At 42.6% G+C, this 72,089-nt stretch overlaps 1 protein-coding gene across 1 annotated transcript; it reads right to left on the bottom strand.

Annotated features, from left to right (window-relative positions):
* Positions 1-14,422: 14,422 nt before the first annotated feature.
* Positions 14,423-49,572, bottom strand: LPL (lipoprotein lipase). The gene is made up of 10 exons (XM_083175205.1): positions 49,307-49,572; positions 34,405-34,586; positions 28,624-28,803; positions 26,597-26,708; positions 25,367-25,609; positions 24,521-24,763; positions 23,668-23,788; positions 19,540-19,725; positions 18,113-18,220; positions 14,423-16,133 (listed from the first exon to the last, which is right to left on the bottom strand). Coding segments are annotated over exons 1-10 (1,470 nt in total). The 5' UTR covers positions 49,401-49,572; the 3' UTR covers positions 14,423-16,132.
* Positions 49,573-72,089: the final 22,517 nt, after the last annotated feature.

Below are 72,089 nucleotides of genomic sequence, written 5' to 3' on the forward strand. Positions count from 1 at the left end.
ATTCAGGCTGTTGAGATATTTTTAAAAATCCAGCTATTTACTGTAATGTATTTAGTTTAGTTCCAATTTCTGTTTATATACCAAACCTTGAAATGTTTTTATCATATATATATATATATATATATATATATATATATATATATATATATATATATATACACAGTATATATATTCTGTGTGTTCCCACTGGTACCAAGCACTCACTCATGGCTATATTAGGTGTGTCCCATAATGTGTCATGGGCATAGTAGATTGTGTAATATTCTGTAATAAGCAGTACAGTGTGTTCCATAATGTGTAATGGGCATAATGGATTGTGTCATAGTGTGTAATGGGCATCACGGTGTGTTCCATAATGTGTAATGGGCATTACGGTGTGTCAGATAATGTGTAATGGGCATTACGGTGTGTTCCATAATGTGTAATGGGCGTAACGGTGTGTTCCATAATGTGTAATGGGCATTACGGTGTGTTCCATAATGTGTAATGGGCATTACGGTGTGTTCCATAATGTGTAATGGGCATTACGGTGTGTTCCATAATGTGTAATGGGCATTACAGTGTGTTCTATAGTGTGTAATGGGCATAATGGATTGTGTAATATTCTGTAATGGGCAGTACGGTGTGTTCCATAATGTGTAATGGGTAACGCCTCCTTTTCTGAGGCCACGCCCATTTTCAGCACGCAGCTTTGCCGCGCAAGGGTCCCGCCTCCTGCAAGTGGGCCTGTGTGCTCAAAAATGCCAGGGCCGATTTCTGGTCCCAGTCCGGCCCTGTGTCTAAATATATCACATGATTGCAAAATCACAGATTGGCTAGTGTATTGTGTTGCAGAAGCAGCTGTAGAGAGCGAATGAGGTGCTAAAACGTTGCGATTCCACAAAGCATGTAGCTCTTGTGGAAGAAGCCCTTCATAGGCTTTGTAAGGATACTAGGGTGTTCAGTCTATTAAAGTCAGAGAAATACTTTCTGGCCACCGTGCTCGATCCTTGGTTTAAAGCATATGTTGTGTCTCTGTTTCTGACACACAATGATGCAAAGACCTGCTGGTCAGGAGACTGTCATCTGAAGCGGACCGTGACACAGCCATAGCTTCCTCCTTAATTTTCTCCAACACCAGTGGCTGCGAGGAAACAGCTCAAATTTCCTACCTGATCCACTGGTGGTGATGCAGGGCACGCAGGAGAGAGTTTGGACATTTGGTCCAGACTGAAGGACCTGCTAACAATTGCTGACTTGTCTACTGTTGCTGCATGCGATGCTGTCACCATTGAAAAAATGGTGGAGGATTACATTGGTGACAGAGTCCCAGCAGGCATGTCAGACAGTCTGTACCTGTACTGGCAGGAAAAAGAGGCAATTTGGAAGCCCCCTGTACAAACTGGCTATATTTTACCTGAGTTGTCCCCCCTCCAGTGTGTACTCCGAGAGAGTTTTTAGTGCAGCCAGGAACCTGGTTAGCAAGTGGCGTAGAATGTTCATAGATGATGTTCATCAAAATGAATTATCAATTCTTCAACGAAGACTACAGAGGGAACTGTGATTGTGGAGTCCAAAGGGGATGAATTGATAATTTGTGAGGATGAGGAAGTACACACTGAAGGGGTTGTGCAATATGAGGATGAGGACGACATCTTGCCTCTGTAGAGCCGGTTTGTACAGGAAGAGAGATGAATTGCTTCTTTTTTTGTGGGGGCCCAAACAAACCAACCATTTCGGCCACAATTGTGTTGCAGACTCTGTCATGAAAGATTGATTAGGTTGGTTTGTTAAAGACAGTGTGCATGTCCAATTTACGCAACATAAGGGTGGGTAGGAGTGCCCAAGGACAATTCCATCTTGCACCTATTTTTTGGGGCATTATGTGCTCTTTGGGGCCTAGTTTTTCAAACTGCCATCCTGTCTGCCTCTGCAGTGCCACTCCTAGGTGGGCCACATGTTTTTGCCACCCACTAGTGTTGCTTAGCATAGTCATCCAGATACCTCAGTGCAACCTTTTGGCCTAAAAACAACATTGTGAGGTGTTCAGGATAGACTGAAAATGAGTGGAAATTAATGTTATTGAGGTTAATACAGGTTGAGTATACCTTATCCGAAATGCTCGGGACCACGAGCATTCCGGATAAGGGAAAATTCCGGTTTTTGGAATATTTTTTTTTTTGCCATACTTACCTGCCCCTGGTGGGTCCCCGATGGCCTCGGCGTCCATGGAGTCCTCCGGCGTCCACGGCAGGCCTTCAGCATCCTCTCCGGCGTCTCCAGCGGTCCCAGGAGTGCTTTGTGCAAGTTCCCAGGCGCGCAGGTGACGTCACCGGCGCACGCGCGCACTCGCGCAAAGCACTCCTGGGACCGCTGGAGACGCCGTAGAGGATGCTGAAGGCCTGCCATGGACGCCGGAGGACTTGGTAAGTATTAAAAGAGGGTTGGGGGGGAACAAATTTTTTGGGGGAATTATTACAAAAAAACACGGTTTTTGGAATAATTCGGATACGGGATGCCCGGATACGGGATACCCGACCTGTAATAGCGTAAGAGAAAAAAAAAAAAAAAATTCTGTGATTTTAGCGGTTTTTATGTTTTTTTTTTAAATACAGATCCAAAACATGAAACACAAAACACAGAAGGACAGTGTCCAGACCCAAAACATGGCCAGTAATACAGTCCCAAAACACGAAAAGTGCTCATTGCACACCCCTAGTTACACCAGGAGATAAAAGAAGCATATAGGCAATGGTTATTCCAGAAAAGAACAATAGCATGTACAGATGGAGCCCAACTCATTCAGCTGGGGACTGGCAATGAAATTACCAGCCGTCAGCTCCCGCCATCTGCCAGATGCTCTTGCCCCGTTCCGACGGAGCTCTTCACCGCCTCCCCGTATATGCACCTTGGTTACACAAGAAGAGAACCAGCCTAAATAGAGGGGGGCCCAGGGGTACTTACCCCCATGAGCTCCTTCATCCAGCCCTGAATAGCATGCATGACTGGGTTACACCAGGAGAGAACAGTAGCATGTTGGCACGGGTTACTCCAGAAGAGAACAATAGCATGTATGCCTGGGTTACTCCAGAAGAAAACAATAGCATGTATGACTGCATTACTCCAGGAGAGAACAGTAGCATGTAGGCATAGGTTACTACAGAAAAGAACAGAAGCATGCAGGCATGGGTTACACCAGTAGAGAGCAATAGCATGTATGCCTGGGTTACATCCGGAGAGAACTGTAACATGTAGGCATAAGTTACTCCAGTAAAGAACAATAGGATGTATGACTGGGTTACTCCAGGAGAGAACAGTAGCATGTAGGCATGGGTTACTCCAGCAGAGAACAATAGCATGTATGACTGGGAGGAGATTGAGTCGAGAAGTAGAGGTAGGTTGTCCTCAAATACTGAGGAGGAGTGGGGAGATATATCAAATTGCAGAGGTTTGACAGTTGTAAGAGTATAAAGAACGTAGAGTGTCAATAGAGTGGTCTAGAGTAATAGTAAGGGCATCAGTCTTAGTTGTGTTTAGTTTGTAATAAGAAGCTTCAAAATATTTATTTAAGATGATATGTAAATGGAGAAGAGTTTCCTCAGGATTTGAGACTAATAAAAGGACGTCATCAGCGAATATGCAGAGTTTGGGCCAGATTCTCTAGGCTTCAAAAAAGATAAAATGGAGAGTGATAAACAACAAACCAATCAGCTCCTACCTGCCATGTCACAGACTGCTTTTCAAAAATGTCAGGCAGGAGCTGATTGGTTGGTTGTTTATCACTCTCCATTTTATTACTTTTGAAGCTTAGTGCATCTGGCCCATAGTGAGAATGTGAGCCAATATGATGTCCTGGGAAAAGCGGATCTGCGCAATCTTAGCCGCCAATGGCTCGATTGCTAAAACAAAAATAATGTGAGACAGGAGGCAGCCTTGGCGAGTCCCATTGTAGATTGAGAAGAGACTGGATAGGAAACCATTGCTGTAAACTAGAGTGAATGGGGAGATATAGAGGGCTAAAATTGATGAGAGAATTTGGTCTCGTAGGCCAAATTTCAGTAAGACTTCCCACATGTAAACCCAACTTAGGCGATCAAAGGCCTTCTCTGCATCCAATGATAACAAGAGAAGGCCCCAATCTTGTGGAAGGGAGTCGATGAGGTTGAAAACCCTGCGTGTATTATCGGACGCCTGTCTCCCTGGAACAAATTCGACTTGGTCTAGATGAACTAATATAGGAAGGAGAGCATTCAAGCGAGTTGCAATTAGCTTAGCATATATTTACGTCACCGTTTAATAGGGAGATAGGGCGGTAGTTTTGACATAGAGCAGAGTCCTTTTCAGGCTTGGGTATTGTGACAATTTGGGCTTCTAACATCTCTCTTAGGATAGTACCACAGGAGGTGATCTCGTTGTAAACTCTAACTAATGAGGGAACTAGTAGATCGTGAAAAAAAATATAGAAGTCATATAATAAAACGGTCTGGTCCTGGTGGTTTACCTTTAGGAAGGGAAGTGATTATGTCAGATATTTCATCAGGGGACCATGGGGCATTTATGGATTCTAATTGTTCTTCATTAATTGAGGGGAGGTCTAAATTGGCCAGGAAAGAGTTAATATTAGAGAGAGTGGGTTGGGGTGTGGAGGTATCATTAGAGAGATTGTAGAGTTGAGAGTAAAAGGAGGCAAATTGGTTTGAAATGTCAGAGGGGTTGGAAATCTTTGAGCCAGAGAATGTCTTAATGTATTTGATCCTATTTCTGGCTTGTTGCGCACGTAGCTTGCGAACAAGCATTTTACCGGGTCTATTGACAACTAGGTAAAAATTTTGACTCAGTCTGTTGAGAGCAGCTTGTGTGCGAGCAGTAAGAGCAGATAGAGCTAGCTGAGGTCCGGCGGTGCTCGTCGCCGGAAGTCCTACACCCAGGGAGGATCCAAAATCGAGGTCCCAGCTTTGGAAGCTTGCCTAGGACGCAATCCGCAGAAGCTGTGAAAACGGGTTCCCGACTCTGCGGCCACTCGTTACAGGTATTTAAAGCAGCCGGGGACCTCAGGGATCAGCAGTCTTGTGAAAGAGGGGTGCTCAATTATATTAGAAGTGTTTTTTTCGGTAATTACTGCCGGAGCTCTAAGATCTTGCTGCCTGCTGAGATGGCTTCCAGGTCACACACCCCAGTGCACATGGTTTTGCCCATTTTGGGAACAAGTTTGTACTGCAATCAGATCTGAATAAGGGCCACAATATGGAATACAATATTAATATTTAACAGTACAGATATGTTTCAAAATAAGATATGTGGTCACGAAAACTTTAAACATATATAAATAAATACACACACAGAAATAGAAAGTACAGGCAGAAAGTGGTCATGCATAGGTGGGGGAACTCATTTCCCCTTCCCTCCCCCATTAGGCAGAGACAGGGCCAGTGGTAGGGTTTTTGGCATCCCCCTGCAAACTAGAATTCTTTTCTGAGAGAATTACTGTGCAGGGCCAATGTGGAGGTTAAAATGTTCCACCACAACATAAGAGGTGGTGGAACTCAGTTCCACCTAGGGTGGCCAATCCCGGGATCGGCGGGATCCCGGGATTTGGCCCCTAAAACGCCGGGATTTCAATCCCGGGATTGGAGTTTCCAATCCCGGGATTTCGGGACTAGACTGCGCATGCGCAGTCTAATGCCAGGCAGCATCTGAGCAAGTGCTCAGACGCTGTCCGGCTACTCCCGTCCCGGCATTGTGGCTCTGCGCAGCGTGACGAGGCCAGAGGTCACGCTGCGCAGGCCAAGCAGCTGCGCAGCCCCGTCCTGTCATCGCCCGCCTGCCTGCTCGGCCACCCGCACACCTCCCTGCCCGGCTCCTGAAGTGAAGTGGCCGCCTCCCGCCCGTCTCCCGGCATCAGCAATGGACCGCCCACCCTCCCAGCTTCACCGACCACCGGCCCGGCTGCACCGCACCGCACATGTAAGTAAATATGCGGGGCGGCCGGGGCGGGTTTTTTAATTAGGGAAGCCAATCCCGGGGATCCCGGGAATCCCGGGATTGGGCATTTTTCAATCCCGAATTCCGGGATTGAAAAAATGCTCTGGGATTGGCTTCCCTAGTTCCACCCCATTCCCCCTCACTTTAACCCCTGCGCAGTACTGCACTTTCTCCCATGTCATGTTAAGGCTTCTGTCCTTTCTCCTGGCAGTTACTCTCTGGTCTGTTGTGATGTTTGAGGGTTCTGATCCACGCACACACACACACAGCAAACTTGGTAGAAGAAGCTGCTCCAACAGGGCATGTGCAGCAGCTCTGCTTTGTCCCTTACACTGATGTGGTGACAGCTTTATTGATCATATTATATACCAGTGCTATTGTCATAATTTAAGGCACTTAGAAAGAGGAGGGGGTTTCTGTGCAACCAGGGGGGGGCGCTCCAGTTGATGGGGATGCGCGGGTGTCTCGTGCATACGCATCCCCTTCCAGTGGCTTGCGTGGGGTGGTGGCTAGCAAATCTACCGCCAGCCCCTGCCTGAATGAGAGGGGCTCCATCTGTACCTTGGTCACTGCATCCCCTGCTCGAATCCAAGTTTGTTTCTTTGATGCCCTCATAATAAAATGAGCTGTCTCTGACCTTTCAAAGCTCCAAAATGGAATTAAAAATCCACCTGTTCATCAAATCATACCTTTCTGCATAACCTAGTCTCAGGAATGCTCTCCCTGCCTCATGACTTGGCCATTCCAGCTTCGCTTACTTCCTGCCCTCGGGTTACCTTTCTTGCACCTGATGTTATCTGTGTGTTTCCGCTTTCCTCTACTTTGTAAGGGGATATATATATATATATATATATATATATATATATGGATGACTGGGGGTCAGGATATCAGCAGTCAGAATACCATGGTTGGCATTGTGAAGGGGGAATCCCAACAGGGGTGAGAAAAGTATATTTATCCCCCTCCTGCCTCCTTACCCTCTCTTCTAGCAATCTAACCCTAACCCTTCCACCCCCAAAGCCTGGCCCTCACCTTCCCTGCTAGTGCCTTACCCAAAACCCCACTACCTGCTGCCTAAACCTAACCTCTGCCCCAAAGCCTGACCCCTTTGAGATGCCTAACCATAACTCTCCTCCCCAACCCCCATAAGTGCCTAAACCTAACCCACCATCCCCTGGCCTGACCATAACCCGTCCTGGAAAACTTACTTTTGGCACCACGGCAATCAAGATTCTGTCACCAGCATCATAATTAATGTTAGAATTCTGGTTCCAGAAAGCATCCCATTGTGGGCTTCTTGGAGCAGGGCCCTCTTCCATTCTGTTCTCACAACTCTCTTCTATGGCACTCTCCTTCTCAGTGACCATCTACTGTATACCCTAAATTACTTGTTCATCTCTTCCAGCGACAATAAACCTCTAGCAGTATGCAGATAACTTGCTTCCTGAGAATAGTGGTGCTAATAATAATAATAATAATAATAATAATGATGATAATGGTATAAAAATACACTATGGGTCTATCTCAGTCACTGGCCAAGCTGCTGCTCCTGCTCACAGCTATCATGTCCCATCATCATTATCATCATCTCTGCCTCACCAACAGTTACACTACCTTGTCACATACTTGCCCTAACCAATCATCTCCTAATCTATCACTTCTTCTCTTAACCCTTTCTCATATACATTACTTCCCACCTCTCACATCCATCACTTCTTCTCTCAACCCTTTCTCATATACATGCCTTCCCTTCCCCTCTCTCACATACATCACTTCTCCTCTTAACCCCCATTCACATCCATTATTTATGCAGACCTAATAGGGGACTGTGGTATGGGAGATCCAGAAAAGGGACAACACTATTGGTGGGCCAGAAAGGGGACTGCAGCATCAGCAGACCCGAAAGGGGACTTCAGCTCTTGGGAACTGCAACTCACTTCTTATTAAGAATATCCGATGCATGGCTTTCCCATGTAACCCAGCCAAGCAGTTATAGTGTGTGCATGGCTCCAGTCTCTGCTTCCCTCACAGTATGACCTGGCAGTCAGAATTAATTTGCATAACCCAGCCCACCTAATGACGGGCACAACGACCAATGTATTGTGTGATTTTGGTCATATAGACAGCATGGTCCACCAAAGTATCTGCAGATATATTAGGCATTGAGTGTGCAGTAGGACCAAATTAATACATCTGTGAGCAACATCATTCACAAACATATTATTTGTATACACCTCCTAATCAGTAAACAATATATCGTCCTTCTAATTAAATGGGTGATGCAGTATATCATCCAGTATGTACAGAGATTAACTCAAGTTACTATTTATCACTTGTATACAGAAGTGTCTGTCTTCATGCAACTATCCTTGTATCCTTTCTGTGCTGGGCAATTTTTCCTCTGTTGTGCAAATTTTTGCAGAATTTTGCATCTTCGGACCTGATCAGCATCAGTTGTAATTTTGCATCACAGTGCAAAGCCACACTGCAAGTCCCACCCCATGATGCAATAGAATTTTTTTTTATTTGCCATGGCCATTATGCTAGCACTTCGTTATACAGAAGTGTTCGCACTTGAAGAATAGCCCCTGGCTGCACAGCCTGGCTGTGAAGTCAGTCATTGGGAGGCAATTTTTTGGGTTGCATCGACTGCATGTGACATCACGCAGCTGCTGTTCCTCTAACGCCCATATGGTCAGGTCTCACCTGGGTTGTCCAGATCGCACACAAAGAAAGCTCCAACAAGCTCTTGTAATGCAGAGGAGACGCCCCCCAGTCGTGCCTTAGACTGCAAACACATTTTTCACAATGTGATGCCAGATTAAGAGATTGCGCAGCAAACAAGGCTGAATTAGGCCCATAGATCGCTCAATGCTAAAAATTCACCCTTCACAACCAATGAAAATGAGTACACATTATAGTAGAATGTATGAAAATGAAAACTAGACGATGCTTCCATGGACCATTTGTCTATTAGTTAATAAAAGCACTCCTTTAAAAATGCTCTGATCTATCTTTTTGCCTTAGGACAGGGTTCCTCAAACTATTTTGCTTTGGGACCCCATCAGACAATAATAATTATTAAAGGACCCCAGCAAGTTACCAGAAGGTTACCATACACCTATGGTCAGCAGATGGCACATGCATGGCAGCATTGTGGTAGCACAAAATGATGCAAGGAGTCTGAAATAACAGCCAATTCAAAGTGATATTTCAGACTGATTGGATCACTGACTGAGAAATTCATCTGTGTGACGGTCCCATGCTGAGATGGTCGCGACCCACTTTAGGGTCAGGACCCACAGTTTGAGAACCGCTGCCTTTTGGGATATATATAGGCAGATTTGTATTAACAGATATCTTATACTCGCTCTGAACATGGGATAAAATATTATTTACAGAAGAGATCTGCAAAGAAAAGGTCAGTATAAACACTTGAAAGGTGGATCGAACTTAAAAGTAAGTAAGATAAGGCACGGCCAGATTTAGTTTCAGCTGCAGTTAGCCATGGACACTGTGATTACATTGAGCATAACCATTTCTCCAAAGAGTGACATGCAGTAGCTTATTATTACCTTATGATCATGCAGTAAATTGGAGCCGGTTCCAAGGTCAGTGCTTAAGTATATTTAGCCTTGGCTGTGGAGGTGGCAAGGGGACACCCTCTGTGTCTGGACATGGTTAACAACATTGAAAATGGTTGTTTATTGCAAGGATAGTTAGAATGTGGTTGGTGGTGATGGTAGATACAATCATTTATTTAAAAATCAAGTGGATGGCTTAGGGAAGATACTGTATATAAAGCCTTCTAGTAGACAATTCTGCATGTGAAGAAGTCCGTACTGTAGCAACCAATCAGATTTAACCCTTTTGAATGCCAACATGTCTGTGAGAGATGCTCAAAATATCTGCTAAAAATGGCAACATCTCTGTAAGAGATATGCAAGACATGCGCTAAATAAACCATCATCGCTCACATTTGTTATATAAATTCAAATAAAAAATGTTGTGTAAAAAAAAAAAAATATTTCCTATATATAAGGTAAACATTACAGGTCATTATGATGAATAAAAATGTTTGCTTGGCAATTTTCACACCAATTTTGACAAATTCACTTGGCATTCAAAGGGTTAATGTAGCATTTATTTAAAAAAAAAAAGTATAAGATTGGAAATTCTTCACTTGTCCACTGTCTGGAAGATTTGGAACATCTACCCCATTGTAACAGATCATGCTCAACTTTCAAGGATAATAATATGTTTTCTAAAATCTTTACTCAGGCTTGCTGGATAATATTTCCATCATCCCTTCCAGTGAAGAAACAATAAAAATGCTAGCAGTTAAAAAATGGAGAGAAATATGATTATTACTAATACTGGGGCAGGGGTGCTTTAAGAGAGGAGCAGGCCTGTGTGCAGCCTCCTCCATTTGGCCCCCCTCCAGTCTCCCAGCAACAGTGCACCACCGGGCACCATAATAGAGTCTGAGCATTAGAGAGCTCAGACTTGATTGCGCATTTGCAGAACTCTGAAAAAATGGTGCTGAGGACATTTTTCAGCAATTCCAGCAGTGCTGCTGCCTTCATCGTGGGACTCCAAAGGGGTAGGTATTAAAAAAATGGGTGCAGTGTACACATTACACCCATTATAATGCCACTTACTGGGGATCATTCAGAGGGGATACGGTCACTAGGTCTACACCACTAGGTCAACATGCCTCAAGGTTGACATGACTGAAGGTCAACATGTTGACCTTTTGATTGTTGACCTTCCCCAATAACTCTGTTGACCTAATGGCTCTGTCGACCTAACCCCAATCGACCTTCAGTCATGTCGACCTTGTGGTGTCGACCTAATGCTTGTCGATCAGATCATGAAATAACAGAAACACTTTGGGGGTGGCAATGGCCGCATGTCTTTGTTGTTCTGAGGATGGGAGAGGCCAGATCTCCAACAGAGAATGAAGCTTTCCTGGCCTCTATGTAATCTTCATCCTCTGTTGGAGATCCTCTGTTGTGGCGGCCAGCTTGTGCAACCCCATGGGTCAAACAGTCGGTCAGAGGTGCACGGGAAGATCCAATACTGCATCTTTGAACACAGTTCATATGAGTAATGCAGCAGGAGGCCGCATTACTGACATAAGAAACAGCAACCGCACCTCTGTCCGTATCTGAATAAGGGCCACAGTTGTGATCTACAATACATTTATAAGTTTTCAAATTACAGTAGGAAATAAAATGTAAGTGACATACCTGTAGTAAAGGTACATTAAGTGATTAATGAAGAACTTGCTTTTTAAATACATATATTGCACCTTTTATTATGTAGATTTAAGGAAATAAAAAGAAACGGCTGATTGTTTTGCACTAATATATTCTTTATTTTCACCTCAAACATTCATGTTAAAAAATAAATGATTTAAAGTATTAAAAATATTTCAAAAAGACACAATATTTACATTTAGAGTAAAAAATGCAGTAAAACTAACGTACATACAAAATATAATTTACGTTCATACATACAGTATAAAGTGAATAAATAGTGTATTTGTAATACGTTCCTTATGTAACCATCTTTATGCTATAGTCCCATGTTGTTGTTCGGATTTTAGGCTATTAGATACAGTTTAATGTTTCTTTGTATACAACCATATATATATACATTTTTTTTTAAATCTCTTTTAAATAGATCTTTATTTATATTTAATAACAGTAAGAGGTCATTTTGTTTAATGAAAATGAAGATATCAAATGTTAGGGCATAAAAGTATTGTCACGCTATAACAAATTAGACCAATAATCCACAAACTAAATCCCCAAATCCTTTAAATTGCAGGAAGACTATTACACTACAGTATTTACTCTATGGTGAATGCTACAGTAGAAATTAAATTTTATATATATATATATATATATATATATATATATATATATCATTATTTAATTTCTATATATAGGACATTATAGAAAAAATGCTTGTTAACTGGAATATCTCACAAAATGTTTAATTGTTTGTAACGAGGAATACATTACAATATATTTTATACACTTAAAAGCTCTTCTTTGAAGGCACTTTGAAGGCACAAGACTAAAATATTGTAACTTATATTTGACCAATGTCATTAGGGATTTTTCATATATGTTTTCTGTGACTACAATTTTCTTATCATATGGCAAAAGCCCATGACCGCTTACTGTGGTCATATACAATCTGTAGCACTAATTCACCAAACAAACTAACCAAAACAGTTCTCAACACTCTCCCTAGTTAAACCATTAATGAGGACAAAAGCTGAAAGCATATCAAATAGTGCCTAAAAAATGCAATAATGTAACAAAATATTTTTGACTTTTATGTACCATTTCTAACATTGGTTTAAGTATAAACTGCACAACACTGTTGTTACTGTACATCTGTTAAACACCTGAGTCACACATCATTCTGCAGCCTCTGTAGGAGTGAATGGCATCTACTGTTAGATAATCATAAACTACTACAGCATGTTATAGTAACACAAAAATCTGCCATATCACGATGGGCTGCCCTTGCTCCTGAGGACTGCATATTATTGATTAACAATAACCTTTTATGAAAAAGGCAAATCCAGGAGTGATGAGAAAAACACAGTGTGCAGTATCACATGGTCTGGAGATGTTCTCCTAGCTTCTCTTGAGGCATGTTCATGGGAGTGAGGATAGCAGCACTGACCATTATAAATATAGGTGAACTCGCCAGGGGATGTAATTAATATGCCGACAGTCAGGATCCCGGAAGTGAGGATGCCGATGCTAAGAGCCCGACTGATGACATTACCACCAACTGGAATCCAGTGATATATACAGTCTATTCTCCCTTGTGGGAATCCGCGACTGATGCCCACAGTGTGCCTGCAAGAGGCCTCATTGTGCTCCCCCGCTGCGGGCATTCCGACTGACAGCCAGGATCCTGACTGTCGGGAAAGCGGATTGGGTGGCTTATAAGACATAAGGGGGCAGATGTATTAAGCCTGGAGAAGAGATACAGTAAAGTGGCGATAAAGTGAAAGGGGATAAAGCACCAGCCAATGACCTGTGTTTGAAAATGACAGTTGATAGGCTGGTGCTTTATCTCTTTCCTCTTTATCTCCACGTTATCTCTTCCCCAGGCTAAATACATCTGCCCTTTGGTACGTAGTATTCTTTATATTTAATTTTTAACAGCTCACATTAAATGAAGTGGTGATCTTTGCCATACCACTCCTTTCAATACTGTGACTAGGTTGTATTATACTAGTTCTTTTCATTTTGCTGTATCAAAAAAATGTGAAAAATTTGTAAAACATATAGCAATTATGTGTTAACTCTTACTTAAGAGACAAAACTAATATAATTTTAGGTTTGGTTTTGTTTAAAGAACTTAAAACATTGCTAGAATTATTTCTGAGCAATTTCTATTACAGCACAAAAGTGCAACTTGATTTGGAAATACTGTACATTATATTGTATATAACATTTATGAAACATGAAATGTTCACGTTTTAATGTATTCAACATCTCCATTTGTTAATATTAATATAAAATGTTTTCTATATTAAATATAATACTGTACTTTGTATTCAATAATGTAAAAATTAGACACACGTTTCTGTGGTATGATCTAATGAGTATATATATATATATATTTTTTTTTTAAATAATTTTATACCATTGAAAACATAATATAAGTTTATTACAGAACACTAGATATTTAACAGGAATGTGCCTGCCCTACTTAGTAAACTACTATATGTGAGAAGAATCCTTATTGTACTCATTCATCTTTAATTAAATAGGCTACTACCTTGCTACATTGATTTATATTAAGCCAAGTCGCTCATAGACTCAATACAGGACCAGACAATACAGATCACTCTTTTCCGTTACACCTACAGACCTTTGCATTTATAATATATATTAAATTGAAAATGTCTGTGTATTTATATATATGCTATCCACATTAAGGTTCAATTGGCAATACATTGTTGTTTTTTAAAAGCATTTTTAATTTTTCATAAATTTTTTACACATGCACAAATAATTCTTTTATGACTGAAACCAATTATCAACTTCTTAAATGTAGAGAATTTTCTGATTTCAAATAAATTGGTGTAAATTAATTTCATACATATTAAGGATTGATTACGGGATACAACAAATGATAACTATTTTTTTTTTTACTGCAACAATAATTGATATTAAAGTATATATTTAATTAAAATATTCCAATTAACATTATATACTGTATTTATATGTTGATGCTCCCGATGTTTACTAGTAGGCTTACAATAAATATGTAACAATGCTGAGCATATTAACAATTTAATAAACTAGTCTTAATAAACCTGTAAGGTTCCATAGATCAAAAAAGTAATGGTTATTGCAAAAACAATTTTGTTTACTATGAAAGCTTATGTGCTGCACTCATAGGAATGCGGGAAAAAAAATTTTCCATCAATATTTCACCAATTTTATATAGATGTGTCATTATACACCTAGCATCTGTATGTGTCTTAGGGGGTCAGACGTGATCACTGCTGTGCGAATTTGCACATTGACCAAATTTCGAACGCCTGCCCATGCGTACAGATTTTAGAGAGCATGCGTGAGACCAAATAGCGACAAAAAAACTGTGATTACTCTGTTTGGAAGGCGTTCACAAGTTGATTGACAGGAAGCCGACGTTTGTGGGTGGTACCCGGACGTTATCTGGGATGCATGGTCACCCAACCATTTTCAGGGAGGTTGTGTAACTTCAGCATCGGGCTCCATCAGTCCGTTCAGCGTTATATTCGCAAGCTATTCGCAGCCTCGCACAGGGCGGAATTTACTCTGGGGGGCAGTGGCTATCTGATCACAGGGCTCTGCAAATTCACAGAGCAGCGTTCAGGTCTGAATAACCCCCTTAGTCTGTATACAAAGCATAACGGAACTTGGCAGGGAAAAAAGTGGCGACTGCTACATGGTAGCATTTTGTATAGAGATTTAGATCCAGGGCCTGATTCAGCTTTGTTAGCAAAGCAAAAAAAAAAGCACACAACTATACAAAACCATGTTTCGCTGCAAGTGGGGCAGATGTAACATGTGGAGAGAGAGCAAGATTTGGATGTGGGGTGTTCAAATTGAAATCTAAATTGCAGTAAAAAATAATTGTATCTAATATTTGTGGTCCACATGTAAAACCAACCAGTATTTACCATGCACACAACACAATGCATTTGCTTCCATTGCATTGCAGCAATTACTTGCTTTTTAGCTTTACTGAATTGGGCCCTCAGTCACACACAAATACACAAGTGCTACACATCAAGCGAAGCAGTCCCATGAGCAGCTTGTTGCATCCATTTATAACTAAGATGCATTTTCTGGTGAAAAAGATGCAAATAAAATGAGATGAACAGGACCTAGTGTGCTGAGAAGGACTGTTTGGCTTCGCTGCAACAACTGTGTATGAGGACACATTTGTACATGAAAAAGCATATATTAATAGATACTGTGTTATATATAGAAACCTAATTTGTGGCAGCAAGGAACATCCATGATGCTGATCTCTTTCTCAGGACCCCACACTGTTCACAATTTCCAGGTCCCCCAGCTGCTGCACAGGTGCATTCATTACCCATTGACTCATTTTAAAAGATTCACAGGTGGAGCTGATTATTTCACTTGTGATTCTGAGAGGAGACCTGGAAAACATGCACTGTGTGGGGTCCTGAGGACCGAGTTTTGGAACCTGTGGTATAATGCATCACACAAATACACTTTCTTAAATACATATATGGCGTTCAAGTTTCCATGTTTAGTTAGTGCACATACAGTTTGATCGTAACTTTAAATATTTCTTAATACATTTTGCCTGTATAAAATATTTTTACCAAAATAAATATGCACAATTGACACAGCTCCCTCTTCAGGAGTGGTTTCGTTATGGAGGATAGTCTGACTTTGCCTCCTCTTCTTTTCCTCAGTTGTTGTACTACAAGGAACAGTCTGCTATGTCTTGTCTATTTACCAATTTCTAATAGGATATGTACTTTGTTCAGACTTCCTTTGAGGTCCGGATATTATGGCTTGTAACAGATATGTATTTCTTCTTCAAAGCTTTAATAATGGCAAATGATACAGTTTGTGCTTCAAAGTGGAGAATATTTTTCAAATCTGTGAAGGAAATCACATGTGAATAGGATATTATACTTTAAGTTGTTTAATCATACAGGACATTACAGAGCTGGCCTTAGGCAGAGGCATTATAGGCAAATGCTTAGTGGAATCTCAAGCATCATGTCATACCCAGGGCCAGCGCCACCACTGAAGAGCGGCATTTCGCACCCCCCCCCCCCCCCCGTGCCGCGGGGGTACCTGCCCTGCGGCTGTGTATATAAAGCTTGCGGGGGGGGCCCTGCAGTCGATAAGAAATAACGAGCGCTATCCGCCTGGCTACGCGGAAGCGCTTCTGTTGTGGAAACACTGGCCGCACGCTGATTGGCTGAGATTCAGCCAATCAGCGTGCGCCGTGCGGCCAGTGTTTTCACAACAGAAGCGCTTCCGCGTAGCCAGGCGGATAGCGCTCGTTATTTCTTATCGACTGCAGGGACTCCCCACTGCCGCCGCCGCAAGCTTTATATACACAGCCGCAGGACAGGTACACCCCCCCCCCCGGCATCGGGGCGCCCCCACCCCGACTCGCCTGGGGCGCTCCGGTGCCTTGCACCGGCCCTGGTCATGCCTCCCAACATGACCAACTCCAGGAGGGACACAATGCTCTGTTTCTGCACTTCTCCCTTCATTTATAATTGCCATTACCTGTGTTGAAGCAGCTTTCTTATCAATTAACCTGTGTGAAACAGGTGCTGGCAATCATACATTAAGAGGGAAGTCAAGGGACAGAGCATTCTGTCCCTCCTGGAGAGGGTCATGTTGGGAGGTATGTCATGTCGACCTTTTCATAAGCTGACCATTTCCATGTTGACCTTTTTTTTATATCAGCCATTTCAGATTATCCTAGACACTGTCAACCTTTTCATTGTCAATTATACCACACCCACAGAATATTGCTGTCAATAGTGCAGTTTAGTAATAATACGGCAGATGTATTAAGTCTGGTAAAGTAATAAAGTGGCGATAAAGTGGTAATAAAATGAAAGGTGATAATACACCAGCAAATCAACTCCAAACTGTCATTTTTCAAACAAAGCTGATTGGCTGGTTCATTATCACCTTCCACTTTATCGCCAATTTCCAAGCTTAACACATCTGTCCCTGAGTTAGGCTGGGGCCACACATAGCGGCCAAGCGCGTCACATTGAGCCAGACCCGCTGGCATGGAAGAAGGCTGTGTGGGGTCACACACAGCATTGTGGCCGGATCCTGCCAAACAGGATTTCAAGGGGCACCCAATGAGGCACAGCCGCATTGTGTGAACACATACATTCTAATGTCTGTGATCTCAAATTGCGGCTGTGCCTCCATTCTGTCCTACCGCCAAATGCTGCGGTAGGACCCGGCAGCACATGAGCAGTGGTGGCCATTGATTATGCGGGAGTACGAATCAGCGTTCATTGCTCATCACTGGGCCATTCGCACTGGGCGGCTTTTGACTTGAAAGCAACTCCAATGACAAAACTGAGTTGTTTTCAAGATCGCCCAGTGTGTATGGGCCTTAAGTGTGTGACATTCTTTTAAACCTAACAAATGACAGCATTTCTTTAACTTGTCATTTTCAAATCCAATAGTAATATTAATTTGGAATCATCATCTCTGAGTGGCATTACTGTACTGTTTACATCCTGGGGCAGATGAAAGATGCAGTATAGATACTCAATATCACCGTACCCTTAGGGGTATATTTACTGTACTAAAGCGTGGGTTGTTGAGTGGAGATGTTATCAATAGCAACCAATCAGATTGTACTGAGCATTTATTTAGCACTTTTTTGAAGAGAATAGCTTGAATCTGATTGTTGCTATGGGCAACATCTTTCCTTATATAAAACTCAAACTTTAGTAAATATACCCCTTTTATAAATCCGAAATATTTTCTAGTCTAGATAAATATTTGCATTGTTATTACCGCACTCATGTTAGCAGTTTACTTTATAATATATTTTTCATCACAGTAATAAGTTAATGTGTTCATACCAGTCTTGGTTCTTCAAAACGGAGTGTTCATTACATCTCACAAATACCACTGGTGGTTTTCCACGTGTGATAGTGGCACGTTTCCCATCCTGGGGACAAAATACCAGCCTGAAAAAAAATATGCACACATGTTAACTTTACCTCTACAAACACGAAAATACCTGTTTTACCAGCTTCATATTAGTAGCATTAAAGGCCCCATAAACCCAAGCTCAGTGGTTCTCAAACTCGGTCCTCAGGACCCCACACAGTTCACGTTTTTCAGGTCACCTGACAGGTGCACTCATTACTGACTGACACATTTTAAAAGATCCACAGGTGGAGCTAATTATTTCACTTGATTCTGTGAGGAGACTGCAAAACATGCGCCGTGTGGGGTCCTGAGGAGAATCTGTACACTAGTTTATATGCTCTATGAGCAGTATCGGTAGTGTTTCCCTCCCAGTCAAACGATATGCAGTGTACAAACTGAGCGATTTCGGTAAACGATATTGGTCATTGAGAGGGGCCCCACTGAGCGATATCTTTTAAATACTTGTGTATGGAGCTTAAGTTTCCAGATATCCACAACTTTAGACTATGTTGCACTTATGTTATGTTTTATGGTTTTCTTTGTATGTTTTGATTATTTAAAAATTCAGAACTTCATCAGTGAAAGCTAGTATCATTTTCAGCTTTGTATGAGGTTGTAATATAATAATTATTAGCATCTAGAATGATTTACTAGCCACCAGCCTGTCAAAATAAAATTACAGTAACAGTAATGTCAGCTAGTGCCCTCCAACACCGGGGCGTTAGCTCCAGGATGGAGGGGCAGCAGACAGGCGCAGGGGACCAGCCAGCGTTTCAAGGGTGTGCCCACAAAAATGGTGTGTGCGCCCACAGAAATGCTGGGCGTACACCAGCGAACGCAGGCTTGTCAATGCCTGCTTAAAAACAGTGCCTGCCCCTTATTCAGCCATCTCCGACCAGAATAAAAGTCGGTCTAAATTCAGGCAGCAGGGGGAGTGGGTATTTGGTGGGCGGTGGGTGGCATGCACCTGCTCGCTGATCCACAAATATACACAGCTTAGCAAACAGGTCTGAATTAGGACCTATGTTAATAGTGCACTGCAAGAGATGGAGCTGCACAAATGCCTCACCTGCCATCCAGTAGCACATTACAGTAAGGCAGATGTGCCCAATAACTCAGGTCTATAATGTGGCCTGGACCTATCTTGCAAAACCGGTGGTGTAATAATTATTACTTGACACAAAGATAAAGTAAACTTGAGTCGCTGAACTTTTTGAATATTTAAGTTATGCTTGAGAAACACTACTATTTATTACAAAATAGAACAGTATGAGGATCGCCTTGTATTTTAGTAGACTGACATGATGGGTAGCTGTTGGTAAATGTTGGCATTTTCCAAATAACGGTTACTTACTTTTTCTGTAACTCTCCTGATTTTATCCTGATTTTTTGAACATCAAATGCAAATGATGTGAACCAATCGGACCAGTAAGACCAGTAAGAGTCCTTTTCCCATTTAATCTTCAGCATTAGCAGCTCTCCTACATTAAGTTCAGTAAAAATTAAGTAGGTGCACGTCTTATTGGTCGACATTTCAGCTCTAGAGAAATCAAACAAATTTGGTTAGAGTTTCTAATACGTACTGCACTATTTGCTGGAGATACTGACATACACACTACTAATGTCTGCAAACATGTCACATCCCATCCATGTATATTTAGATAAAATAGTTGGTTAAAAGAGGTATGTAAAAATGAAAAAATTAAGCATATTACTCATACTATTGAGTAATTAATCATATTACTCATTAATCATAGATTGGGATTCACTATATATCCTGCACAGTCTTCACTTTATTTCCTGTTGTAATATAATATTGTGTTCAAGTGCTTGTGAAACATTAATCATGTGATTCAACAGAATTTGGGAGTTTGGGAGGCTCATGTTGCACTCTCTGACACATTTCAAGTATGAGAAGCATAACATTCATACAGTTAATAACCTTGCAACCTTACGTAAATATTGCAAATCATGTCAATAGCAGCACCTTATTTCATAGTACTACATTTTATCCCAGAATTTCATAGACTTTATCAACTTTATATATATATTTTTTTACTTCCATAAAGTAATACGTCTTGCAAATGCAAATGTGTTAAATTAGGCATTGCTTATTGTATTTCTTAATGTAATACTGATGATGATTATTATTATTATTATTAGACTTTGGGGGTATCCTATTGTCGGCAGTAGCTTACCGAATGGCGTACATGGTCTGATACTAAACCAATGTTATCATCGGGCTATCCTATTGTAGCCAATTTTTGCCTACAATAGGATAACATATAGCCGATAACACATGGAATCTGGTATTCCAGGACACATGAGTTATCTCTGCAAAAATGGCTCTGCTGGGGCGGTTTATTGGGGATTATGCATTGCTTGCCTGAGGCATGCAAAGCATAATCCCTGATAAATGCAGGCATCGGGAAATCAGAACACAGGCATCAGATATAACAGGATAGCTCGCGGCACTACCCCCCTTTACATTTAGAATACTGTAGTAAATACATTTATAATAATAGTTTTACTCACTGATCTGTCTATCTTGTACTGACACTGGGAGAGATGTACTAAGCCTTTTAATGCGATAAAGTGTTGAGTCATATAGTAGAGTACCAGCCATTCAGCTCCTAACTGCCATGTTTCAGGCTGTGCTTAAAAATTTACAATAAGGAACTCCAAGGCATAGTATATCTGTCCAAATGAGAGGCTCGTGTCAAGTCGGATGTAAATCTAGTTCTGTTTTTGCACAAAATTTTTATGTTGAAACTGAGAAAACACAAATACTGTAAATGTATGCACATATGTTTGTAGACATTGTCCTTTTTGACACTTATGTCTTATGTTTGGACATCTATGTCTGAAGGTGCAGAACGTGGGTAAGGAAGATGAATAGACTTACTGCAGTAATAATGTATTTACAAAATTACAAAGCTAGTACACAAACACAGACACACCTATAGTACAGTATCAGAAGTGTCTCTAGGTGCTGAGGGACTGGTACAACTATACTAAATGGGGTGTGGTATAAATGACTGCACAGCGGGGGGGGGGGGGGAGCGCAATGAAGCCCCTTGCGGGCTCGCTGCGCTCGCCACCTATTTTATGGTGGTGGACCCGCACGAGGGAGCAGTCAGGATTCCGACTGTCGGGGAGTCGTCCGGCACCCTACTAAATGATGATCATTTCCTGTGTGGCTACTGATTGGCTAATTGTGACTGAACACTCCAGGTGATGTTGTTCTGCTATTATATGAATTAGCAGCTGTATATTAACATTATTGCTTTTACATCTCCATTTGGATTAGAGCAGGAAATAAAATTCTAATTAGATTTTTCTATTTTCAAATAACTGATGCACTTAATTTATTTTTATTTCTGTTTTACTTTTGTGTTTCTATTTAATTACATTTTATGTGCAACAAGTGTCTTTCACATTTATTAATAAATAGAAAGACACAAATCCATACCTCCCAACAGGACCCTCTCCAGGAGGAACACAATGCTCTGTTTCTGAGTCAGTAATTATGCAATGATTTAACACCAATTACAGTTTTGCGGGTGTCAACTGGTATATTTATCGATATATAACAGTATACTAAAATGCTAAGGATGATATTTTCTGTGACAATACTGTACATAGGGGACCACATCAATTCTTTACCTTGATTGATGTGGTCCCCTTGGTACCTTTACTTATAGTTTACTCATTTGTTCATTTTTATTCTAATTATTTTTCATGTACCTCCTTTTGGAACCTGAAAGTTGTTTTTTAGAGGTATCGTGTAATAAAAGTTATATTTTGAATTCATACCCTTATTACACATATCATATTTTTGTAAAGAATGCCCTGGCAACAGATTGTTAAGTCTTTATTTGCCCCTTGGTAAATCATCTGTTTTGTAAGTTTAAATACTTAAGTTATCCAGGAGCACGGCCAACCAAGTGCTGTAAATAACTACTCACAATAAAACAGCCATTATGTTGGTGCAAAAATAATATTCTTCATGATACTTCTCTTACATATTGATTTGAAAGTTGAAGTACATTGAGAAGCAGCCAGTATTGTCTTTGTAATAAAACTGCACTCTTTAGTTGGATTTATTACTTACTCTAAATCAGCACTGTGAACACATTTCATTGGGAAATCAAAATACAGTTTTTGGGCCATGTGCCTTGTTTTCAAGCAAGATCTCTTTTACAAGCACCTGTTATAACTGAAGTTTCATGTTTTATTTGAGAAAGTTCTCAGCATTCTTCCCAATATTTTCCAAGAACAATTTTATTATGATTACAAACATTCTGTATCATCTTTATATAAAAGAACTGGCATCATTTCTAATTCTTCTGAAAGAATATCACTTTAGTTTCTTGTGCTGCATGGGTGAGGATTAATAGGTTGGCACTAAATTGTCAACATGCATTAAGTCAATGGGGACAAAATGTAGAAAGGGACACGATTGACAGGGTCAAAGTGTATGGTGCACCTGGTGCCCTCCTCAGCTCAACTCCACATCAGGGGTGGCATACATACACTTATTTTAGGTGGCACTCTGATGTCTTTTAGAAGAATTAAGACCACACAGGATTCATCATCAAGATCTTTCGAGATTTATTCTCGTCATCAGGAGATGATGACGAGAATAAATCTCAAAAGATCTTGATGATGAAACCTGTGTGGTCTTAAATTCTTCTAAAAGACATCAGAGTGCCGCCTAAAAGAAGTATATATATATATATATATATATATATATATATATATATTTCACCATAAGTAACCTAAATCAGGAAAAACTTGTACCCTCGCAGGCTCGCCACACTTCTACTATCAGGGCACATGGTACAGGTTACTTTTCCCAATCATAGTCCATGTGGTTGGTAATTGATGAAAAAGTAAAATAAAACTGTGTTGACAATTTACTTTTCCACCTTTTAGGCCTGATTCTGGTCCACTCGCAAAAGCAAATTCTCTCTTCAGCGGACAAAACCATGTGCACTGCAGGTGGGGCAGATGTAACACGTGCAGAGAGAGTTAGATTTGGGTGGGTTTGTACTTCAAACTGTTATCTATATTTCAGTGGAAAAATAAAGCATTGAATATTTACCTTGCACAGAAACAAAACAACAACCAAATCGAACTCTCTCTGCACATATTACATCTGCCCCACCTGCATTGCACATGGTTTTGTCTATTAGAGAGGGAGAATTTGCTTTTGTGAGTGAACCAGAATCAGGCCTTTTGTACATGTCAAATGATCATCTATCAAATTTTTGTACCTGTCAACTTAATGCATGCTGATCATATGGTGTGGATCTACTGACTGTTGATCTACAATACTATCAGGAACCCGTGTTGCTTCATCATACGTAAAATACATCCAGTGTGATTTAGACTGGGTTACCCAACAACTCCCAGAATCATTGGTTGATTTACATGTACTATATACAAAATTTTCAATTACACAATACATTATACTTACACTGTAAGTGGTCGGTTTTCACTTTCCCCATTTGTTCCATACAAGGAGACCAGGAACGGTTGGTTGATTAGAGTCAGGTTCTTCTTTGCAAAGAAATGCACTTTTACTTGATAGTGAAATCCTAAATATAAAAAAAAATCAAAAGAATACATAAGATTTGGCGTATCGTTTATTTTTACAGATGTGAAAATAGACCTTTAAACATCTTTAGCCCATCGACATACGTCCAACACTGCTGATTAATGTATTTGTCATCAATGTCTTGAGGATATTTGTGTCATTATTGTTTGAGGATGTGCTTATTATTTATTTATATATCAGTGTACTATTTATTACACTATTTCCTCATTTATTTTTGTGGATTTTTTCTAATACACTCAATTCACAATAATTTAGTTACACATTGCTAATTATTTTACACGACAAAGTTGGAACTTTGGGCCTTATTTTGGTTCATTCTTTCTGACAAAATCCTTCTTAGATGGGCAAAACCATGTGCACTGCAGGTGGGGCAGGTGTTACTTGTGCAGAGAGAATTAGATTTGGGTGGGATTTTACTTCAAAGTGAGATCTATATTGCAGTGTAAAAATAAAGCAGTCAGTATTTTCCCTGCACAGAAACAAAATTACTCACCCAAATCTAATTCTCTCTGCACATGTTACATCTGCCCCCCTGCAGTGCACATGGTTTTGTCCATCTAAGAAGGATTTTGTCAGAAAGAATGAACCAAAATACTGTAAGGCCCTTTGTCGTGTAAAATAATTAGCAAAGTCTAACTAAATTATTATTCCAATTAGTATTACTACTATATTTTTATGTAAATGGTTATTTTATTAATGCATTGATTTCTACCTTTAAAAGGCATCTGAGCACCAGTTTTCAAGTACATCGTGACGCTTCTTTTTCCCCGTATCTTATTAACGTTGTAACCCAATGTATTGCAGCGATTTTTCCGACAACTTAGACAAAGTCCTTTTTCAAATTGCTCCTTGGAATCGCAGCGATAGGCCATACTTGATTTTTCTTCATGAAGAAGGGAGTCAATGAAGAGGTGAATGGAACGTTCGTGAGAGCATTTCACAATCTGGTCCATCTCTTCAAATATAAGAGAAAATCAAATAATTATATATATATATAGTACACAATAAGGCTGATGCAGAGTAATTGAGGGAACTGGAATATATGCCCTGAAAAGACAGGTAAAGAGAGCACTTCAGCATATGGTTTACTACAAGTTATCAACGTTACTGTGGATATAAATCTGCTATAGGATATGACACCCCTCCTAACACTGTTTCTACTTTGGGCAACATTTCTAAAAACATGGCCTTACCTGACCTATATTGGTAGTAAGCAGATATACGTGACAGAGTTGCACAAGTCTGACGTGCATAAACACGTATTTGCAGAGTGCAATCATGGCAGATATTCTATGCAAACTATTCGCTCTGAAACAGTGGAGCGCCGGAGCAGAACAGACCGTGTGTGTGTGTGTGTGTGTGTGTGTGTGAGGGGGGTGGTAAGGGAAGGGGGCAGTGGGATACAGGCACTGATAAAAAGTGTATAAAGTCCCCCTCTTGGCACCACTGCTCTCCAGACTTGTTGCAAATAAAACTGCAGCTGTCTCTTCTAGCTACCCACTATCCCAGTAGAGTGCTCAAGATGCTGAAGTAAAATATCTTTGTTTCATATATTTACCTTTGAAGCCACCAAATCCTTGCTCTGCCACAAGCCGTATAGTGTCTCCAATATTGCAGCCTGGCTGAAACTGCCCACCATTGGGATAAATGTCAATATGTCCGACAGGCCTTTTTATGCCTATGCTGTGGTCAGGGGTGCCCCTACTGAAAGTATGCACCACATCCACAAAATCTGCATCATCAGGAGACAGAGTAACAGAGGTTTCTGCAAATTCAAATCTGGGCCCAGCTGGATCCAAACCTGCATAGAAAAGCATTGTTAGCGGGAGAGCATTGAAAATCGCAAACCTCACAAATTATAAGGCAATTTATGTACAGAGGTGTTCTCATACACCTAAAATCTGTATGCCATACAGCATAAGACACCCAAAGCTACTAGAGAAGCTGGACGACCACACAGGACTTGGTCTCACACTCATATACAAAGTTGCAGATTCAGTACAACTGCATTTGGTGAAGAAAAACCCATTTTTATGCAGATTGTCAGTCACACACAGACGTACAATACACAACTAGCAATCTAGTTTTGTCAATAACAGTTGTATTATTTATGGGACTAAGATTGCCCTATTTAGGAATTGTACAAACAACATGCCACAGGTTCTCAAACACAGTCCATAAGGTACGTTAATGATCCAGGTTTTAAGCATGGGATAATTTTGGGGTCAGACTGCCCCTAGGTACAACATTGTTGGTCCCCCCCCCCCCCCCAACACTGTTCCCTTAGTGTTGGGGCTTACTGACTGCCAGAACTAACCTCAACACTTCTCCACTAAAATTTACTGACCTTTTCCCACTTCACCCTCAGCAGTTACTAAAGAAATAGAATAAATTGTAATAAAAAAAAATAATGGCTTGGACTTATCTTGCCAGTGGCCTAGCTGGACTTTAATGCCAGTGAGCATACCGTGCCACCCCAGCAAGTTTCACCCCTAGACACATGCCTCACATGCCTAATGAAAAATCCACCACTGGTTTTAAGCATATTCATGCATGACCACAGATGACTTAATTGGCACCTCAGTCAATTTAACAATCTGTGCTCAGCCACATAAATTTAAACCTGGACTGTTAGCATGCCTTGAGGACCAGGTTTGGGTACCCCTTAGGAGCCCATGTGCACCGCACACTTTAATACGACACTCTCCTGCATATGTAAAAAGCCCTCGCATTGTATCTTCTTGTGCAAGTGGTGCTAAAACAGCGAGGTCAATGTTTTCCCACTCACCTGTTATTCTGTTTACTTTGTGTTTAGTCAGATTTCCAGCAACTCCCGCTGCATGAGCACCAAGACTGTATCCCAATATGTGAATGTTGTCCACTGGGTAATTTACCTTTTCCTATTAAGAATTAGATGCCTGATTTAGTATCCTTAAAATGCTTTGTATATAAAAAGAAACAATGACAAATAAAAGCCTTTATTTATAAATAACAAATTTGTGTTTATTATTATTATTATTATTATTTGTATTCCAGGTATGCATGTAATAACCAGCATAGCATTCTGTTATAAAATAAATGAAACTGTGCATCTATCTAATTCACTATATTCGGTACTTGTTTCCTAGCACGGCGCCCGTCGTACTCGATCGCATGCCTTAAGTTAAGGTACTTAAGGCATGCGATCGACACGATGGTTGCGATTTTCTGTCAATTACCAGCTTTAATTGCCAGCAATTAGAAAATCGCGTTGATCGCGTCCATCGCATGCCATTATAATGGCATGCAATGCGACCGACGCGATTAATGCGATTTTCCCATAGAGATCAATGTTAAGTGAGCTTTTAAAGTTAAAATCGCGTTGATCGCGTCGATCGCATGCCATTATAATGGCATGCGATGCGATCGACGCGATTTTCCATAGGTAACAATGTAAAAAGGGCCAATGTGGCCCTTTTTTGATTGTATCTGCCCCCTCATGGGTATTAATGCCCCCCATTGTTAACGCCACCCCACTATTGACGCCAACCCGAAGCGTGGCGAGCGCAGCGAGCCCGCGAGGGGCTGCGGTATGCGTCCTCCGACTTTTTCATACCCCCACTATTCACGTGGGCGTGGAGTTGATTTTACAAAGTGTGGCGAGCGCAGCGAGCCACCGAGCCCAAAGCGTGGCGAGCGGACGTGTATGCCTGTGAAGTTATGCGCAGCCCCTCACCACGCTTCGTGCTCGCCACACTTTATAAAATCAACTCCACCTCCAAGTGGATGGTGGGGGTATGAAAAGGTCTGGGGAACGTGTACCGCCGCCCCTCGCGGGCTCGCTGCGCTCGCCACGCTTTGTGTTGGCATCAATATCGGGGTGGCGTTAACAATGGGGGGGCATTTCACCCATGAGGGGGGGTTTGCAATTAAAATTGGGGTTTTTGGGGCTTTTACATTGGAATCAATGTAAAATTGTGTCTCAGGGACCATTTTACATTGATTCCAATGTAAAAATCGCATTGATCGCATCGCATGTGATTTGATTGCATGCGATGCGATCAATGCAATTTTTTCGGCCGCGATCAATATAATCAAAATCACGGGCGCCATGCTAGGAAACAAGTACCCTATATTCTCTTTCTCCTACTCTCTCTCTCATTTTCTTTTGCCTAGTACTGTAGGTTAGGTATCCGGATGAAAGGTCTACAGTCGATAGGTTGACAGACAACATGGCTGATATGCATTAGGTTGACAGATATGAAAGGTCGACATGATCAAAACGCCAATATGTAAAAGGTCAACAATGCTTATGGTCAATAGGTACAAAATGTAGACATCATTATTATACTAGATCAGTCACATTAACTATTATTGGGAATAACCTTGCCCAAGTATGTGTTTCCACTAATTAGCTTTCTACATGGTTCAACATACAAAATCACACCCAAAAATAACAAGAAAAATTGTTAACCATTTTTTGTGTTGATCATACCATGTCGGCCTTTACACTGTGTCAACTTTTTGTATCTGTTGGCCTTTTGAATGTCTACCTTTTACATGTTGACCAACTGACCCTGCCAACCATGTTCATTTTGACCATATGGAGTCAATCTAATGACAGTCCATCTAATTTTGCTAAATCTAATGATCAACAAACTCGTGTGCTATTGTTGTCTCCTTTCCTCCTCTCCTGCTGTAAAGCTCTCAGGTTCTCTCTATTTACATTACTTTCTAGCTCTGTTGATCTCTCAATAACTCTCTTCCTCATTTTCATTTTCTATCTTTCCCAAATCGTTTATTGTACTACCGCCAGCATTTCCAGACCGTAATTACCTCCATCCAATCAATGAAACTTGCAACATCTTGTCCCACCAGTTGTGTATAAGCCGCTGACACTGGGTAATGCTGCTGTGCTCGTGTCAGCCAATCCACCACCACAACATTTGAATCTGGCTCTCTTCTATATAAAGCATCCACAAGCTTCCAAATCCAACTCTCATACATGCCAGTTATCTACAAATAAAGAAAACATAACAGAATTGTAGCAAAGATATTTTAGGAATATAAAGAAAAGGGTTTAATAACACATATTTGTGATAAGGAGTTTTAACAACTAGAATCTAAAAATAATGTATAGGCACACTTGGCACCAGCCCAGGGCCCCAAAATCGCAAGGGTCTTCTAGTAGGGGCAGGTGGTAGTCACACAATCATAGAAGTGAGGCAGCATACTGGGCTTGTATTAAAAGCAATGAGACCAAATTTGGGATTTTTTTTTTATTGAAGATATCGCTACAAACAATTAAAATTCTTCAAAATAAGACCCTTGTGTATTGACACACTGCTGCCAACAAGTTATCCATGCTCGGAAGGTGCCCTGGAAGTCCTTTTCTGGAATATACTTCAAGCCAAGCTTTTTAGAACTGTATTCCATTGAAAGAAGCGCCCATCAATCAATTATGTGTGTTTTGCATTGTTACTTGTACCAGACCATTGTCATATCACTACATATCATCCATATATGTTTCTTACTTTATTTGCATATATCATTATACTGAGAGACGTTTTATATTGTAGCGAGTACCAATAGATTATGGTAGACACGCCTGATTGGCGCTGTTAGACACACCCAATGGGCGGTGTTATACATGTTTAAGATGTGGTGCTAGGCACACCCCTTTGACGGTGCACCCCCTAATAAAATGTGCTGCGCACGCCTATGCTTCAAGCAGAGCATCGAAGCCGCTGTATGACCTCTGCTACAGTCCCAAGGTGGTATCCTTTGAGGGCTGTCTTCACACGGGAGAACAGGAAAACTCCGCCTGGGGCCAGATCAGGACAGTAGGTGGGCTGGGGAAGCATTGCAATGCCGTTCAAGGCCAGGTAGTCGTTGACTACGAAGCTGGTGTGGCTTGGTGCATTGTCATGAAACAGTACCTTTTGATAGGCTTTCACTCCCGAACATTTTTTGGATCATGGCTAACGTCTCCATAGCTGATTTTCCAAGTCCCACACAGAATTTAATGGTGTAGCGCTGATAATTAGAACATTGCATTTTTAAGCTTCCACCGAGCCTAGGGGCCCACTAAAACCACGATACGAACCGCACGGAAGCTCGTAGGCGACTGACGTATGGTGTGTGTTGAAGCTGACTTCCCCCTCCATCGAAACCACCTGGAGCATGCACACTGCGATGTACAGTCGAGTCAGAAAAAAATAGGTCTCATTAATTTTTTATACAAACCCTGTACTCTACCAGCCTCTACCAACCTCCCAGCCTGTAGCGAAGCAGTGCATAGTTGTCAGTATGCTGATTGGTATATGGAGCTGCTAATACCCCTTTCAGACCACACCTCGGACACGGGTATTTGCCAGGTTGCTGAAGTGTCGGCCAAATTAGCAATTCGCCCTGGTTATAAGAAGGGTTAAACCCAGGTCACCCTCTGCATAAAGGGTGACTCAGGTTTAATGTAAAAGTGCAGGATCCGGGTCAGACCCGGGATCGAGATCTTGGGTCTGACCCGGCTTAGTGATGTGAAAGTGGTATAAGTAGCTTCGAACAGAGCCTAAATTAATAAACTGCTTGGTTTGGGCAACAATGAGGAACTTGTAATATGCCTTTAGCACATTTTCTATTGCAGCTTCACCTGAACCATTAGAAATCCAATTTCAATGTCACAGAAATTACAGTCATGCATTATTAAAACTATTTTATTTTTTGTTTGATATTTATGAAAGAAACAATCATGCAACTAAATTGTCTAATGGGTTTGACTGATGTCATCAAATAAACTTTTAATTGCAACTAATTGGGGCTATTTACCAATGGATGGGCAATGCTTGACAGATAACACATGGGCAATGCTTGGCAGATAACACACTTTTCTTTTTAATTGTATATTACATGATTGTTTAGAGCTTTTTTCTTATTCATTACAACCTATTTGCATTTTTGCACTGGTTCTAAATTGATGCCATAATTGGCAAAATCCAATTATGTCATGGGAAATTATGTAAATGACTTAGGAACAAATATAAATACTTTGGTAAGCATTAGCAGTAGTTTTCTACCTCAAGGGTGACTCATTCTATTTGATATTACAAGATCATCACATATTTTTGCATTACAGCTTCCATTAACAGTTGTATATTATGAGGTATGAACACAATTATGAGCTGGGTGAATGTCAGGAATTATGTAAAATGTTCTCTAATTTGTAATATAGGGTAATGTGCTGTCTATTCATACATTTCTTCTAGTGCACAGCGATAAGCCAACCACATGTCAAAAACAAAGCTAAAACACAAGTATTCTATCAGAAATAAACAGCTGCTGCTCATTGGAGAAATACAGTACAGTAGCTATAATATCTGTCGTTCTGGTATGGAGGAGAAAAGGAGAACGGCAGACAAAGGCTGCAAAGGGTGGTGAGGATGGCAGAAAAGATTGGGGCGGACCTCCCCACGGTCCAAGAGCTATACCTAGCCAGGGTCATGAAGCGTGCAGGAAAGATATCGGCGGACAAGCTACACCCTGGTCACTGCCTGTTTGAACCCCTCCCGTCAGGCAGGCGCTATAGGCAGCAAGGACGACAAGAAGCAGGAAAATCTTATTCTCAATAGCTGTCCAACAACTAAACAATTCTGAACACACCAGATTTTTAACTTGAACTGTTCTATTCACGAGAAATGTATGTGATGTATGTTATGCCCCCCTCCTATCCCCCCCCCCCCCATGTGTTCCCTGATTGATGTTGCACTGTAACCGCAAAAAATTCCAAGTATATGCAAGTATACCTGGCCAATAAAGCTGATTCTGATAAGGGTGTTTCCCAATCTCAGTACTCAAGGCACGCTAATAGTCCAAGTTTTACCTTCAGCCATACTTGAGCAAAGTTGACATAGGGGTCAATGTAGTAAGCCTTGGAGAGTGATAAAGTGGATTAAGATAAAGTACCAGCCAATCAGCTCCTAACTGCCATGTTACAGGCTTTGTTTGAAAAATGCCATCAGCTGGTTAGTTGGTGCTTTATCCCTCACCACATTGGGTGAGAGTTAATAGGATGAGAGATTCAGAAAGTGAGAGATTTGGTGAGAAATTAAAGGGGCAATCATTTACATTGCAAGATCAGACTGGTTTTGCAGTGTAGATGATTGCCACTTTAAAAAACTGGAGATTTCATACCAAATCTCTCACTTTCTGAATTTTTCATCCTATTAAATCTCACCCATAATCTCTCTTCAAGGCTTAGTACAATTTAGTACTATTAGTTATTCTGATTTACATATCTGTGCTCAAGCATTCATATCCTTATCCTGTGCACTGCAGCTCCTCCTGCACCAATGGTAGTTCTGCCTCTGCTTTGAAGTCATCTCTTGGGTCTCAGCAGCTGTGTGTGACGTCATGCAGCCACTGTGCCCCTAAACGGAACTGGGCATTCCTGCATTCAGGGCCGGTGCTAGGGTGTCCGGCGCCCTCCTGCAAACCATACATTTTGCGCCCTTTCACATTGCCATTGCAACAAGCTGCAGCCCGATTGTGGGAGTGTATGCAACATGCAATTCTATGGAGGATCTCGGATGCATGTACATGTATGCATACACCATGTCAATGCTGTGTCCGCACAATGTTGCTGGCACCAAAGGTACCCATACACGCTGTGAGAATCGCATACGTTATGGGCTAGATTGCATCCCACGGCATGCATGCAATGTGCGTACGTTGCGATCCGAAAGCAGTACAGAAAGTATGTGCAGCACTCGTGACTGAGGGGGAAAGAAGGGGAGAGAAGAAGGAGATGGAAGAAGAGGGGAGGAGATAGAGGGGGCGGAGTGTTGAGGACTGGCACAGCACACTGAGAAGAGGGAAGAAAGGGAAGGCGGCGCTACTGCCTGTTCGTCATTTGATTGACAGCTGACAGGCGCAGGGAGCAATGGGTAGGGGGCGGATCCGGACATGACATGTCATCCAGGCATTCACAGACAGCGCTACATGCCTCAGCGCAAGTGTCCGTGAGGAAGAGGGGGCTGGTCGCAGGAGAAGGACAGTGTGTGCGCGGTGCAGGGAGCTGCTCAGCCTCTCCATACTGCTGCCCGCTGTCAGACAGGCGCTGCGGGCAGCATGCGGGAGGCTGAGGCAGGGAGGGAGACGGCGCCTTTTCAGCATGGCGCCTCCCTGCTTTGCAGGAGCTGCTGAGTGGGAAGCGCCGGCCCTGCCTGCATTGTCCAGACCGCCTTCCCCTGCAACTCTCAGTCACCACCCCTTGTCGCGCCTTAAACTGCGATCCCATTTTATATAATTCAATTACAGTTTAAGTGTCATGCCCAACACGTGTGCACATGCTCAGATGGGGGGAAATCACGATCTGCCATTTTCGGTAACATGCTGAGCTAGTGAATTAGCACTGAAATCCTTAGCAATCATTCAGGCATTCAATTTTCAAGTGTCTAACTTGTACTAGTGCACATTTAGCTTTGAGAAATGTTAGTAAATAGTCCTCAGTAACACCCATGTTTGCACAGTGGCAGTTTTACAAAAGCCACTCCTATAAATTCCTACTTCTTACCTATTACATTTTGTTGCACATATTTTGCCATTCTTTATAGAATAACTTTGCATTTTATATGTTGTTTAAACCTAGATCCTCAACTCTGCCACATATCATTCATTTGCTGCAATGGGAAACTCCAGGCTCACAGCCAACAAATCTCCTAAATTGCCAGACAATTTCTCTTCCCAGGCTCTCAATGAACATATTGTACAGTTCACAAGTGTTCTATTTTGATACACTTTGCTGTTGATTCCTTGGACAAATCCCCTGAGAGACTTTCATAACTTGGTTATAGTTATTTATCTTAACTGTTTAAGGTTTTCAGAAAAGTATAAAAATGTCTGAGTGAAATAAGTAAACATAAATCCGGTTGGTGGTTGTAAGTGTTCCTTAACACTACTTGAGAGCAGCAATTTTAATTGGTGCATCATTTTCTGTTCTACAGTATATCAGTCAGATAAATATATTAATAATTGATAACCTGTTTCTTTTGCACCTGATATTGTATTTAATGTTTGCTTCATAAAGCCATACTTGCTTACTCTCCTGAAATGGTCACAAGGATCCCATAATATCATTTGGCCCTTCCAACCCTCTGGAAGAGTGGGCAAGACTCTCGGATTTGGCCTAGACATGCCGGACAACTACCCACTACACAGCATTACTGAGTGAATCGGTGGTCTGGGTGGCTGATGACATGATTTGCGATGAAGTGCTTCTATACTGATGCACTTATTCGCAAATCATGTCATCAGCCTTGCCCCATTAACAATTCCTGTAATCTCACTATTCTATGGCATGGGCATGGCCACGATAATGCACCTTTGAGTCCCTCACCAATTGTGCCACCTCCTTCAGTAAGTCACGCCTACATTAAGTCTTGCACACAACATCTCTTTAGTGACCACTGGCTGCTTTGCAGAGCCCCTGCCCAACTCCCCCCCCCCCTGCCAATTCGAGGGACTGTAATTGGGACATTTGGGAGGTATACATATTATATACCAACAAATGGTGCAACGTTTATGATCTTTCCATTTTGCACATAAGATTCGTAAACTCCTTACCGTCCAGCCATGGATTATAACAAATGTTTTGCTTGTGTGGTTAAAATTACATTCTCTGACGGTCTGTTCCTGACCAGGGACAAGAAAACAAGTATCATCATTTGGTTCATCCGGTGTCCGAAGAGAAAATTTACTCTCAATGTCTTTGAAATCAGTTTTCTTCCAATCAACTGTTGGAGTTACTGCAATGCAATAAAAGTGAAATGGTGAATGTGTGATAAAGGTATCCTTATAGAGGTTATCTGTATACTCCTTATCTACATTGTATTAAAGATTTCCCGCAAAGGTGTAATCTCAGAGTATGGCAGTAGCTTCCTGTCTTCCAGCAATCAACATGTTTGTTACATGTAAGGTGTCTGACTCTTAGATCACCACAAATACAAATTAACAATACAACAACAAACAGTATATTGTAATATGAAATGTATGTTTTCTCTTATAGATAACTACACGCATTCTTGTCTATATCCCAGTTTACAAAATCTGTATATTGTATAATTAGGAATTAAACTACTGTAAATAGGCAGTCCTTTGTGTCAGATATATATATATATATATATATATATATATATATATATATATATACTGAATGAACAAATTACCATCAGAAACGTTTTTCTAAAGGCCCATACACACTGGTCGACTTTGAGCTGAAAGCTGCTCAAAACAGCATGTTTGAGCGGCTTTCAGCTCAAAGCCGCCCAGTGTGTATGGCCCGGCAATGAGCGCTGCTGCGTGTTCCCGAATCATTGGTGGGAAAACCGCTCATCTGCTGGTAATACTGGCAGATGAGCGGCTTTGAGGATGACTTTGCATAGCGCTGCGCTATGCCAAGCCGTCCTCCCCGTGGATGGCGGCGTGCAGGGGGAAAGTGGCTCAGTGTGTATGCACTGAGCGGCTTTCCCCCCAGCAATGACAGCGATGATTGCTGTCCATACACGCTGGGCATTATCGCCCACTGTGTATGGACTTTAAGTCAAAGATCATAAGCTGTTTTGGATTCTATGTTTTACTGTATGCACTAAACACTCTAGAACATTATAAGTTAATTATATTTTTTTCATAGGGTAGTAATTCACAGGGGGAAAAGTACTAAGATGGAAGTTCTGTTTCACATGGGATGTTGCTATGGGCAACCAATCAGATGCTATATATTATCTTCTAGGTGCGGAATCTGACTAGTTGCCCATAGCAACATCCCATGTGAACTAGAAATCCCATTTTTGAAAATTTTCCCTACAGACTGTAATCCACACTGGAGCACTACACTTGTGTGTCACATGCTATTGACATAATCTTAGGGCACAAGGGAGCACAGAAAAACCGACATAAAATTTAAATGTTGGGGAGAATTCCATTAAACATACTACTGAATAGTGTGAATGAGGGCCAAGAGCTATTTAATTAGCCAAAGATTTCTGCTTGCATCCTCCCTACAGTAGTTCCGGACACTCAGTCACGCTGCTAATTGAATTCCCCCCATTACTACATTACCAGTTCAGATCAACTTAAGTTATTTCTTTGCTGAAACACTACTATATACATGTTGGTATACATAATCAAAAATGTTTGCTTGATGTGTTAACTCAGTGAAGTAACACACTTCTATTGTGAACTGGAATTGTATTCAAGGTTGTGTTGCACCATTACCCACTAGATAATGCGAGTAGTCATGTGCACTTGCAGATAAGTTAATATGTTACTAAAGTAAAGCTATATGTTGCAGATGCTTTACATAGTAATCTATATAGTATAGATAAGTGGTAATATACAGTAGATGTGGGAAATGTGAAAGATGCACAATCTTCCAATGATGTGCCTGCTGAATGCTGCCAAATGCTTTCACGTGGCCTGTTTGTTTTTACTTTTAATAAAAATTGTATTTTAGAACTACTAATACAATACAGCATGTTTGCATTTTTATATAGTACGTCGATTTCAGATACTCACATTAACCTTGTACTAGCTCATAGTATTTCATGAACATACAGTATGTATAATATTGAGAGGGCAGTAACTGCACTGACAGTACTGAGTGAACTTGCTGTGCAAACGCTCAGAACGCTCAGCAAGTTCGCTCAGTACACAGCGATGTGTCAGGGCCAGTGTTCTCCGATGAGGACACTGGCCCTGCCCGGCGATTAGTTAGATTTATTGCTATGGCCTCTACATATGGAGCAATGTAGCAGCATTTTCTAATTGTTCTAGACAGATTGTTTAGAAAATGCCATGATGTTGCCCCGTGTGTAGGCACCAATAGAGTTACCATCGCTGCTTACAGTCAGGTGTGACACAGCACTCCAGAATCAGAGTACATGAAGTAGGCAATGATCTAGTGTGATGGCATTTTGTGAAATTGGCTAGTTATTTAATTGGGTATGTGTCATTTGTTTGACCCATACCCAATGGGTAGAATATAATAGTGTGCTGAGCATAGCAAGGCACTGTGCCCAAAGCATGTGTAGTATACCATTTCATCAACCTTTGAACTTTTGTATTTGCTTTCTCCATCTTGTGGATGTTGCTATTCTTATCTTCTGACCCCTTGACCTTATAGGAGCTGATTCGGCAGCACACATGCAGTGCATGTAATGAGTGCATGGTCGCTCCTGTACAAACAATCTGATGCAACTGAGCATATGCCCAAAACAGAAGTAAGCTCTAATTGTCACAGGATCATGAGACACACCGCAATGCTTTATGACATTTAGGATAAAATGATCAGGTCCCTGTTGAGGCAACTGTAGCTACATCACACTAGGAAGAGATGTATCAAAGCTTCTAGAAAGAAAAAGTGGAGAGAGATAAAGTACCCGCCAATCTACTTTCAGCTGTCATTTTTCAGGCTGTGATTGAAAAAATGACAGCTAGGAGCTGATTGGGTGGTTCTTTATAAATACAAAACATGTAATTAAACATTCCCTAGATGGGTTGCATTGTGCTATGAATTGTCCAGGAAGCCCTTCATTGTGAGGATTTCATTGGTGTCAGCTGTTTATTGGTTTATATCCATTCACACGGCATAGAAGTATCACTTAGTATAATGACAACATATGTATAATGGGGCTTTATAAAGAGCAGTATTTACAGACAGGTTTAATATAAGTATTGATTAATCAGATTGAATTGATGCCATTATTATATGACAAAAACATTATTCAATATGGATGAGTAGGCCTTACATTATTTACATTCAGTAGAATGTCTTAAGTTTTATTATATTATTAGAGGGGATGAATGTGAGATCTTATGCTGCCCATACACTTGTGAGATATTGTATACAATCCTTCGATTTCGACCGCATCTGGACGAGAAATTGAATGATTGTATGCACAAAATGTGTATCATTCGACGCGATGCGCAGGCACGCTGCTCGAATGTCACGTCTCACGGTCTTATGTACTGTACATAATATTTCTCGAATTGTACGTGCGGTCAAATGCTGTTTTGTGCGCATGCGATTTTTCTAAACTGCGAAGTGCCATTCTTGAAGAGTTCTGGACACTTCCTGGACACTCCACTCGACCATGCGATCCCAGCAAATTTTTTTATTGCACGGTACATTCGATAAATCGCATGATCGAATGCAAGATCGATTGCACTAAAATGCTTTTTTCATGCGATTAATCGAATGGTGAGCTTCAAGGGAAATTGAACCCGAGATCGAATCGAATGCAATCGCACATATGTATGGGCAGCATTACAGGGACAAACTAGCTTTGTCTGTTGCTTTTTTTTTGTATTTGTTTTTTTGCTGCCTGGGTATAACTATTTCTCTTAACTATATCTTAATACCGTATATACTCGAGTATAAGCCGAGTTTTTCAGCCCTTTTTATTTGCTGAAAACCCCCCACTCGGCTTATACTCGAGTCAGTGGCTTTAATACTGTAGCCGCGGCTTAGGGAAGATGGCCGCGGCTACAGAAACATGGCCGCCGGCCTCCTGCATTGAGGAAATGTATGGTGCAGGAGGCCTGGCCATTACAGAGCAGAGGACGGCATCGGCGCGACGAAGTCAGCGGCTGCCGCCGCGCACCCCCCTCCCCACATGGAGCCTGTCAGCGGCACCCTCTACCTCCCTCTTGAGCACTGCGACCAGGGCAGCGGCAGCGGCGAGCAGGGCAGCGGCGGACACACCAGGAGGACAGCGGCGGCTGTGCACCCTCCTCCCCCCGCCTCTCTGTGGAGCCAGACAGTGCGGCAGCTGCAACCCCCCAGTACAGGGGATGGAGGTCAGTCACACTTTAAGTGAGGCTAAAAGGCTTGTGGCGTTTTACACCAATGTCCCTATTGACATTAATGCCAGGTGGTTGCTGTCATGTAATGTGGGTTTGGAGCCAGTGCTTGGAGATGGGATCATCTCTCAGTGATGGCTATGTCATTGGTGAGAATGGGCCCCGGGTTGCTGTGACCCGGGTCACCCATTTACACTGCACCGTGAGCTGGATTGAACAATGCCTGTGGTGTCCCATGCAGGGGGAGAAACCTGTGGTGTCCCATGCAGAGGGAGAAGCCTGAGGTGTCCTGTTATTATGTAGGGGGAGCAGCCTGTGGTGTCCTGTTATTATGTAGGGGCAGCAGCCTGTGGTGTCCTGTTATTATGTAGGGGGAGCAGCCTGTGGTGTCCTTGTATTATGTAGGGGGAGCAGCCTGTGGTGTCCTTGTATTATTATACAGGGGACTTTACCAGTAGCTGCTGCATTTTCCACCCTCGGCTTATACTCGGGTCACTAAGTTTTCCCAGTTTTTTTAGGTAAAATTAGGTGCCTCGGCTTATATTCGGATCGGCTTACACTCGAGTATATACGGTACTATAAATTGCACATAGCTACAAAGTTTGGATGAGCCCATGAAATAAACTTGCCCTTAGCCTTTGATTTGGCAAACTTATGCATGAATTTCTCTTTCCATGAAGTTTTCTATTTATCAAGCACTGTTGACACTATCTAAGAACTGGCAAACGTCCACCCATGCAAACTGAGCATTTAAATGAGAATTGACAAAGGCTTTTTTGTCTTGTATCACACAAACATTTCCTTGACCATAAAAGCAGGTAATTATAGAACCCAAGCAATTAAATCATGATTTATAAGCTGTTTCTAGGCCTTAACAGTTATAACTAGCTAAAAAGAGTTCAACAGTTGTTAAGCTGTCATCAGCTTTATAGGCCTTAATATATACTGCTTTACATTTAAGTTTATGACCACTCTAGTTGAATTCTCCCCTTAACTTCCATTTGCTTAGTTGCAGTTTACACTAATTGAAGGCATCCATCAATAAAGGCCCCTGGCAGCCAAGATTTATAGGGTTGGAACATTTCACTAAATTTCTGTGGTGTGAATAAAAATTAAAATGAAAAACATTGAACAGAACAATGGTGATCACCGGCTCTCCCAACTTTCCAAACTGTCCCCCCCCACCTGCTGGACACTGCAGCGCGTGGATGGGACAGTGGAACAGTGTCCAATTACTGGGACTGTGCTGCTGTAATTGGGACATTTGTGAGGTAGGCTAAAATCAGGTTTACCTCTGTCTAGTGCAGGGGTCCTCAAACTTTTTAAATCGGGGGCCAGTTCACTGTCCCTCAGACTGTTGGAGGGCCGGACTATAGTAAAAACGCGCCTGTTTGTTGTGGTGGCTGCCGTTACTGTGTACAATTGTACACAGTAACGGACTGGGACACTGTCAGTGTCTGCTCAGTGCCACTTCTCCCTCCCTGCTGGCTTCTCATCTGGATCCTCTCTCTGGATTCTGGAAGCTACTCTCCTCTCTCCAGCGTGTGACATGATGACGTCACACGCATAGGAGAAGCTTAAGCAGGGAGACGGGTCGGACCAGCAGGCACTGCTGCTTCCCTGACGTCCCAGGCCACGCCCCGTCCATTCACCAGCCAGTCTGCCCATCCATTCTCCCGGCTCCCGGCTTTGAGGCAAGTGAGAGTGACTGACTGTGATTGCCGCACCAGCGCTTGGGCAGCGGCAAACCCGGTGGGCCACATAAAAGTCCTCAGCGGGCCGTATCTGGCCCGCGGGCCGTAGTTTGAGGACCCCTGGTCTAGTGATTAGGGAAGGATATCTATTCTGCAGCATGAGCCTCATTAATAATGTGCTCCCCGGTCTGTACATTCAGGACGACGGAGGGCATCGTTAATGACCCATGGGAGCGCGCATCCTTGGTGATATTTAGTATACACACTAAGCAATATCGCTCAGAAGATCAAAAATGTGGGTACTTATATGTTAGTTGGGCGCCCACTAAGCTATTTGCTTAGTTTTCTGCGTCCGCTCGCCACGCTTCAGGCTCGGTGGCTCGCTGCGCTTGCCACACTATATAAAATCAACTCCATGCCGACATGGATAGTGGGGGTATGAGCGTACTGCTATAGTGGGCGCCCAACTAGCATATAAGTACCAAAATTTGCAATATTGCTTAAAATATTAATTAGTGTGTATGGAGCTTTAGTATGTACAGCACTGTGTATTTGTGATCTACTCCATTAAACAGATCACTTATGATAAATGTCTAAAAAAAAAAAAATTATGAAAAAAACATGAATACATCATAGTGTTTAGTACACAATTTTTTTCACCTAGAACAGTGGTTCCCAAACTTTTTTTTAATCACGGCACCATCGAGTATCAAAATATCATTCACATCACCCCTAGACCTAATGGGGCAGATGTATTAAGCCTGGAGAAGAGATAAACTGGAGATAAAGTACAAGGAGATAAAGCACCAGTCAATGAACTGTGTTTGAAAATGACAGTTAGGAGTTGATTGGCTGGTGCCTTATCTCCTTTCACTTTATCTCCAGTTTATCTCTTGTCCGGGCTTAATAAATCTGCCCCAATGTTTCTTATTGAGAAATTTAGAAATAAATATTAAATTAAGTGTTTATATGTCATCCTTAAGGGGCATACACACGGGGCGATTTTAACCCCATTTCTAACCCCACAATGTGTGCTGAGCGATCAGTGCTTAAGCCAGTTCGCTCAGCACAGGCTCCTCGTTGCCCTGTGTGTACGGTTCTTTAGGTTTAAAAATGTCTGTTTGTCCACATATGTTATGATTGACAGCCACCAGCTCTGGCTTTGCCTATTATGTTGATCATAAATAATTTGAATTGGTCCAGGGCTACCAAAACGAGGCAATCCTGCAAGTCTCCTAAGGCACCCGAGGGTGCCACAGCTAACAGTTTGTGAACCACTGACCTAGAACATTGCCTTCTTTATGGTGTTTGCGTTGTTATCATGTAACCTGGTAATACTGTATTTAATATTATAGATGTGCATGTAAAGATGTGTGCTCATACATCTAGCCTCAATACCCCATGCAGCACAAAGTGCCTGTCACAAGTGAGACCTCAAGTCCCATACAACTCTCACCAGAATACTGTGCTGATTAATATTTCATATATAAGACATTTGTATATTGTATGTGACAGAGTATGTATACAGAGCAGAGCAGAACAGAACTTGTATTGGATTCGGTATGAAATCCCGACGGTCAAAATCCCGACAGGGTCAAAATCCCGAATGGGTCATAATACCGACAAGGACAAAATCCCAACAAGGTCAAAATCCCGACATTTAAAATCCCGACAAGGTCAAAATACAGACATATAGAATGTACAGGTAAAACAGTCAACATGACTGGGTTTTTTCACTGTTTATTTACCCGAATGACAATGACATGGGTTTTTTCACTTTTTTTTACCCGAATGTCGACACAGTCGACATGGACACAGTTGGAAGTGAACCGCAGCCCCTCGCATCGCTCGCTTCGATCGCGATGATCAGGGCACGGTGCCTTACTGTGCTCAGCACACTATTTTATACTCCCACCACACCCTAGTGGATGGTAGAGCATGTCGGGTCAAAAAACAATGAAAAAAAACCATGTCGACATCGCGACCTGTCGACGGAAAGTTATGTTGACTGTTTCACCTGTACATTCTATATGTAGGGATTTTGTCCTTGCCGGTATTATGACCCATTCCGGATTTTCACTGCATCCCTTATATTGCGGCAGATACATTGTAGCATATTGCGTACAGATTCAGATACTCATGGGGTGTACACATGGGCTCAGGCTAGACGACTTTGACTGAGCAGTTTGGCTTATACCGTGTTCTCACTGCGAGTGAGAAATAAACGGCTTTAACGCAGGGATGGACCCCCGTTCTCACTGCAAGGCAAATTCCTGGGTGAACAAGTTCTACCGGGCAGGGGCGTAACTACACCTTTGTGGGCCCCATAGCAAAATCTTGAAAGCCCCCCCCCCCCCAGCCTTTAGTAAGAGAGTGTCAGGAGGAGAGAGATAGGAGCGAGTTAGAGAGGGAGAGCATTTTCCTTGAAGACGAGGGAATGAGACAGAGCTAGAAAGTCAGGGAGAGAGAGAATGCGAAGAGAGACGCTAGTTAACTAGAACACAAGTTGAGGTGGAGGCATAGATGAATGGGAGGGAATGGCATCACTGACGGCATACTGATCTGAAGTATTTGGGCAGTTTAGCGATAGGCCGGGAGTGTGAGGGATTAGGTTTAGGCACCTGCGGTGGACTAAAGGCCCCCATACATCGAGGCGATTTGGTCCGATGTCGGCCAATTGCGACCAATCTATCCGTAAAATTGGACCAAATCGCCTCTACCTGACATGCCGTCGGGTCTGATGTGCGGTCCCGTGCGCATCGGACCCGACCAGGTGGTCGGACCGGCAGCGGCGAGGTGGGCGGGAAGCAGGGACGCATGCGATCCATCACAACGGATCACATGTGTCCCTGCCACCGGGAAGGGTGTCCGTACACTGCTGTGAGACGACGCAGGCAGTGAATGGGCACCTTTAGGGTTAGGCGGGTGGTTGGGGAGAGAAGTTTGTGTTGAGTACAGAGGGTGTCTGGCAGCTAGCTACAGGGGAGCACACTATGGGGCGGGGGGGGGGGTATGAGGCCAGCTACAGGGGAGCACTCTATTGAGAGGGGGGTATGGGGCTGGCTAAATGTGTGAACACTATGGGGGGGTTTGCTGGCCACAGGTGAGCACACTACACGGATAGGGGTTTGTGGCCGGCTGTAGGGGTGTACACTAAGGGGTGGGGTTTGTGGCTGGCTATAGGGGAGAACACTAAGGATGGGGAGAAGCTGGCTACAGGGGTGTACACTATGGGGAGAGGGTATGGGGCTATGGCAGGGCACTACTGGAGGGGGAGCTGGCCACAGGGGAGCACACTATGGGGGCTATGCAACGATCTGGGAGAGGGGGGTCGAGCAGCAGGAGTGAACAGACATGGGGATGGCTGCTGCCTGTTTTCACTAATCCATGAAGAAAGATAAGAATGAGTGCACAGTGCAGGCAAGTGCCGACTTACCTGCAGTCTGTGCCTGCAGATATCAGGAGGGAAGTGCTGCACGGCCGGCTTGCATGTAGTGCAGGGGGTGAGCAGTCACAGCACCAAGGTGGGGAGCCGAGGGTTGGTATGGGCAGGCAGCCACGGTATGAATGTGCAGGAGGCCGCGGGACATAGTTATGGGAGCCGGGTGACCGCGGCGTGAAGGTGCGGGAGCCGGAACAGGTGGTGGCTCCTGTTTACTCTGGCTCTGGGACCCGCTCTTCATGCCATCGGCACACCGCTACCTGTAATCATAGTGTGCCATGCGCAGGCAGCAGCAGCTGTAGATCATAAAACAGCAGCAGCATAATCAGTGCATGAGTGCGCCTCTTCAGTCCTGCACCTCCCTGCACTGCGGACCTAATTGAGCGGGCTGGGTATCGCCGATGGCAGCTGTAAATAAAAATACAGAGGGTGCAGGGGTTTGCATTTGGGGCCCCCCAAGCCACCGGGCCCCATAGCAGCTGCATCCCCTGCACCCTCTATAGTTACGCCACTGCTACCGGGTAATTTGCCTTGTAACACAGGTTTCTATGCAGTGAGAACGGGTTAACCCGTGTCTGCATACCCAGATCTCAAACACTGGTAAAAAGAAGGGGTTTGCCCGTGTATGAGATCCAGGTATGCGACCCATTCACACTGCAAAAAAAACCCGTGTTAAAAGGCAAATTTCTGGGTCAACATGCTAGACCCGGGAATTTCCCTGCAGTGAGAACGGGGTATTAGTCAAAATTAAGATGTAGATAAGCTGTCTGAGATAGATGGCTGTCACCGCCAGCCACAGCCTGTGTATACAGTCAAATACACCTGGGTATATTTAATGTTAAAGGGCGAGCTATGATGGCGAGCAGTGCCTATTGTTCATTGTCATAGCTCGCAGGTCAGTATTCAACTCACCCCCTGCAATCACCGTTTCCACCTCGCTATTCCTAAACAGCGAGGTGGAAACGGCGTGTTCGGCTGCCAAAACAGCAAACTGAACTGCAAACCTCGCTGTTTGGGGGGGATCCTCACCATCCTCTGGCAGCAAGGATAACTCCGGAATGTAGAATAGGGTGAGCGGCCGGCGACGTGGTTAAACTGTGAGGATGGCTTGTTTTCGGCGATCCTCACCAAAAACAAGCCATCCTCGATTAAAAAAAAACCCTCGCCGGCCGCATTGAATACATGCCAATGTGTGCAGAAACTAGTCCAAATTGCCTTTCCTGCACAGTCTCTTTGGCTGGTTGATAGCGACGCCGTGGTGCCACACCCCTTCAGTCTCACACAAATAGACAAGTGTCACATATCAAACGAATTAGAAAAAAATTCCCAAAGCTAGAAGATTCCCACGGGACCTGGTGTGTTTGGCATGACTAGCAAATATGTATGAAGACACATCTGCAGCAATTTTTTATTTCCTATTGTCAAATACATTAAATAACCTTAGCCAGATAAGATAATGATCTAGCTTTAAAGTTTTTAAGAATTAGGGGTCTATTTAATAAAACTTGGCAATAAGCCTGCTTTTATATTACTGCGAATGTTACCTGTAACTACTGTATAACATTATCCTCATAATGCATTGGCGAGCCATCAATGTCAAGACCTGTTTAAACTTAGGCCCTTATTCAGGTTCACTCGCAAAGGAAAATTCCTTCTCAAATGGACAAAACCATGGGCACTGTGTGTGTGTGTGTGGGGGGGGGGGGGGGGGGGGGTATTTCCTCTGCAGGGTAAATCTGGCTGCTTTATTTTATTTTTACACTGTCACTTTGAAGTAAAACCCCACCCAAATCTAACTCTCTGCACATGTTACATCTGCCCCACCTGCAGGGCACATGGTTTTGTTCATTTGAGAAGGAATTTGCCTTTGCGAGTGATCCAGAATAAGGGCCTTACTGTAAGAGCCCAGCTGGGTTTACCTTTGATGATAGACCTTTTAATGCTGTATACGGATGAGAGGTCGGCAGTCAAAAGGTTGACAACAAACGGTCAACATGTACTAGATTGACATTAACAATTGACAGTCACTAGGTCGACCACTAATGGTCAATAGTTGCTAGGTTGACACCTAAGAATGATTGACATTAACTAGGTCGACATTAACAGAAGGTCAGTACTAGCTTTAGGCTGACATGGTCGACATGAATAAGGTCAACATGCGTTTTTAACGTTTTTGTGTCTATGTCGGCCCATGTCGACATGGACACCATATAAGTGTAACATGCCCCCATGCATGGCTCGCCGCACTCACCATATTATCATTCTAAAAAAAAAAAAAAATGAATGTTGACCCTATTCATGTCAACCTTAAGCTTGTGTCGACCTTCTGTCAATGTCAACAGAGTATGTTGACCATGCTCTGGTGCCAATCTAGTCAATTTGACCTTGACAATTAGTGGTTGATCTACGGTAGTGACTATCGACCTAGACATTGTTGACCCAGGGACCGCATAACATTTATAAGTTCTAGTATGGAAATAAAATGTATGATCATGCATATGCAGGGCTTAAAATGGTCATGCAGAGGTGGGGGAACTAATTTCTCTATGCCACCTAATAAACCCCTCTCCCCTCCCCCCATTTGGCATAGACAGTGCCAGTGGTATCCCCCTGCAAACTAGAATGCTTTCCTGTGAGAATTACCATGCAGGGCCAATGTGGAGGTAAAAGTGTTCCACCTCACCATTAAGCTGTGTACACACTGGGGTGATAGGGGTCTGAAATCGCTGGAAATATGGTCGCAGGCGACCATATTGCCAGTGATGGGAGTGTGCCCTGGCGATAAATCGCCGGGTGCGCGCTCCCGTTTTCTGCCCCATTCTAATCGCTGGTTGTAGGATGATTACCTGCTGATTACCTCTGCGGCACCGCCGGCAGAGGTTCCCTTTCATCAGCGACCATCTCTGGTCACTGATGAAAAGGAGACACTAAGCAATATATTGCTGAGCAATATATCTCCCCCATGTGTACGGGGCTTTAGAGGTGGTGGAACTCAGTTCCACCGCGTTCCCCCTCACTTTAACCCCTATGTATATGTAAGCCGTTCTGTGATAATCAATAGAGATAACTGGGAGAAATGCTCAGTCCCAAAATATGGGAGAATTACAAGTGTCAGTATTACTGTCCTTAAACCTGAATATTTCCACACATATTTACTAAAGCTTCTACAACTGAGAAGGTGATGTTGCCCATAGCAACCAATTTAGATACTGTCTATCATTTTCTAGAAAAATGAGTTACTGATTAGATTCTATGGGCAAACTAATTTCATTTTTAGAAGCTTTAGTAAATTTCCGCCATAATCTCCAGTATCAGAAATGATAAAAGGCATCGCAATAGTCCCAGCAACACAAGTTGTTCCCTTACCCAGTAATCTATAGCTAAGGACTGAAGCAAAAGCACGAGACTATCAGGGCTAACAAAGAAAATAAACAGTCTCCAGGCTGTAGAACAGAGCGCGGTTCCAAGCATGACAGCTTGTAAGAGTTTCTAATGAGACAATTGCTGCCAAGAGCAGTGTGCGATGGGAGATTCTTGGACTAGCCTACTCATGCTGCTCTCAATGAGCCAATCAGCAGCTCAGAAAAGGGGGTGTGAAGCCAGGTGGAGTCACAATGACCTTGTATAGGATTCAAAGCTTTTGAAAAAATGAGCTGTAGTAAGGTAACCATCGGTCACATTTTTTTTCCCAGTCATTCAAACAGCTAGTCCTTGCAAACCCTCGCTCTGTTTCCTAAACATGACGTATACAGAGGATTAGCATAGTAATAAGCCTGAAGGGTTTAAAAAGATTTTCAGTTTCTTATGTTGATTTCTCTTGCTGTTAAAATAACAATATATCCTAAATACACAAATTATGCCAAATAATGTTTTTCAAATGTATATTTTGTGCAAGCCTGGTTAGAATGAAATAAAATACCCACAGCTATGTACAGTATCATTTGTTACTCAGGAGCAGCATTTCATTAGGTGTCACGGTGTGTTTGTAAATAAGAACAGTTTATAATGAGCTATTGTTCCATACTTATTAAAGGACTATGATCAATTGCCCTGCCCGCCATAAAATGGTTGATATTTTCATTATATGTAGTCATATGAGAAGTGTAATAATATCGATATTCATCATATGTAATATTGCAGTGAGCGCGTTCTTCCTTATGTCACAAGTTATCTTTATGATCATAGATCAGATAACACCAGAGCTCACTGGATTAAGCTCCAGTTTGGCAACATCATTTACTGACATTGTTTTCCAGGCTTCCTATTCATATTACATCCAATTGAGCTGTGTATGTAAATTTAGAATGTTGAATCTTATTAAATTATTTATTTAAAGTGCAAATATTAAGCTATTAATTAATCATAGAAATCCAATGAAAATATCATAACTAAGATCTATATCTATTGTTGATGCTAACAATGTTGCCTTTGTGTTTCCTTACCCCTTAAGGACACCAAAAGAATTGTTGCCTAACCCCTTCACTACCGACATGTTAGATACCTCACAGGCTACAGTATCTCTCAGCTGAATGCACCAACATTACTTTATAGATATTATATTTACATTTATAGCATTGATTTTACGCCAGGTTTAAGATAAATAGCTGTGAGCCACATAACAAAGAGCATTTCACAGACATATATTATTAATCCTAGTTACCAGCCTGTCAAAATAACAACATAACCGTGATGTCAGCGCCGATGGCTGTGAACGCTCAAACACTTGAATTGCTCCATCAGGCACCATCACGCAAAATACTTGAATCCCCCCCATATCGGTGAGGAGCAGCATTAGGGCCAGAAGCAATAAGCTTCAAAAGTGATAAAATGGAGAGTGATAAACAGCCAGCCAATCAGCTCCTGTCTGACATTTTTCAAACACAGTCTGTGACATGGCAGGTAGGAGCTGATTGGCTGGCTGTTTATCACTCTCCATTTTATCACCTTTGAAGCTTAGTGCATCTGGTCCTTAGCAGCTTATTCTATATGATACATGCCCATTGCCAAACCATTCATACTGGTTAAGGGCATAAGCTGCGCTAGCCATTTTTGGTCTGTGTGGCTGAAAACCTGTCATGTTGCTTAGCAGCTGAAAGGGAAGCAGAGCATAGTATGCAGATTACCCCTCCCTGCATGGCTCTGGAAAATAGTGGAACTGGTAGACATAGCCTGGCATATGTGTGCCAAGAATTCAAGCACATTCCATTCTGTTCAGGCTTAACCCACATTTGAGGAAATGGACAGACATTTATTTAATTCTATTGTCTACAAAAACAGTTGACACTACCTTATTATTGTCACTGTACAATTAGGAAACTACAGATAAACAGCACATGTACTTTTGCAAACAAGATACAATACAAGTCACATTTAAAAAAAAAAATTGTCATTTAACATTGTATGACCATGAACATATGACAGGTTTCTTCTAAATGTGCCATGCCTGAATTAATTGTTATTCCTGCCAAATTGTTAATTGAAATCTTCTTATACATAACATAATGAGAAAGTCATAAGCAGTCAGACTTACTTGTAGTAGGTAATTGAGTAGTGGCTGTGACTGTGCAGCAAGTGAATAGACAGTTCATCCATACAAACAGTGCAATAACTTCTCCACTTCTCATGTTTTTGAAAACCTGAAATTGAAATAGTAGAACCCGTATTCGCTGGAAAAAAAAAATTCTGCTGCTGTAACTATAGAAGTTTTAAATCAACTTTGATTGATGTTTCAGTAACTACAGAGCATAGAATGGAAAGGTTTCTCACATGCAGGCGGAGACATGAACTGCTATTGGCAGTCAGGAGTCTCCTTATGTTATGAGAGATATGCAAATCACCATCATTACCAACCCACCAGAAAGAGGTGGGACAGTACTTCAAGTATATGTCTAAATATCAGTGACTACTTGCAAGGCTGCTGTATGGTTGGTTTCTGAGGAAGAATGCACTTATACATTTTTAATAAAACAAGAAAATGATTAGTTTGAATTATATATATATATATATATATATATATATATATATATATATATATATATACTAGAGTGGAGTGTATATCAATTATTCTTGCTATTTTCAATAGCATGAACAATAGAAAATAATAAAGAGAAAGAAGGAAAGGGGGCAACAGTAAACTCTCTATCTCTCTCTCTCTCTCTATATATATATATATATGTATATATTCACTTGTTTCCTATGCAGCGTTATGTATTAGTATCAAATGGTATTGGATAGAAAGTTTCATTTTCTAATCGGTTGTCTTTAATGTGCCTGTTGTGAATAGTGCAATGAGTTCTACAGATCATTTAAACATAGACATGACTGCGAGTAAACTATGGAATATTTGAAACACAGACAGGTTATACAATAGAACTTAATGAATAAAGTAACAACATCTTTATCACAGTTATAGTACATATGATAGTTGCTACAACCACAATTGCTCCACAAACAAGTATAGGTCATTAGTTTTCAGTATTACAGTAGGGTGAGCATACATTATAGAACTAGTTACCAACCTGTCAAAATGACAGAACAACATAACAGTAATGTCGGCGCATTACTGCTGGATCTGCAGAGCAAACAGAGCAAAACTTGAATTCCCTCCATAGAGCTGAGGCGCACAATTAGCCTTTTATTATATAGGATTATTGGCCTGGTCCACTGATTAATTTATGAGATGCAATTTGGCATAAGGCTGTGTATGCTGCCAAGCCTGAGTGACCTACATTTCCCCTGTTCCTTCACAGTGGAGGAAAGCAGTATTGTGTGTGGCCATACACCAGGAGAAATCTCACTGTGGGACAGATGTACTAAGCCAGTGGTGTCAAACTCATGGCCCTCCAGCTGTTGTGGAACTACACATCCCAGACTACACATCCCAGCATGTCCTGCCACCGATTTTATATAATGGATTGTGAAAACTGTGGCAGGGCATGCTGGGACGTATAGTTCCACAAAAGCTGGAGGGCCATGAGTTTGACACCACTGTACTAAGCCGTAGAGAGTAATTAAGGGGGAGAGAAACATAAATTACCAACCAATCAGCTCTTGACATTTTTCAAACACAGCCTGTAACATGGCAATTAAGAGCGGATTGGGTATTGCTTTAGATCTCGCCACTTTATCTCTACAACATCTGCCCCATTGTATAGATAGCCACAATATCTGCTAAGTCTCAGGCTGTCAGATAAAATGTCGGTCTAATGGAGCCTACACACGGGCCAATTTCAGTGCTTTTTCTAAGCAATCTCACTAGATCGCTTTGAATATGCTCCTACATTGCTGCATGTGTAAAAGCCATATAGATAAGATATTGATAATGATGTGCGACACAGTACGTCGATATTGCCTGGTGATTAATATCCAGCATTCTGGATAAATCTAATTACATCGCCAGTCAGGGCCAGTGTTGTTACCGCCGGAGAACACTGGCCCTGACAGATCGCTCAGCACACATCGCTGGAACATCCCTGTGGAATGCTGTGTGCTGGGCGATCTTGTTGAGCAATCTAGCATTGCTCAGACCACTCAGAAAAATCTCCCTGTGTGTAGGCATCATAGCAGACAATTTTATCTGACAATAACCAAATTGATATATATATATTAGTGCTGGGCACGTTAACGCGTTAATATTGCGTTAATGCACCAGCACATTAACGGAGATTAAATGTATTATCGCCGTTAACGCGGGGGGGCACTGAGGTGGCAGGGATCTGGAGACGGGGGCTGTCGGGCACTGGGAAACGGACGGGTCTGCACCGCAGGGGTGCAGAGTCTCTGTCCACATGCTGACGGAGACTCTGCGCCCCTCCAAATATGGCCGCCGCTGTGAGGGAAACAGACGCTAGAGGTGCTCCTTTACCTCTAGCGTCTGTCAGTGATGTGCAGAGTGACCAGCGCTACCTGGAAGTGCTGATTTCGGGAGCGCTGTGGACCCTGCAATCCCTGGCAACGAGCAAGGAACCCCCCCCCCCCCCCCCGGCAATGAGCAAGGAACCCACCACCCCCCTGGAAAGAAAGCAAGTAACCCACCACCCCCTGGCAACGAGCAAGGAACCCACCTTACCCCTGGCACTGGCAACAAGCAAGTAAACTCCTGGCAACAAGCATGAAACCCGCTATAGCAACAAGCATGCAATCTCCCTTGGCCACAAGCATGCAATCACCCTTGGCAACAAACATGTAATCCCACCTGGCAACGAGCATGGAACCCCTGGCAATGAGATTTTAGGTAAGCGGCACTTATGTGCCTATCAGTGCGATTAATCGCAGTTAATCGCAAAAACTTCATGCGATTAATCGCGATTAAAAATTGTAATCGTTGCCCACCATTAATATATACAGGTCGAGTATCCCGTATCTGAATATCCGTTATCCGAATTATTCCGAAATACGGACATTCCAGAAAGTGAAAAATTATTTTTTTTTGCTAAAAACTCACTGGGGACATTTGTAACAGCACTACTGAGGACATGATATGTAACTGGCACTATATATGTACAAGAAAATGATTGCTTGGCATTCAAATTCAGTGCTGAGATAGTACACACATTTTGTTTCACGTTTTGAAACCTTGTTTTTTGAACAAATAAAATATATTTGTGTGTATTTTATGTGGTAATAAAATATATTTGTGTGTATATTATGTGTTTATACAGCATAAATGCAAGATACTTCAAAATACATCATTGAAATATTAAAATATTCCGAAATACGGAATAATCCGTTATCCAAAATTCTCCTGGTCCCGAGCATTTTGGATACGGGATACTCAACCTGTATATAGTTAAAACCATTTTAGCTAAAGCCCAAAAAAAAAAAAAAAGACTTCAGAGGAGTCAACTAAGAACTTGTACAAAGTTTGTTCCAAATGTTTGGCACATATGTGACAGCTGCAAGCATGCGTAATTGACCTTATCATTAATGAAACATGCTGTGCCACAACTTTTCACGATGTCAATCAATCATCACTGAAAAGTCATACAGGAATATGTAAGGTTTTAATTGCTGTTAGACTTCAAGTTTTCTCTTGCAGGCTTTAGGTTAATGTGAAAAAGTGATTAAGCACATTGATTTCTTCCACATTCTTTGGGGGCATCATATTATGAAAGCATTAGCAAGGGCTGTCAATCACAGTTCTATTTTTTACTGCATTTTCCCTAGTATTTATGAGTTTTTGAGCAATTAAGTTAATGTGAATTTACAGTATATTCACATTGTCAAGATCACCCCAATGAAAGGATATTTTTGAAATGTTAAGTGTGTAAAAATGGTAGCTTTATGCTCAATGTAGTAGAAAAGGGAATATCTGCATAATATGACAAATGTAATGGGGCACAAACAGAAATTTGTGGGTACAATGGTAAATTTTGCATTATGCATTGAGCAGTGGTGCTCACGTTGGGCGAGATTTAATGTTCCATGGCAGTGTGAGATGTCCCCCAAACTCTGATTTAAAAAAAAAAAAAGGGAATTAACTTACAAGGCAAAACTAATTCCCCTTTAAAAAAATGTCCGGGTTAGGCGGACATCTCACACTGCCGCTGGACTTGGGCGGAATTAAATCTCACCCATGATGTTTGCATATATGATGCAATGCCTGAACTTTAAGTTATAGATTATATTTTTTTAAATTTTATAATTTATAATTGTTTTTGGTGTCAATGTTTTGACTGTGGAACTAGAAACTGTTGACCCTTTGTTCCCGACCACCTGAATGATACAGTGTGTGGTCCTGTATACAGACCCCACATTGAGATGTAGCTCTTTGAGAATTATCTTGACGCCGAGTCTACAGGGTTTAGATCGACCACCCTTAATAGACCTGGCTTTAGACCCGGCTTAAGTAGTTGGCGGGCGCTAGAGCGGCAGTAATACTTGTTAGACACCAGTGGCTGATCAACGAGACCATGGTCGACGGGACTTTTTCAGGATTTTTTTGGTGTTGGTCCACTTGGATCATTCTTTACTATCCAAGTGGACATAGAGCTCGAATAGATTATTGTGGCAATCGTAGCGTGCCATGTGGGGAGACACCGTGCACATATACAGTGTCCCCAGGGACCCCTGTGACATTCGGCACCATATATCCTGAAAAAGTCCAGTCGACCATGGTCCCGGCGATCAGCCGCCGGTGTCTAACTAGTGACTGCTGACTATCTTTATGCATCTAACTATGCCATGGTCGAGCTAAACCCCATTGACCCGTTATACCACAACCATTTGAGAAGCACCCTTTAAGCATCACATCATTACATGTATAAGACCTCCATACCGTAGTGTATTTTAATAGGTGCAGGGTTTGCAGTGCACACAGGCCTCTGTGCCAAAGCCTTTGCTCTCTTTGCTCCCTGCATGCACCATCTTTACCACTGGAAATAAGGAACCATGGAGGAAGAAAGACTTGCATGCTGGCACAAGGGAACACGTGGGGCTGAGGGGCCAGCCCTGCTCTCAGTAGGGAGTTCGCTGCACAGAAGCCCTATTGGGTGTTAAGACTGTATGCCACCAGCCCTATCCCTTAAACCCACCATAACCTCCTGAAACTACAGTATTCTTATTTTGATTAATGAGTAACTTTCCACTACCATGTGTGCTGAGGGGGTTAATGCAGCTGACGGGGCTGTAGAGTGATTTGAGGTGAGGTTGCCATGACATTCCAGAAGCAGCAATAAAAAGCAGTGTGCCAGGAAGAGTGACAGTTGGTATAAGTTGGGGCAGCACGGATGGTGTAATGGTTAGCATTACTGCCTAACAGGAAAGGGAGATCTGCACTATATAGTCAAGGCAGCCAAGACTTTCTGCCGTGCGATACGGGAGCGCGCATCGGGATCGCAAGGGTTAAAACCCTTGCGATCTGCATGTGATCTGGGTGTGATACCGATGCGATTCTGACTATATAGTGTACACACCATAAACCACTCTAAAGTGTTTACACACTACTTGAAAAGTTAATTCTGACCCACAGGAAAATATACCCCTGATGAAGTCCCTTTGAGATGAAATGCATTGGAAAGTTCTGGTGTTCGGAACCCTCCTGCAAACTATAAACTTGAGCCTGTGCGTGGGGATACACGCTGCAAGGGGGCGGGTGGGCGATCGGACATTCGCTGGGAGGGGTTTGGCAGCCTTACGAATCAATCAGAATAACCCCCATTATGCCCAGTAGCAGCATTGCCGTAACTAGACATTTTGTTCATGTGCAAGAAAAGGAATTGGTGCTCTCCCTACCCCCCCCCCCCCCCACACACACACACACACACACGCACACACACACACTGGAAATAGGGACAGTGCATGCTGAAGGCACCTGGCAAAAATTAACATTGTAATGCCCATTACACATTATTTATTTATTTTATTTTGTTTACAGTTTCTTATATAGCGCAGCAGATTCCAATGCGCTTTACAATAGATGGCACACACTGTAATGCCCATTACACATTATGCAGCACACCGTAATGCCTATTATATATTATACCACATGCCATAATCCCCATTTATCATTATACCACACACCGTTATACTTATTACATACTATTTCACATAAATGCGGCTTACCTACATGCTCGATGCTGGCAGTTACATACTTGTCACCAGGGATTTCTTGCTCAATGCCAGGGGTTACATGCTCCTTGTCAGGAGTTTCATCCTCATTGTCATGGGGGGGGGGGTTACATGCTCGTTGACAACAGGGGTTGCATGCTCATTGCCCAGGGGGATTACAGGACTGTTGTCAGGTGTGGGGGGGTTACATGTTTGTTATCAGGGGGTTATCTGATTGTTGTAATGGGAGATTACATGCTCATTTCTCAGGGCAGATTAAATGCTCTTGCCTATGTGGTAACATGCCAATTGCTCCTGGAATCCACACTTCCGGGTGCTGATAATCATCACCGGCTTGGCCACACTGGCAGTTGCTATGGCTCCACTTCTTGAAGTTTGTCTGTACTGCAGCCCCACATCTGAAATCTCTCTAGAGGCAAATAAGTCCAGGGACAGAGAATTTTGTGCCTAATGGAATGGAAGGGTATGCAGTTCCTGTGGTGAAAATGTGATGGAGAGGTCTGGTGACCCGTAGGTGCAGGATCTGTAACCAGCCACAGTCCCAGAGAGGAAATTATATTACTGTGATTAAGAAACTGCAGTGATTCTCAAGTAATGAGAGAGAGAGGCAGAGGGCGGGATGTATTAATATACATCGCCGCCCTTCGCCTGCCAGCCGTCGCGATGCTACCGCATATGTACTATCATATGCGGCTAGCATCGGGTTGATGTGACGGAGACCCCCGCGATACCTGTAATGTGATGTGCGGGGGTCTCCTTCACATCCCGGCGGCTGTCAGTGTCCCCCTGCGTCTCCTCCTCCCCCCTGCATCCTCCCTTCTCGCGGGGGGCTGTGACACCTGCTGGGGGAGGAGGATATCGATGGAGGACGGGAGGGGGGGTCACGCGGACGGCGGATGGCGATAGAAGCCCAGAGGGTGGCGATACCCTGCCAGGCGGAGATGGGGCGGACGGCTAATAGTACATAGGAAAATGCGGTAAAACCCCCGTTTTACAGCATTTTCCCTTTAGTACATCCCGCCCAGAGAGAGAGAGAGAGAGAGAGAGAGAGAGAAGTTTAAAAGTTTAAAATGCCAAGGGTATGATTCAGAGGTGGATGCTAGCACCTAACAGAACTCTTTATCGATGTTGGTATGCGGTCCCTGGGTCAACAATGTCTAGGTCGACAGTCACTAGGTCGACCACTAATGGTTGACAGTAACTAGATCAGCACGTCGACATACCCTAGGTCAACATTAACAGAAAGTCAAAACACGCTTAGGGCTGACATGGACATGGTCGACATGAATAAGATCAACAAGAGGTGTTTTTTTCATACTTTACTATCCAAGTGGGTATAGAGTGAGAATATAATAGTTTGCGTAGCGCAGGGAAGCACCGTGCCTGAAGCATGGCGAGACATGTGAGGGTGCACGGTATATTTAGACGTGTCCGTGTTGACATAGGTGGACATAGCCACCAAAGTGAAAAACTCATGTTGACCTTAATCCTGTCCAAGTCGGCCTAAAGCTTGTGTCAACATTCTGTCAATGTCGACCCAGGGTATGTTAGACATTCTTAGGTGTCGACCTAGTTACTGTCGATCATTAGTGGTCAACCTAGTGACTGTCGACCTAGTCATTGTCTAATATCTATTGTGTAACCACGCGCGCAAGTGTGTGTGTTTTATGAGTGTCAGATGCAAACACTGTCATAGGTTGGTGCAGGTGTCAATGGTAAACATGACAGTGTGCTTATAATAGACTGTCAGAGTACAAGAAACTGCCACTGCCAGATCCATGGATACAGCTGCTCCAATTACTGTAGTTAATTATTTACTTTTTGTAAGATAGATACCTTTGTCTCCTTCTCATTGGGCTGTCCTCAGAGCAGGGCCAGATTTCCCACTAAGCTGGGGGCAGAACGGCATCCTCCCTTCTCGCGGGGGTCTGTGAAATGCGGGAGGTGGGGGCGCAAGGTGAGGGGGCGCGAATCACGCTGGGACACACACACACAATGTTGTGCCTATGGGCGGCCTATTACTTAAATCCGGCCCTGCCTCAGAGGTGCACACTTCATGGGGCCACAGAGATGGCCGAGTCCTTGAGAGCTGCTGTGGTACACAGCTCCTCCCAGGCAGCTTCCATGTTTCTCATACTTGCCTACTTTTGAAACCTAGTTTCAGGGAGACTATAGTTGGTAATAGAATTTAGCAAAGTGCCCGATTGAGGGGGGCGTGTCACACTCCACCCAAAGGGCGTGTCTAGTTCCATATATGGAGAGATTGTGAAAATAGATTGTGAATGTGGCACCTAGAAGCGTTTGGTGTGTACCGCTACATCTTAGAGGAATCTTGTAAAATGACTAATATCCAAATGTAGATGAGCCCCAAAGCAGTTAGTAAGAGCTACTATATTTGGTAAAGTGCTGGGAAATGGTGCTGATGATTCAATGTAACTGTATCTGTCTCGCATTCCTTTTTTCCCAAAAAATGTAACAGTGTAATGTGGGCTAGTTGAAATGAGGGAGATTGCTAGACTAATGAGGGAGGGAGGGAGATTGCTGCTATTTCATGGAGTCTCCTGCAGAATGCAGGAGGGTAGGCAACTATGATGTTTCTTGAAATGTCAGAACCTACATTGAGATGGCATTCCAGTAGAGAATAACCCTCCACCAAGACAGGTAAGTATCACAAGGGCAAAGAGAGCAGGTATGCAGCTGGGGCAGGCTGAGGATGCTGTCTGAATAATAAAGTAGAATGTTGCACATAGAACCACAAGCTTTCAGTTTATGTGGAGAATTATGTATTCTCTGCAGTTTTCTGATAATGCTTGTGTCTGAGTTTTATTCACACATTGTTTTATTCAGGACGAGATTAACAATGGGGCGGATGGAGCTGCAGCTCCAGGCCTCTACATAAAAATAGGCCAATCACCATTACACCATACTTTCCAGCTGGCCACATGGTTGGCTATAAATCATATACAGGTTCAGTATCCCTTATCCAAAATGCTCGGGACCAGGAGAATTTTGGATAACGGATTATTCCGTATTTCGGAATATTTTAATATTTCAATGATGTATTTTGAAGTATCTTGCATTTATGCTGTATAAACACATAATATACACACAAATATATTTTATTACCACATAAAATACACACAAATATATTTTAATTGTTCAAAAAACAAGGTTTTAAAACATGAAACAAAATGTGTGTACTATCTCAGCACTGAATTTGAATGCCAAGCAATCATTGTCTTGCACATATATAGTGCCAGTTACATATCATGTCCCCAGTGATGCTGTTACAAATGTCCCCAGTGAGTTTTTAGCAAAAAAAAAAAAAAATTCACTTTCTGGAATGTCCGTATTTCGGAATAATTCGGATAACGGATATTCGGATACGGGATACTCGACCTGTATAAGTGATAAATTACATTTCTATTACCCACACATATTTTACATATTTAAGGAGATATTGGGGCATACTGTATAGTGCATATACAGTCCCTAATACCTACATGGCATTAGCCTTACCACCTCCACATCTCATTATAGGCCCTTGAACATTTTCAGCTCTAGCCCCATGAGGCCCTTAATCCGGTCCTGGTTTTATTTTTATTAAGCTTCTAATTATGCATTTTCCCCATTAGGGGAACCACTTTTTTATTGTTATTATTTTTACTATTAAAGTGTGTTGTACTGTTCGAATATAAGAATATATATGTGCCATGGTCCACATCACAATAGAGGCTTAGATATTATCATACGCTCTAATGCAGGCATGTCCAAACTGTGGCCCTCCAGCTGTTGTGAAACTACACATCCCAGAATGCCTTGCCATTATTTTAGCATTCCCGAATAGCAAAACTGTGGCAAGGCATGATGGGACTTGTAGTTTCACAACAGCTGGAGGGCCATAGTTTGGACATGCCTGCTCTAATGCAAGGGGCATTATCGGGAATGCTGATCTGAGTTTTCCTCGACTCAAAAGCTCCACTGTCTACATGGAACCTTGGTGATGGATATAATGCAGACAGCAATGAAAAGGAGCACTTCCTATGGATGTGTATGATATAAATATGTAGTCTAGATTACTGGAATTTCCTGTGTGGCATTCATATTGTATTTGTTATTATATGGTATTGTGGTTCAGGGAAATTGCTAAATACATAACTGAATATAAATTGATAACAAATGTATTATAAAAATAAAGGTGACAGGGGGGCGTGGCCTAGCAGGCAATGGTGGAGGACGCACTTGGTGTGAGCTCCCTTCTTCCATTGCCTGCCTCAAGCATATAATCCCTTCTGGGCGAAAGAATTAAATCCCCACCGCGACGGAGGAGCCCCGGGCACTCTCCGACAGCACACAGGGCAGTGTCGGCGGAATCGGGGGAGACACTAGGTCTCCCTGCGGGTTGCGGCCTGTCCCTGCACCACAAGCCGGGACCTTGATTAGCAGCCCCGACTCCCCTGACGAGCGGCACCCTAAAAGTCGCGACGTGACTCACCTCCTCTCCCGGCGGCTCTACACGGAAAAATCAGCTGCTGCGCTCCTGAGCGGAGGCACAGAACAGAGGGACAGAACATCCAGGCGCCGATTGATCGGCGGCGCCCGCCATCTTGCCTCCCCCGGAGTCCCGGCGCGAGACTGCAGGCCGGAGGGGAGACCGGAGCCAGAGACCATCCAGTGAGTACACCCACCCAGGCTGCCCACAGCGAGCTCCCCTTACCACAATATCCCCTCTTCCCCCTGAGTGGCCCTGACCCTGCTGGCAACCGGGCTGGGGTCCCTGGGGAAGGCTGGGAGGACTGCTTGGGTGTTGCATTGTGTCTGGGGTCCCCTGTCTCTCCGCTGTGGTGACACAGTGTTAACAGCCCCAGGGAATCCTAAGGCTCTAGAACTCTGAGGGGACTGACCACAGCCACCAAAGCTCCCATTTCTAATAATCATCACTTAAGCTGCTCTACAGCATAACAGCCTGTACCTGGGTGTAACTGAAGTTATAGGAAAGCTGCAACCATCTACAGCACCCCATTACTCACTTCTATACCAGCCCAGCTTCAGAGAAGTCTTTCATGCCTATATTCTATTAATGTGCCTGTGGCTCCACCTTGTGGCCTTCAGCCATATAACTACTTCATACACTTGTGAATGTTAAGGGAGATGATTTAACATACTCCACGTCACTCATCCGGACATGTAACCAAAGCAGACTGTCACTTATCATAACAAAAGCTCCCTCATCTGTCTGTTTTCACCGTACAAAGTATTGATCTGCATTGCGGTATTGGCGAAGCTCCAGGCCAATTATGCCTGCTAAACGCACCAAAACACCTAAACCTGTCCCCCAGGTAGCCTTTTTTAAACCTTCCCCGGCAAGACCCAAAACAGTGGACGAGGTCGGTGAACAGCCACATAAGAAACCTCTACCTAGCCCCTCGAGGCTGGTCGCAGCGCCATCTAACAGCTCTGCACCAGCCGCTGATGCGTTGGAAGACAGTCAAGCTCTTACTATAGGCTCTATGAGACTGCTGCTGTCACAATTCAAACAGGATGTCTCCGAGGAGTTTAAAGCAACGCTTCGGGACTGCCAGAAGTCAATAGATGACCTCGGTGAGCGCACTGTCCATATTGAATCCAAGATGGGGGAGGTTGTTTCCTCAAAAATAAAGGTGACAAATATACTGCAAACAGTAGGTAAGGCAGCTGCATCATATTATAGAGCAAATGTTTGTTCAGTGGCACATGTTGTAGAGAGTGGTCAAGCAGAAACACTCTATGGGGCAGCTTAAAAGGCTCATAGGATAACTTGTGGAGGTTACACGATTACAAGTATCCAGAACTACTGTAATGATTTATTTACCACAGCAATATACAGAACCAGGTGACTGAGCTTCCTAAGCCAACTGGAATTCCGGCTTGGCAAATACAATTGCGTTTTATTTCCTGACATCACCAGTACACAGTGTTCAGGCGGAGGTACTGCCAGGACAGTCCGTAGCAGGTCACCAGTTTGCATTAATAAACCATGAAAACAATAGCTACATCTATGGTGTAATGTCTCCTTTTGTAAAGTGCAACGGAATATGCTGCGCTATATAAGAAACTGTCAATAAATAAATTAAATAAAAAAATAATGTGTTGCCTGTCTGGTGGCCGTGAGGGATGTCGGCTGAACTCATATTTTTTTTTTTAAAGGAGCAGTCATTTATAAGGCAAAACAATGCCTTGTAAATTACTTCCCCTCTAAAAAAAAACCTCAGAGTTCAGTCGGCATCCTTCACAACCGGCAGTCTCGCAACAAATTACATCCCGCCGCTATAGTGAACTAAAATATTGGGATAAGGATAGAGTACATATGTGTCAACATACACCTTTCCTTTTTTTATTTATTTGGTACAATATGCTTAGCCTGGCTAAAAAGCTCCACCACGAGTAGCGATTGGATGGTTTGCCATTTTTTTCCCCACAAAAGTATTCAAATGTAGTAGCAGATTAAAGCAGCATACTGTATAGTTAAAAAGTCTAGTTGGGTAAGATTAAATTGTATGGCTAATTTGGCAATACAGCTACATTGGGGAATGGTGTATGTGGACACAACTTGCAAGGGTGCCTCAGATTGGTGGTCCACAAATTATTCTGTAATACTGTAGCAAAACGAATGCTTGTGGCTTCCGATCATAATAGTATATGTGGAAAAACAGAAGTATATCCTGTCTCTCATCCCATACTGTAAGTAACCCTAAGCATGATATATAAACCCAATTTACTTAATTTAATATACTGTATATTTCTAAAGTTAGCAATCTGAAAATTTTGGCCCTTGGGTGCCGTGAAAATAATTTTGATACTGTAGGATGCCATGATTCAAAAAGTTTGGGAACCCCTGAGCTAAGGTATTTGGGATTGAGTAATAGGGTTGGATTAGGAGATAACGTTAGTGTATTAGGGATAGGATAGGGTATTAGGGTTGGTTTTCTCAGTTTGGGCTAAGGGTTATGGTATTAGGGATAGGATTAGAGATGAGTAGTTTGGATTTTAAGAAATCCATACCTGCACAAATTTAGGTAATCTGAGGTGACCTGAGGAGCAGCTCGGATCTTCTGTCTGACTTAGATCCTTATCTGAGGCAGAACCTTGAGATCCCCCTGTTGGATCTCAAGGTTTTGCCTCAGGGGTCACTTTCAGAATTTCCATTGACATCTCAACACAATTATCTTGAATTTTAGGACAATAAACTGATACAAATACATCAGCTGATGAATAAGACCAAAATGGAGTTTGGTAAAGGCCAAAATGGAGGTGGATTTAACGTCATTTATAGGGCAATATAGACCAAAATGGAGGTTGGTAAGGGCCAAAATGGAGGTTAATTTAATGTATATAGGGCAATATATCTGCTTTGGAGGATGATTTAAAGTCCTGCACAGGACAATGGCCCTTATTCTGGTCGGTGCGGATATATCCGCGTGCGTTCGTCCCGCCGATGTTTTGTGTCTGCGCATGTGCAGAGGCGTCTCTGCGCATGTGCGAGCGGGGCGTACGGCCAAATCCCGCATGATATGTGAACACTCCGAACAGGGGGTGGAGAGGGGCGTGAAGGGCTATTTGGGCTCATTACCATATGCATACGCCCCGCGTTTCATGGGCGTTCCCATGCAAACGCTGGGCGTACGTATGGTAATGCGGCCGTGACGCACGTGTAGGGGGCGGACATATGACATCGCCGGATGTCAGCTGCCCGCCCAGATCCCTGCTTTTGCACGGAAAAATGTCCGTGTGGTCAGAGGTTGCGGGAGCTGGTGGACCACTCGGTCCTGCATTCGATGGTCTGCGACCATCGAATGATGGGGGAGGTTCCCTGAGATGGAGGAGGCGTATTCCGTGAAAAATACATGTGCGGTCCGTTCGGCCAGCTTCTTACCGCGTACGGACGGAGTTGGCGATCCGTATGGAAGGCGGGGTTTCGCACGCACGGTCCTGGCCGCATAATCGGATCCGGCCGCACCGATCAGAATAAGGGCCAATATACCTTCTTGAAAGACACATACTGAAGTTAGAAAGTGTGTTTTAGAAGAATAAAGCTCACTGGTGTGAGCAGACAAGGTAAGTTGCAGAATTATTCAGTATGGTAAACCTTGTAACTAGTCGAGTAAATAAATTGTAAATTATATTTTGCCTTATACCTTGGGACAACACTTCCCCCTACTGTCTATTATTAATATAGTATTGATGTAATCTTTCCATGACAAGTGAGGGTATTCGTTTCATCCAAATAAACTGTACTTTTGTTAAGATTACTACCCTGAAAATTAGAAGTACCTTGTTTACTCAGGAACATATTAGGACTTTCATTTTTTTTTACTAATATCCTTAATTAAGTTGTAGGTTTATTTTAAATACTTAATTTTTAATTATTCCGCAACCCATGGAGAGCACATTTTACTCATAACAAGAAAATATTACACACTTTAATAGTTAACAGGTAAATGTTAAATAATAACAAATCTGGTAAATATATTAGTCAAACTAAACGCATAAAATGCATTTTAACATTACACAGAGCAAAACAAAAATCCAAAATATTAACGCAGTTACCAAAATAAAGGGGACAGTGAGTATGGCCAGCACCTCACATGGGGAGAGTGGTATAATCTCTATAATTTTAAAATATTTCTATTATTGCATTTGGTTGACAAGATGCTTTACATTTACAAATTGGGAATTCACTTACATGTATTCACTTTCTGTATAAAATGGACCCCTGGCTCATTGCATATAATCCAATACTACCCAGGGCTGGTGCTAGGCACCGGAGTGCCCCAGACGGGTAGTGGGGGGGGGGCGCCCCGGTGCTCAATCACTTACCCGTTCCAGGGGGGGCAGCCTGCCGGGTCCAGTAATGCGGCGTGACGTCCTGGAGGGGGGGGGCTTGCCGTACGATGCGGCGATGGCCCCCGCGACTCTACCCAGGGAGGGGAGGGGGGGTCCGGCACTGTGACGTTCCAGGGCGGGTGAGCTTGGTGGGTGGTGCGGGTCGACGTGACGCTGTGCTCCGCAGGAGGAGGGGGCGGCTTGATGGGTGATGCGGCACGGGGGGGGACCAGCACCAAACTGATGCCCTCCAGCAGCCGGTGCCCTAGGCTGCCTAGTGCTGACGCCGGCCCTGATACTACCCCATGTTATGTTAGAGTATTGCAATATTGTGACACATACAATATGTCTCCATTCTTATCATGAGCATAAAGAAGTGCGCCAGATTTATGAGACATCCAGACATGTTCTTCAATACTGTACGTCAGGTTTTTTATGTCCCAGTGGAAATGTGTGCCTCATTCTATTTATCATGAGCTGTAATCAGTGGGGTCATTTGAGGTGTTATAACTATAAGCCAGGTTTGACTGCAATATCCTCAATTGACTGACATAAAAAAAAGTTAGTTCCAGCATCTTGTAAGTAATATACATAAAGCTATTAGAGATTATACAATGCAAAATGTGTCCCACAGAGATGACTGGCTTGATATAGAGGTCATTGAATGCCATCATATGTGGTGAAACACCTTTCTTATCATTTAACTTGTTCAAAACAGATGATGGCAATCATACATTAAGAGGGAACATTGTGTCCCTCCTGGAATGGGTCATGTTTGGAGGTATGCTGTATACTTGAGAAGCCTGATACCACACTCATTATTTTTAGGTTAGCATCACAAATCACAAGCACACTGAAGGAGTAGAAGCAAAGCCTTGTCACATTCATCTACAATCTCAAATGAGGTGCTCTTTACACAATATGAGTATAATTAATGGCTCCCAGAACATTAGGTTGACATAAGAGGCTCTAGAAGGCAACATTTATTCCTTCCCTGCCACTATGGGGGTTATACTGGTTGATTCGCAGCCTTGCAAATCCACCAAACCCCACCCGCCGAATTTCCCCCCCCCCTTTGCAGCTCAGCTTTGCCCGCACAGGATGCGAATGGATGTTTAGCATAAACATCCATTCGGATGTCGCGGGTAACTTCCTACATCTTTCGATGGTCGCTGACCATCAAAAGTTGTGGAAGGTACACGCATATAAAAGTGACTTTCAAGTCACTTCCATATGCGTGCACGCTGGATCAGATATGGATGGGCAGCTGACATCCGGTGATGTCAGCTGCCAGCCCCCCGCACCCGTGTCAACGCCTCATTATCGCCTCATTACCATGGAACGCTGGGCATTCCCATATGGCGCCCCCCGCTCTTCTCCGCCCCCTGCACACCGTCTAGGGTGCGTGCACCTGGCGAATCGAAAGTTCGGCGTGGGTGCACGCACCATATGTCTGCACATGCAAATGCATGGAGGACCGAAGGAATAAGAATAACCCCCTATGTCTGTGGAAGTACATGTACTGTGCATAACAGTATCTTGAGGAAATCTAATACTTGGGTCTAGCGCCAAGAGAAGGTTGTCTGTGTAATCCATAACACTGACACTGCATGGCATTGCATAATTACAGATAAACAATGACGTAAGAGCATCTCTATGTGCTCATAGATGTTGTGGAGGTTTGTGTGATTTAACCTAAACTCAAAGGCGCCAATTTGTGATTTTTCTTTAAAAAGCAAATTGTATTTCAAATTTTTAGTACAGCATGAAAACTATATGAGCGTAACTAGAACTTTCAGCAACTTTGACCTGATGTGATTTGAAAGTTAAGGGCCTAATTCAGTTTCTATTTGTGTGAGTTATGTTCAAACTTAAATCTAAATTGAAGTTTAAAAAATAAATAGTGTGCCTTCGCTGTGAGAGGAATCGGATGGCCGCAAAGAGCAAGCACACCTGGGGATTACAGCACCATTGTGAATATCCAACGTGAAAACTACCATTGATGTGAGAGGTAAACCTCAGCTACGAAGGTATGTGAGGGCCGACTGACACACTACAGTAGAGTAGCTCAAAATCAAAATAAACCTGGTGGCTACCAGACTTGTGTCTTAAATGATAATTCAGTGACCTCTGCTGCATATGAATGGTCACTGCACCTACAGAATGCTAGAAAAAGGTGGTTTGGCCCAAAAGGTTTAAATTTGCATGGCAGTATCAGAATTGGACCTTTGCTGATTGGCAAAGCGTTGCCTTCTCTGATGAGTCACGTTTTCTGCTTCATCAAATGGATGGACATGGGCTTGTCAGGTGAGAAACTTCGGAGAACAAACACCCTATATCCAGTGCTAGAAGAATACAAGCTTGTGGCAGCAGTGTTATGGTCTGGGGAATGTTTTTGTTGCATTCTCTTGGCCCACTTATCCATGTGGAAGGCACTCTCAACTGATTTGGTTATAAATCCATCCTTGCAGGTCACGTACACCCATACATGCTGATTGTCTTCCTTAGGGCAGATGAAATCTTTCAGCAAGACAATACAACGGTAGTAGATAGTGGTTGTAGGAGCACAACCAATACTTCCAAGTACTTCCCTGAGCCCCCAATCCCCCCATTTTTGGGGAGGTAAACCCAGTTGGTCATCTGCGGGACCACCTTGATCATATTGTTCACTCTATGGATGCTCTGCCATGCACCCTGCAGCAGCTGTGGTCTGCATGGCTCTAGATACCTGTGACCACCTACCAGCGCCTTACTGAGTTACTCCCAGTCCATCTAGCTGCTGTACATGCTGCACACAGTGGTTACTCTGGCTAATAGCTGGAGGCCACACTAATGTGACTCAACTGCTTATAATGCCCACAGTAATGGTGCCCCTTATACACATAATGGTCACAGTAGTAGTGCCCCTTACACATAATGTCCACAGAAGGGAAGAGAGGGAGGGCAATGTTAAAGACTGAAGTGCCTTCAGTGACACTGACTAACCTGCCGCTGTTGCTTGTCTATCATCCAGATTAACAGGTGCAGCGGGGGGAGAGACCTGACACATCAATGGTACAGGTAGATTGGAGAGTTGAGAATAGCAGTGCTTAATGCTGCCGGCACAGTTTTATAGGCAATATGGCAGCTTGCAGAAACATAGAAACATACTGTATAAAAAATGAAAGAATCGGGCACAATATAGGTGTCAAATCAAATAACAATCTTAAAATCACCAAAAATAAAACAAAAATTGGAAATGCAGCTGCCAATAGAACTTGGAGTTAATTACTTGTTAATAAATGGGTTTTTTTGTAGTAGAGAGCGCAAGACCAATTTTACTCCTTATAAAAAGTATATTTAGTTTACACAAATAACAATAAAAATAACAATTGATAATTATATTTAAAAATATATGATTTCATTAGGAAAAATCAACCAGCATAGCCACATTCATATATGAAGCCTAGTTTGAGTCAATTTCTAAACTTCATTAAAAATAAATGCACTTTAGATGTTTTGGTTTTGTTTTGGATCTGTATTTTATTTTTAAATCATACAAAACAGCTCAAATAAAATAATTGTGGCCTGTTTTTGTTCCAACATATTATTAAACTCAAGTAAATTAATTTCCATTTATTTTCAGTCGCTTTGGACCGCCTCACAGCTCACAATAATATTATTTTCATCCACAAAGGGGGACAGTTTATTAAACTATGAAGCAATGCTCCAAACAGTGCATAATGCAAAGAATAGAGGTGCAAGATGGAATTGTCCTTGTGCCCTCCCTCCCATCCTTATGATGTATATATTAAACCGAACATGCACAGTTTAACAAACCAATCATTTCTGCAACAGGGACTGCCACACTTGTGGCTGAAATGATTGGAAGATTGTTTTATGGGGGCAAAAACAAACCAATGGGCAGTGCACATTGCTGGCAATGATCTCTCCATGCACAAACTGGCTCTACATAGGCAAGATGTCCTCATCATCATCCAATCATCATCTTTAACCATCAGTGTACATCCCCTTCTTCACACAATTGATTATTCATCAGCCACTCGTATACAGCACTGCGGGTGGGGGAGGTGGGCCGTGGTCGTGGTCGTGTCTATGGGAACAGGCGGCATTTCATTGGCTTTCCCATGAAAACGCTGGGCGTTCCCATGCATATTCGACAGTGACGTGGGTGTTGTAGGCAGGCAGCTGACGTCAGCAGAGATCAGCTGCCTGCCAGCTTCACATATAGGCACCCACAGATCTAAGACACCGGAGACGTGGGGAATGGCCAGCAGTTACGGTACCATTTTAGCCATTCAGCTCTGACTTTATGGAACTCACTTCACCGCACAGTTCGAGAGGCCCCCACTCTAGAATGCTTCAAGAACAGACTCAAGACTTACCTGTTTACTCAAACATTTCATTAATTCCCTTAAGTATTGTTTATGAAAAGCTTTTATGTACTTCATTGTTTCTGTACTGTATTACAATCATTCTATCTGTTAAGTGCCTTGAGTCCCATTGGAGAAAGACCGCTATATAAATAAAATTATTATTATTATTATTATTATTATTATTAACAAATGGTGGGGTACGGACAGCAGTCACAGTATGTTAATAAGCATTTGAGTATGGCGAGCATTGACATTAACAAATGGTGGGGTACGGCACCTTATATGTGCTGCAAGTCCTGCAAGAATCCACAAGGATCTGAGTTTGGTGTGAAAAGCCGAGCCACACTCGGTCAGACTCGGATCCCCGATGTTCACTTTCTTAATTGTGTTTCAGGTTAACTTACCCTTAATGGTAACAAGAAAGGAAAGGATTGGCTTTTTGAGTGTGCCAGCTGAGTCAATCCTTTCAAACTATTAGCACCCCCATGTGACTCATTACACTGAGATTGATATATTTTATTGGGGATACTGTCTTTGTTAATTAAGTGTCATCCAATCCCCTTTACTTTACTGCTTATTAACTTTCCCTTAATCAAATTTATTTGTTTCTATAGCCAATCAGGTTTCTTTTTCTTTTCTACAAAGATTTTCCAGATTTTGTAGCTTACTCCTGGCAGAGATACTTGAAAAGAAGAAGCATTTATTTCTGAAAATAATCTTGTCATTGAAGATAGAGGGACTGGGCGCATGCCAGCAACTGCCAGAGTGTTGGTCATGACCCCATACTGATAAAAATCAATTCATGGTTTCGGCATTCCCACAAAGCCACGCTCAATTTTGTCAAAACCATGCCCCTTTTAGGAGTGCAGGAGAGACCTGCTCTGCATTGTGTAAATGCTGGGAGGTATGCTTAGTTCTGGCATAGTGTGCAATGCCTAGTTCTGGTTATGTTCATTTCCCCCTGATTTTGGGTTAACCAGCACAATGATAAAAACACTAATAGTGGTTACAAACTCGGGGGGACCTACAAACATTATTTTTATTTACAGTATTTTGTTTTTAAAAACATCTTTGGTTTAAAAACAATAAATAGACATACAGATTTTCAAGTTTTTAAAAAAATAATTCAAACCATGTGAAATACAAGCATGCATTTCGGGGCCTATACAGACCCATCCGTTACGGGCCAAACTTGGCCACGTCCCCAATGTTCGGGGTTTGCGAACATATGCAATGGAGCATGTATGGAGCATTGTTTTAGCTGGAAAGACAAGTCAGATGGTTGGCTGGCTGGCTGGTTGGATGGATGTTGGTCTGGTGTATGGCCAGTTCAAGTTTTATTTCAATACAAATTTGAGTGATATAGAGCTGGGCGCATGTATGCCCAGATTGTAAGACGAAGCAATGCAAAGTGCAAACTTTCTTGAATCACGGCACCCTAGAGTATCAGCATTTTTTTCACAGCATTCCTAGGATAGAAAACTGTTAGGATAAATTGGTAAAAAAGTTAAAATAAGTAATTTGTGCCAATCTGTTATCCTTAGGGTCAGATATGTCTTGGTGTACATTGGTGCTTTTAATTGCATCTATGTTTTGTGTTCTGAAGCCACCAGCACTGACCATAAATAATTTAATTTGGTCTAGGACCACTAACCTAAAGGGGTGATTCTGATTGACTCGGTAAGCTGCAAAGCTCGCAGGAGAAATCTGATAGTCGCCGTTCAACAAATGGTTTCTCCTGGCTTTATAAATAAAAGTCAGTCTAAAGTGACTTTTATTTGCGTGTGCTTGCTCGAACACGGGCTTGTGGCTGAAGTCCTGTGACATCAGCCACCCACTCCTGCAAGGCATTGGCCCACCCGCATAGACATGGGAACACCCATAGTTTTCATGAAGACGCCCATAAAATGCTGGGTGTTCCCAAAGGCACCAAAGCCATTTACAAAGGGAGCTGCACATATGCAGTCCCCAAAATATCAGGACAAGGCCAAATTTGCAGTAATGCAAAACAATCAGAATGACCCCTAATACAGTACTGCAAGAGCCTCCCAGCATGCCAAGCTGCCTATGTACACATTACTAGCATTTGCTTCAGGAGAATTTCAAGCATATCATGTATCAACATGGACATGTGGTATGATGGCCTCATTAGTACATTTCTCATTAACTTACTGTATTTCTACCCAACAGAGAATAGTTTATGTGTATACCTGCTCTATAGAAGAAGTGAGTTATTGGTATGATCATTTAAGATTCAGAAAGATACCTTGATGTTATTACACACTACTCAGATTTTGTAAGTGTGGGGTGCACAGACATCTTTTTTTCTTACACTGGTTTAAAGATACCTTTATGTATTTACATCCACTGTTTTTTGTGTATGCTTATTTGAATATCTGGTTTATATATCATTAGTTGGCTGTAAAGATACCTTTATGTTCTTACACCCACTGTTTTTAGTGTGAGTTGGGTAAGCTTATTTGAATTTCTGGTATACTGTATATATCATTAGTTGGCTGTAAAGATACGTTTATGGGTCCATTCTTCTAATCACTCATGTGAGTGTGGTACGCTGCAGTTTTTAGGAGGACTGTTTATGTTCAAAAGTGAATATTACTGTGTCATCAGATATTACTACACAATGGATATATCTCTTTTTATCTCTTATCTCTTTTGTTTTTTATATTCTCTGTCTTTGACTACATGAGAGTCATCAGCAATATATTCATCTTGTGTTACCATCAGCAATATATTCATCTTGTGTTACAGCAGCACATAGGACACACCAACCAAAGATACCTTTATGTGAACATCAGCGCCATAGAAGAGGGGAGTTATTGGTACACACATTTATGGTTCACAAAGATACCTTTATGTGAACATCAGCGCCATAGAAGAGGGGAGTTATTGGTACACACATTTATGGTTCACAAAGATACCTTGATGTGATCATACACCGTCTACATTTGTGAGTACAGGGTATGCAGATATTCTTTTTGATATCAGGTTAAAGATACCGTTATATACTACTGCTAGTACCCTTAATTTTGATGCTCTAATCCAGGGATGGGGAACCTTTTTTGTGCCAAGGGCCGTTTGTATTGGGGAAAAAACCTTCAGGGGCAATATGTAAAACTTTCCCTTACAAATTGTCCTGCTGCAGCCGCCCCACAATCCGGCGGCTGCCGCTGAATAGGACTAACAGTCTCCAGCTGCTGTTGATTAAGAGGAATCTTGCGAGAACTACCGACCTCTCACAAGAATTCCCCTGTACTTGATTAACGGCAAAGCAGTTGGGCGGGTGGGAGGGCCACTCAGACCGGCTACGGGGCCGCATACGGCCCCCGGGCCTGAGGTTCCCCACCCCTGCTCTAATCCATAGCCGATTGTAAAAAAGATACCCTTATGAGTTTTACTCTTCTAGTCACTCTTGTACACTGATATTATTACAAGAACACCTTATGATAAGTGTATTTCACTAATGATAATGACATTGAATACTACTAC

This window comes from Crinia signifera, chromosome 1, assembly GCF_055691185.1.
Source record: "Crinia signifera chromosome 1, ASM5569118v1, whole genome shotgun sequence".
NCBI classification, from domain to species: Eukaryota; Metazoa; Chordata; class Amphibia; order Anura; family Myobatrachidae; genus Crinia; species Crinia signifera.

What these genes read in the sequence shown, in the direction of transcription:
- LPL (XM_083175205.1), bottom strand. Translation starts at nt 49,400, where the DNA reads ATGAGAAGTGGAGAAGTTATTGCACTGTTTGTATGGATGAACTGTCTA. An exon ending in TTATAATCCATGGCTGGACG is followed by an intron (nt 28,804 to 34,404) that starts GTAAGGAGTTTA and finishes CTTTATTTGTAG; the next exon opens with ATAACTGGCATGTATGAGAG. An exon ending in GAAAACCGACCACTTACAGT is followed by an intron (nt 19,726 to 23,667) that starts GTAAGTATAATG and finishes TGATTTCTCTAG; the next exon opens with AGCTGAAATGTCGACCAATA.